This window comes from Mercenaria mercenaria, chromosome 4 (genome assembly GCF_021730395.1).
Source record: "Mercenaria mercenaria strain notata chromosome 4, MADL_Memer_1, whole genome shotgun sequence".
NCBI classification, from domain to species: domain Eukaryota; kingdom Metazoa; phylum Mollusca; class Bivalvia; order Venerida; family Veneridae; genus Mercenaria; species Mercenaria mercenaria.
Window position 1 is genome coordinate 39,798,376 of NC_069364.1, and position 72,089 is coordinate 39,870,464.

Genomic DNA, 72,089 nt, shown 5'->3' on the forward strand with positions numbered 1-72,089 from the left:
CCTGTGAGTTTCTGGTTCTTTCCAGTGTGTTTCTACAAATATACGATCTCCGACGTTTATCTTAGATTTATCTAAGCGTTAAAAATGACCGCATGACTGATCAAAATTTAACGACTGATCTGATTTCATCACAATTTTGAAAAATAAAATGTTGAAAATATTGGCGGGGTCCATTCTCAACGTTGAAAACTTACCCATGGGGTCAAATTTCAACGGGGTCAATATTTAATGTTACACCGGCCGTCTCTAGGCGATGACTGACTGACAGTAGTATTTTCCTGCTTATATGTGTGTGTGTGTGTGTGCGTATGTGTGTGGTTGTGCGGTGCCCAACAGTGCATGTGCCTGATTATCTGTGTATGTTAGATGTTGTTTGAGTGTTTGTCTTTTGTACGTGCGTGTCTGCGTTGCTGTTGTTTACGGTGTAGGAATACTGCATTTAAGGAGCTTGGTTTTCACTGTTAAATATTTATTATTGCTCCATATCCCCCAACAACCGACTATTTTATCTACCCCATTAACACTCACCTCTTTTTTCTGTATTTTGCATAAAATGAAAATGAACCTGTGGTTGGGTTTTTGGGGCAACCTGTCTACATTTTCTTTCCGTTACAGCTTCTTTTTGTTGTGAGCATACTGTGCAATGCAAGGCTCTATGGCTTTGTGTTTGGTGTTCTTGTTTATTGATATCAAATCACACGACTGTTGTATCTTTTGGTTTGAATCCTCTCCCGGTCATCTTGTGAGCCATCTAGCTTGCAGAAGGTCAGTGGTTATACGAAGTAGTCACCTGTGCCTAAAATAAAGCTCGAATAAAGCTAGAAAGTTGCCATTTGTCCTGGATGGTATCGGTGTGACGTACGCCTTTATACAGACATATACAGCATAATATTTCTGCATCTGGGTTCTGTTGTTCTGTTTTGTTGGGTTTTATGTCACACGAAAACGACTTGGGAATATGGCAGTTTTGAAGATGCCTCTCTGGGCATTACTACAGGTGTGGCCAGGTGCCTGACAAGACAAATAATATTCGGTAACTCAGTTGGATTTCTGCCTCGCATAAGGAAATTTACTTGAAGGTTTAAACTCTGCAGGGGAAAGCGATTTAAAATTCAACAAACATTAGCATTATCACATACGAATGCACACAGCACATTTTAAAGAAATTCAATAGATAAGAAAATGAGAAACGAAGCATAATGAACATTATATTTTTTGGTGGACATATTAATTTCAAAATACTGATCCAGTAGATTTTGAGATAGTTAATTTAGGGATGCTATTTTTTTTGCATTATCTAGTGATAACCCGTTTATTTTCCATTCCATATAAAACAGTACACCATTTTATACAAAACAACATGTAAACAAGTCGGCATGTATAAGTTAAGAAGTTAAGTGCAGAGATATCTTTTCAAAGCTGAAAAAAAAAAAATTATTAGTAAGAGATATGTTCTTAATTTTAGCATGTTCTGCTTATGGAAGGTTGTTTTTTTAAATATATTGATATTTAAAAAATTTTACATAGTGAATGAAGGTTATGTTTAAACAGTTTCTTAAATCAATTTGCGAACAAATCGACATCTACTGTCACAGCTCTATATGATCCCATTTCATGTTATGTGAAGAAAGTTTTCTTTTTACTGTTGCAATATGTTTTCATAACTCTTTTCTTTATTGAAGGAATATTAAAGAGTTATCAAATTTAGAATCAGTATACATTAATCTATTTCTGAAAATAAAGTATTTTGATGAAATTATCATATAATTTACCAAACAACGTTTTTGAGCTTGAGGGATGTTAAAAGGTCAAAACTAATACTAAAGAAGTTTAAATCGATTTTCAAATTATGTTATATATTTTCAAAGTTTGATAAGTTTTGAAAAAAAAAAATTGAATATATGTACAATCCCAGAATAAATGTTTGAATGTTTCTACATACATGTTACAAAAGTCACAGATACTGGACTGAGAAATATTACATTTAAGGAGAAATTTGTTGGTAGGAATAATCCGCATAACATTTATAACCAAAACCTGTTCTAACCCTCTTAAAACCTTGTTTTAATACATTGCAGTTTGCTTTAAAATGTGTTGACGAGTTCTACCCACTGCATCTTACAATTTTGCGAAAATTGCTAATGTAAAACACTCTTAACAAGGGTTTGACCCACGTCAGACGGAAAAGACGGATTGTGTGATTACTATAAATGTTCCTCTAAAATTCTGACCCATATAAGAGTGATGGTGTATTTTATATAGTATGCCTCAAAACCAATTCAAGTTTGTTAAAGAGAGAAACGGTAATTTTTATGGAAGATTTTTGTTAATATTAGAGAGTTTGAGATTTCAACCTTCGCCTTCCTCTTCAACGTCTCTTGCGAAGTTAACGTATGAAGTTTAAATTCGATAAAAATAAAAAATTCCTTGAGATTTCATACCTTACTTCTTTTAAACCGCGCATGCAATTTATCCGTAATTATGATCTATTTTTTTTTTCGTGCATTTTGATACCAATTGTCCGAAAGGGCAGGAATTTTACAAGAGGTTTTTAAAATGAAAATGAAAATTAAATAAAAAAAAAAACATTTCAATTAATATAATCATCGCATGGATATTAGAGCGATTACCAAAAAAAAAAAAAAATAAAAAAATAAAGAAACAAACAAAAAATAAAATAAAACAAAACGATAAAACAATGTGAACAATGAACAATGTAAAAACTCGTTAGTACGGTGGCACAGAGGTGACATCCGCAACACTTTATTTATATTGTGGCCACAACTTAGTAAATTGTGGCCACAACTTAGTAAATCGTGGCCATAATTTAGTAACTTGTGGCCACAACTTAGCCCTATTAAATTATATTTTTTTCCCGCGGCCCCGTCGAGAGAAAACATGAGAATTAACAAGTTCAAATGTCGAGAAAGCAGGGATATTTAGTAACTGGCGTGTCTGGGGGGGGGGGGGGGGGGCTTGAAAACACAACAATTAGCGCTTCTTAAACGTTTAATAGCGAGTTTTCGCTTGGTGAGTCCGCCGAGCGAAAACACATAAAATTTACCACTTATAATGGCAGGGGTTAGGGGCGATAACTCGTTATTTAGCGGGAGTGATAAGCGAATACATGATAATCAGCATGATCGCAGAGTGAGATTTAGTAACTGGAATGTCGGGGCGCGGTTCGAGAACATTACGTTTTAAGCAGCGCTAATTATAGTGTTTTCCGCTACCCGCCCCCGACAAACCAGTTACTAATTCTCGCCCCGCGACCCCGGTAATTATTGTGTTTTTGCTCCGCGTCCCTATAAAATAGAGAGTTTTCAACCTGCTTCTTCGCATTTTAACTTGTTAAATTTCCTGTTTTCGCTTGACGCAAAATGGCAGAATTCAGCAACCATACGAAATGGACGCACAAAATGTCTACGTGAGAGAGGTGAGACAGGAATGAAAGATAGATAGATAGATAGATAGATAGACGTCCGGAAGTACAGACAAATAAATAAGTAGGTAGGTACGTAGATACCATCCAATCTATTTATCCGTCCGTCCGTCTATCCATCTATTTATAGTTTCGATTGGCTGATATAAGTCGTGGTCACGAGTTATTATATTTTGGCCACAACTTATCAAATTTTACTAAGTTGAGGCCACGATTTACTAAGTTGTGGTCACGATTTAATAAGTTGAGGCCACAATTTACAAAGTTGTGGCCACGATTTACTAAGTAACGCGCAGTTTGCGACAACAAGTTGACGTCATTTTCGCGGAAAATATTAATGCGCGTCAGTGTGATTTGTTTATTGCATTTTCGGAAAAGTTTTATCCGTATTTTTCCTGTCTTTCGTGACAGTACGATAATTTAGATATAAATTAATCGTTTGATAGTGGAAATGTAATAAAAAGGTTATCGACTTTGTATGTGGATATATGCACGTGTTCTTTCGCGGAAAATATTGCGCTCCTAAAGTCGCGCAATATTACCGCTGCAGAACTCGTGCATATATCCACATACAAAGTTTATAACCTATAATGATCATATCAACGTGGTAATGACATGTATGACTCTTTTTAATGCGAAACTCTCAGACAGCACAATATGATTTTAATATACTATTTTATAAGTAAAGCATCTGCGGATCCAGGAATTTTGGTTAGAGAGACACCAACATTAAAGAGGGGGGTCACCCATTTCAGGGGGTGGGGGTGTAGGGGTAGGGTAGGGTCACGTCGAGTTTCAATTCTGACTTTCTTTGTAAAATGTAAGGATCAAGGGGGAATTAACACACAATGTCCCTCTGGCAGGCTCTGGTTCCGTGCACTTAAAGAATGGAGTTATCCCATACGGCTATCAGGAAAGGTCTCTCATCATAATATCATAGATCTGAAATTGTCTGATACTTCAGAAGAATTTTCCGTCTTACTAGTACCATGTGAAAATAAAATGTTCAACTAAATGATAAGCGCGCGTAATTATTTATTTTGCAAGTAAAATGACTGTCATGCCATGTGCCTCCATCCAGATTTTAGTCTTTGATGCCGAATATATGGACAGAGTAGATGTAAAAAGAATGAAGTTTCGACTTTCGTGATATCACACCTTCGGACGTTCAAACCTTCACTTCATACGACAAAAAGGCCCATCTGGTATAATCGATACCGCCTGGGGACACCAATATGCCGTAGAAGTTAAAGTTTGAACAAAATCTCAAAGTTTTTCAAAATCATACTTCCAGGTTCTATTCAATGTGTTTACTTAAAATCATTAGCCATACAAAACTTCATTATTCTTATACCTATTGATAGTGTTTCGCATCAAATTTAGTCTAATTATATATATATATATGGATAATCAAATAACTTAATAAGCAAAAATCCTGAAACTAAGCTTTTTATGTCGCATAGTAATAAAGAGAAGCCTTAGGCTTACGTGAAATTACATGGAAAACTTTAGTAGCAACGTGTAATATAGATAAAATACACGCACAGGCGAAGTGTGAAATCTCAAACTCTCTACTATTTTTTTGTCATACTTAGGGCCTCCGAGAATAAAAATGGCATCAGCGTCTGAACGACACAATTCATCAATAACATTGTCGATGGAATATCGCGACAAAGACCAGATGTTAGTCAGATATAGAATATACATTTCACAAAAGATAGATGAAAAAGCGGATGTTAACCAGTACAAAAGCTTAGAAGATAGATGCTGCAATATACAGACGAATGACAACAGAACTGTTTTATGTACAAGCAATAGCACTTACACTGTCACTAATCTTAATGCTGGAACTTTGTACAATTTGATCATTTACTCCTGCATAGATGGGCTACAAAGTGAAACCCCATATCTGCTCACGGAATATACAAGTAAGTGCATTTGTATGCGTGACTTATTTTAATGTTCAAGGTAAATTGATACATATTTAGTCCTCTGCTGTTTAAAAACTAGTTTCGGGGACTATAGGGTTGCGGTATTCCGTCTGTCAGTCCCTCATTCAGTCCATCCGTTTGTCCGTCCGCAATTTTGTGTCCGGTCCATAATTCTGTCATTCATCATAAGATTTTGATATTACGTGACACAAATGCTCCCCATGTTGAGACGACGTTCCATGCGCAAAACCCGGAGCCCTAGCTCAAAGGTATAGGTCACAATTGGAGGTCAAAGGTCGACAGGGCCTTTCTCTTGTCCGGTCCGTAACTCTGCCATTAATGAAGGGATTTTAATCTTACTTGGCACATATATGCCCCATAATAATGTGTCATGCAGGCTTGTTAATAATTACTTGCAAAAGTAATGCATTAAATTATCATTAACATTACTCATTTTTGTCAAAATAATGCATTAAATTAGCATTACATAGGGTGCATTAGCAGTAGCATTACTTTTTGTGAGGCATTGCATGTTATAATCACATACACTCTTTGTTTGTTTTACATTTAATCAGTTTAGTTTACCTAGGTCATTTATAGTTAAATACAAGTTTGACTTTCTTGTATTACATCTGAATTTTTCTTTTACCATTACATTAAAAAATTGCTTAATATGTTAAGTACAGCATTCATTCATTATATCTAGCTGGATGAAATTTAATTAAGCTATTACGGTAGCTGTAAGGATACCCTTCATGTCCGACCCCATAACTCTGCCATCCGTCAAGAAATTTTGACATGCCTTGACACAAATGACACATCGTATCGCATTCAAAACCAAGATATCTAGCCCAGAGGTCAAGGTCACACTTATAGATAAAATGTTTAGAGTGACTGTTTCATATCCGGTCGATAACTACCATTTGTCAAGGGATTTAAAATCACTTTTATAAATGTTTTTAATATTTTACGAGATGACGTGTTGCGTGCAAGAATCGGGTCCCTATTTCAAAGATCAAGGTCAAACTTAGAGTCGCCATAACCAAATGATATATCGTATGGAAAACCCATACCTCTAGGTCATGGTCTAGTTCCCATTTGAAGATGGAAGATTTTCAGTATTTCTTTGTCTGGTCTGTAATTTTTTACACTTGAATGTAATTAAATAACGTACTGTTCCAAGGCAATGTGTCTTGTGACATACTCAGACCCCATTTTAAAGGTCAAAGTCACGATAACCCACAAGTAAACTATTTTTCTGGATATAAGATTGAACTGATTGTTTATCTATACAATTGAGCAAACTATCAATACGTTTGTACTTCCTTTCACATACAGGGCCAGGGGAAGTTGCAAATATTTCGGCAAACGTTTTATCGAGCAATACAACCGCACTTGGAGTTCAATGGGATAAACCGATGACGGGCGAATCTCACAAGTTTATTATAAATGCAGTTTGCAGAAGTCCTAATCGTGATACAGAAATGAACCCTACTTTGAAAGAAACAGTTGTCACAACATCAACAACATTGTCACCTTTGGATCCTGGAACGTTTTGCAATGTCACAATTGTTGTCGTAATAAACAATGTGGAAGGTCGCGGACCTTTGCATAGTGAAGATGTATTTAAAGAATTGCCTATAAGCACTAAAGAATCAGGTACCGCATAAAATTTATGTTTAGCCATATAAAAGTGTAATATGACTTGTTGACGTTCTTTTTTTGAAAGACACAGATGCAATACTTGATAGACATACAAATGAAGGTAACAAAACAACAGATTTAAGGAAAAAAACCTCTTTCAATTTTTATTATTACTTGAGCCAAGAGTAAACCTTTTAATGCTTAAAACCATGTTATTGCCTTTCAGCACCCCAAAAGGTTGAACTTGTACGTCAAGTTACGTTTACAGATGCTATACGTTTTACTTGGAGTGAACCGAAAAATCCAAACGGCATTATACGGAAATACAAGACACTCATCATTGATGAATATCTCCAATGTTTAAAAGCTAAAATTGTGTATACTTGTGACGAAGAAAGGTGCACTGACAAACATAATTACTCTTGCAAGGTATAAAATTATGTCATTTTTGTTTAGGTACCTAAGGCATGCTGTCTTACCTAACATAGGAAACATCTTTGTAAAGGTAGCAGTAGCAGTGTTGATTTATTTTCCGGTCTTTGGGGATCATGGAAAACGTCCGACTGTTTAATAATATAATTCCGCATAGGCTTGTGCACGGGTTGGAGTTAGCGTGAGTGGTGTTACACAATTCATGACCTTTCAGACTTAGTCAAGCCGAGTCTGTTATATTTTGTTTGGTTGTGTTCTATGCTTCCAATGGATCTTCTTACAGATTTCACCGGATATATTTTCAGTCGATTACTGTATTATTGTCTTAAAATTCATACATTCACACAAAACAAAGTAACCAATTTATTGATTTCCACGATACTTGATATTAGAATAGATCGGCATATGGCAGAGTTTATCCCACTAATTTAGTCAAAGGTAAGAACCAACAAAAAATGACACAGTCCCATTATATATAACTTCTGTATATCTAGAAATTAAATAGCTCTCAAAGTAGTCACCGCCATTCACTAAATCAACCTATTCGGTGGCGGATATAAAATCAGTGGATTTGCTTGTTTCATTTATGTTTCTTATGTAGATAAATGGTGTTGATTTTTGCAAAGGTGCCGTATGTCGTATTCTGCGTGTATATTTTGCTCACTTCTATCTTTTATACAATTTATTTAAGATTAAGAATGCGTGATTCGAAATATTTATCTCGCTTTACCCATACTCACAAATGACTGCACAATTCATTTGAAATACATGGAACAATGTTTTGTGCAAAATATCTACACGCAGAAAGATAATATGTCAAGGTGGTAGAAAAGGTCATAGTAGTTAAATGTTTGTGAATGTGAAATGATTTTGATAAATTTTCGCTGTTTTCAAGGCTTGAGGATGAATTTCGTATAAGATATCTTAGGAATATAATAGAGCAACTAACAACGTAAGGTTTCTTTGACAGAGTGATGAATTACCAGAACCAAATGTATGTGAAAATACTGTGGATACTCCACCAAGCAGAAATACATCGGTTTTGGAACAGCAAACATCTGGTCTACATCCGTATCGTAACTATTCCGTCAAAATCCAAGGCTTCACCAAGTGCTGGGGAGAGGTTTTGGGCATCCGACTGCAAACGAATATCAGTGGTAAAGTAGTTAAGTTTCTATGGGCTAATATCCCTAATAACTATACAATCATTACCTGATTATTTTAAAATTGGTAAGATGGTGTAAACATTTGCTTTTCACTACCTTACAATAGTTATCCATAAATCTCATCCAGTCATTTATAATTATGTAACACCCTCATAATACTTCAGAATAAATTGCAGACTGCTGTCATTTTCGAGTCAAGAGTACGCAGTACCAAGGAACAATAAATATAAAATATGAATTATTTATACAAAATAAGCGCCATGTAAAATATTTTTGTAATGATATACTTAATTTAGTTTAAGTGATAGAAAATAAGCCATGTTATGCCAATCAATTTTTCATGTTAGCCCTTTTCCGCTATATGCTCCTTTCTTCTGAGATTTGTTTTCTAGCATTTAAACATGGAAGATGCTTCTTGTCGCATTAGCGGGGCACTAAGGTCTTTAACTGACTTTCCATAAGCCAGTTAGATGACTTCCTCACAGAATGTATCAACACTGTATCTAGACAGTTTGTTTGCCACGTGTGTGATTTGTATTAGGAAGTTGTAAGTTGCAGAGAACAAAAGAATACAAATTCACAGTGCAGAATTCCTGTGAATGTTTCATGCCTGTCGTATAACTTAAAATAGTTTAAAATGGTGACTAAAATCAAAATGTTCTTAGATTGATTCAGGTAGGTGTAGGATATCAAAATTTCTCTATTTACTATTTCCATACTTTGCTGCGCTTTAAAACAGTTGACTGCTCCGTGAAAATCAATTATTTTTAGGTCTTGAGTTGCCTTCGGATGACAACCTAAACATTTTTGACTACAATGTTAAAACAAAGAGTTTTAAAATTGTATGGTCTAATGGTGCTAAAAACCAATTAAGAATACTAGTGAAGATAAAACCCAGCAACACTATAAACAATGATATATATCATTCACCACCTGATGGAAGCAATTCAGTTCTTATTGACTACCTTACTTCTGGAACTTTATATTACACTGATATTGGAGTTGAAAGGAACAACATTTCAAGTGAGAAATATCACCACAGGAATATATATACTAGTAAGTACATCTCTTTCTATTACATATTTGTATTGCAATCGAGGTAAATAATATATATTGTTTACTTTTAATTCACAGACTAAAGTAAAGTTTTATTATGTATAGCTAATATGATTTGTGTCATTAGTTTACGTAAACGTTACCACTCTTCATCAATATTTACATTACATTTTCCTTTTATTTCAGGACCAGAACCATTAGTTGATGCTGAGAGAAGTATAACAAGTATTTCAGAAGACAGTATACGTGTTCTTTTGACACCAGATAGTAGCAAACATTGTGATAAGTATTTGCTGCACATATCACCTCGACCAGAAATCGGGAAGGATAGTTTCGAAATATTTAGAAATGCTAGTGATCTTTCTCATACGTTCGAAAACCTTACTGCTAGTACGCAATACAACATCACAATAACAATAAAAGCAGGAAATTGGAGTAATACAATGACACCACCTTTAATAACATATACAAGTAAGAGTTTTCCTTTTTTCCTACTAGTACTTTAAAGAAATAAAATAAATTTGTAACTTGAGCATAACGTTCTCGTTTAAAACACAAACAAATTAACTCGCCACATCTGATAAAAATGCCAAAGAATCAAGAAATGTAAAAATGTGCAACCAAAACAGGATTCTAACCATTTACGGCTCTGATACTCTACCGAGCGGCTTTCACAAGTTTTATTTCTTTATTGTTTTTGTTGCGTTTATGTCGTATTGCGACTCTCTAACTTTAAATCATAAACGATTTCTATACGTGAAAAAACTCTACATCCTTAAGAAGCTCTTAACCCACTGCGCCAAGGAGAGTAACGAGTTTATCAAAGCCTGTGACATAAACGAACCGGCCACGGAGGCACTTACAACTTCTTCCTAATACGGAGGTTTAATCTTGACTAGTGCTATTTAAGGAAATATCTCGAATACAACTGTGTATGTATATGCTTTTTTAAGTGTAACCCTTATCTTGGTTTGATCAGGTAGCCCCTCCAACCAACCCCTCCTTTTCCCTACCGTAAATTTCTTGATAGTGTTGCAGTAAATATGGTACAGTGACAAGGTTATGAAAAAATTATTTCTGAAATAAATCATATACATTTACGGTGATTGGGGTGTGAACATCGGCTGGTTTTACATCACTGTTTTTCCACAGACAATGTCATTTTCTTGCCATATAGGCAATTTATGAAATTTATAAAAAGCTGCATGGATTATCGATGCTTTTACAGCATTTGCAGTGTATTTTAGTATCGATTTCTCAACAAATGGAAAAAGCACATATGAAATAAAATTTCAGATATATTGAGTTTTGGGCTGAGTAAAATTTTAGGTATATCTCAATGAAAGATAAAATCATTCTCTGTTTCATATGAAGAGCGACCAATTAGAACTAAATTACTCATCTTTGGCGAACATCTCTTTTGCTTAAACCCACTCTACACATATTAAGGTAAAAATGAGAACGGCAATAGTTATATGTAGTTTATTGTGAAATGCCATTTAATGGTAGTCCTGCCACTCTAACATGGAGGTTTTTTGGCGTACGTACGCGCAATAAAACTGACTATTTAAACAAAATACTAACAGTACATCCAAAAAGTGGAACGTATGACAAGTACGGCGCCCCAATGTTATATATCAATACTGTTGTATTATTGTATATAGGTCATTAACATTCAGTGCTTTGCAATTCTTCTTACTAAGTGATAAGTTTTTACCCGTTATACGCTTACACAGTTACGTAATTTCAATGTATATAATAACAAAACCTGTATTAAGCAGTCCACAAATGGAACAAAACAATGTCGCTGTCAAAAGCAGGTGGATACTGTGGTGGGAATGAGAACAAAATATCCTTCTAAAAGTTTGTTGACCGTGCCTTACGGGAAAGGCAAGGTAGTCATAAATTTAATAAGGTTTATGATATTTTTTTACACTTTTTAAGTGTACGCCTCAATGCAACGTTTCATTAAAATTTTAGCCTGCTGACGGCAGGTAATTCTACCTTTGCGATCAGTGGTCTACTGTTTACTATTTAATTAGTATATTTTAATAAAAACTCCTTTGAATAATAAATAGTACTGCTCAAATTGAATGACTGACCAGTCCATTTTGAAATCTAGCAGGGTAAATGTTAAACAAACGGAAAGTTAATTTGTAAATGTAGGACACCGCTAAAGGAAAACGACCACCCTATGAAAAATTTTGTAATGACATGGCTCAAAATCCGTAAAATGTATCAATTTGTGTCTGAAAATTGTCAATTGTACAGCTGGCAGAATTGGCAGAAAGCTGATGCCTAAAGTTTGAATATTTCAAACAACTTAAGTAAATAAGAAAACTAGAATCATGGACAAAACTCTTTAAAATTGTTTAGATCAATGCATTTGAATTTAACTAACGGATACGGATTTGATGTCTTTGCTTTTATATTTCATGTCTTTGTTTCTTTTATATTTTGTGTATTTGCCTTTGGCATTTCTGCCTTTGTCTTTGCTATCTCTGCATCTGCCTTGATATCTCTGCCTTTGCCTTTAATATTTGGTATGATGTTATAATTATATGATCTCGATGCAATTATAAAATTTGAACAAAATGAAATATGTCGTTTTATGGATTTGGTCATTTTACTGTACCAAATTATTTTGAAATATACAGAAATTCAAATGAAAAAGCTGTAGTCAAAACCGATTTATGAACACAGTACATAATCAGTAAACGATTAAAATGAGAACTCAAAGTTCCTGTGCTACGTTCTTGCGAAATTATTCCACAAGTATAGAGCCTCTTTATCATGTTTATTATTTTTAAACATATTGAAAATATTGAATTTTAATGCAAGTTCGACATATGGTGAACAATATAAAAACTTTTTTATAAATACTTTGGAAAATGATTTAACACTAATTACACGACAACAGAGACCCCATGAGTGTTTCTTGCATAATTATATTGTCAATTGCCAAATTAAGAATATACACAATTATATGACTATCCAAAAGGATGTACAGTTATTCCTCGGTTTGATTAAAATACTTGGCAATTGAGTGACAATATAAAAAAGGCCAAGATCTTAGTGTACACAGTTACATCATAATCAAATTATCATTACGAATTCCCTCATAAATGGGCCAATACACGTCACATGTTTTAAATATTATAAATTATTCTGAATCTTTTCATTCTCTTTACAGTATTGACTTTGCGTACAGACACACGCTTATGTACCTATAGCTAATACATACACTTTATCCATCGTTTTACATTGCTTCATCTTTTTAAAAGATGGTCCATTCAAATTAATCTTTCTGTATAATCAGTTTTCCAATACTGCTATTTTTATTTCCACAAATTTATTTTCATTTCAACAAATCAAACGACTCGTTGCTAAAAGGGACTGGACTCAATTTTGGCTAAACTATTATTATTACTATATTATGAACACTTTTTAGCCTCTGTTGTCGGGTGTTCAATCCTCGTGACTAGGACTATTTATCTCGGAGTCCTTAGATTGGTCAGCATTTAATTGCGCATGCCGACCTTTGTTTAATAGCACATCTGGTAGTTTCTTTCTAATAGACATAACCGTTTCTGTTGTTCCTAAAACATAAATTGTTTGACAGGCTGTTGTGCAAAACATACATACGTACCAACATTCAAGGGAAACGTTATACTCGAAAATGCGTAAACATACTTAAAATTATTTTTTTCTTTGTTGTGTTGAGTAGCAATACAACATTTGAACGAACGCTTACATACAAATATAAAAATAAAAATAATGTTTCGCAATGCAAAATTAAAGCAAAATAAGTATCATTATATATAAAGAAAATTCAAATAGGCTGATTTTTTACATTTCTGTTTCAATAACTTGCTGAGAACACTATCTACTACACATCTTAAGGCGTTTTTTTTTTTCATTATATGCTCCACAACCTTTTTATCTCCTTTTCAAAATGATAATGAAAGACATTTCGTTTGTATATATTTGAAAATTCAAAACAAATTAATCAATTTAATACTACTATTTACTTTATGACTCAAAAATTCCGCTTATCACACTGGTCAATAATTTAACACATGGGGGTCTATAGAAAGTGATATTCACCGCACAATTATATTCTGTTAAAAAAAAAACAACAACACATTTTTGACTATGGAAAATGATTTAACACTAATTACACGACGACAAAGACCCCGTGAGTGTTTCTTGCATATATTGTCAATTGCAAAATTTACTTTATTATTTACTTTACTTTTGACTCGTGAATTCCGTTTATTTCACTGGTCAATAATTTAACACATGGGGGCCATACGCTTGTTGAAACGAGTCGTTTGATTGGTTGAAATGAAAGTTGTTGAGTACATTGGTGTAATTGTACCTTAAATTAACCTTAATTTATGTTTTGCTTTATATATCTGTTACTTTTACACTAATGTTAGAGCCTTTCTCAGCGGGGATTTTATTTACATTTTGTTGGTTAACTTGTTGAAAATAGGGTAAGTGCGAGGTTGGCCTGCCCTAAACGCGTTTAAACCCCCAGTTTCCTTTTTTTAGGTAACTGACCATTCCAAGGCGGTGCCCCTATTTTCAACAGGTTATTTTGTCTGTCTTGTATCACGGTGCACAATCACGTGGTCTATGACGTCATGCTATAGGTATCGCGCCAAGCATTTTTTGTCAACAAAACGTCGATTCAAGAAGAAAATTCGTCGTAAGTATTTTGTTACGAATTTTTGTAAAATGTCTTTAGTATGTTGCAAGTCCTTGTATAGATGCGTACCTCCGATCACACAGCAACTGCCCGTGTCTGCTTTAGTTTAGCTGGAAAACGGGACAAACTGACCAAAATCTCAAAATCGCTCTTGCTATTGCTCCAAGCTGATTCCAGAACCGCATTAAAACCAGCTTTCTCTTGCTGAATTCTTCAGATGGCCGTTTTGGTTTGGTATTTTCTGTCTCAAAACATCCGCTGATTGATTATTTTTCACGTTAAAGGTGTTATTTTCAGGTAAAACCAAGGATAAAAAGATGTGCTATTGCGGCAAGTTCTGGAAGAAGGTAAACGATATTGCAACAAGCTGAAACGATAATCTTATTTTAAGTCCGTTTTCCCATCAGTCTTCATACGTAAATCAATGCATATCACTCTTTCATCTAAACACGATCTGTCAGTCGAATTTATCTTGTGTATAATGCGAGTTTTAGGCAAAACACGGAGCAAAAAAATATGCCATTGTGGCTAGTTTTAAAAGGTAAATGATGTTACAACAATCTAAAATTTTTAACTTGGAATTTAAGGCATTGCTCCCATTGATTTCCATAATTACCGCTTGGTACTCTTTCATTGAAATACAGCTACTTGAAATAAAAATTTTAGGCAAAAACAGGGAGCTAAGATTATGCTACTGAGAAAGATCAATGATATCGCTACAGGCTTAAACCTTTCTTAAGCCAATATTGTCATATAAATCAAATATCGCATAGAAAGTACTGTACAGATTATGACAAATTTCAATGGCTAATCAATACATCTGAGAAAATGATTATTTTAAGATACATGTATGGGGTCCCAAGAAAAAACGCAACTGCTTAAATGATAATGCAAATGCTAAATTAAGTATTTGATACTTTTATATTAAGATAATATAAGACATAAGATTATAAGTGCTATTTTTGTTTTACAGGTCCTTTTATTATCGAACTAGCTGGGAGACTGTTTACAGGCTGGTGGACAAATATGAGCGACGAGCAGATGACAGGTCCATAAAACGTGTGCCCACTAATAAACGTGGTATATTGGACAGGTAATACAGTGCAACCTCTGTAGAGCAACACCCTTTGGATACAAATATTGACTCTTATATAGAGGTTGTTGTTCTGGAGAGGTAAATTTGATAGTAAATTTCAGCTGAGGAAAATTTTGAAATGTTGTTATAGAGGGGTTTTTGTTTAACAGAGGGCCGTTCAGGAGAGGTTATACTGTAACCTATAGTCATTTGAAAATAATAATAACAATAATAATAATGATAATAGTAATAATAATAATACCATTACTAAAATTATTATCTATAATGATAATAATAGGGGAAATTCTAGTCTGTAAACTCACTGAAATAACCTTTGCATCGGCAAAACAAACAAACTTCATAGGAAACGGCGTCATGTTACAAAATAATTGATTAAACTCTGAAGAGACCAGTCGAAAGCAAGACAAACAAAACCAACACTCGATTTGAGTCTGTTCATAAGGAACTATGAGCAAAACAGAACTATCGACGCCCTTGGCAACGCCGTAAGCAGTACATGTATGTATTCATTTGCTTTGGTATTAAATACATGGCAACATGTCATAGCAGACACACGACACGTCACATCTGCATTTATAATAAGTCTTATTTGAATCTTATAAGACTTACCAGTTTTTGTCTTTACTTTTTTGCTTGTTACAGGGACCACGACTTTGATCGCACAAAGAGAACTAGGGTCTTGTGCATAAAAATTGTAGCTACTGTGAGCATAGACAGGAATGTTGTTAAAAGGATCCCTTGGTGTTTCGTGGGACAGCAGTGCAAGGAGGAATGAAATTAAACTATGATCCTTCCTAGCGTAAGAATTGGACTCTACAACTGATGATACACAGATTGTTGGCGTGTTAATTGACATTTCTTCTTTTCGACTAAAACTTCAGACTGCTGACATCGGAAGTTTCTTTCAAAATTATATTTCAGACATTATCATTCAGTCAACAGACAAAATTTGAAGAATTTCTTTTTGTTGAAAATTTTAGTTATTACACAGTTAACTCTCCTAAGCCTTTAAGGCCATGTATCATGATGTAGACTGAACTTTTCGTTTAAACATTTATAACATTTTACAACTAACACATTCCAGAACTGTCAGCTTCAATTTTATTATTTTAAAGACATGTAACTTCATGTATAATAATACGTAAACAATGATTGTAAAATAATGTATTATGTCCCGAAAATTCAGAAAAGTCAGAAAAATTAGATAGTAACAGCGATATTTGACTTTATCAAAATCTTTAACTAAAACATTCTTAGTTGAAACGGACATAACTCTGTCAAATTCAAACAAAGTAGCAGGAAATGTTCCATTGGTGTAGACTTTGATAGCAAATAACTATTTTATGTTACAAGTCAAAATGGCTTTGATAGTAACAGATATTTGAATTTGAAAGCCGCTTAAGAACAAAAAAATAGAGAGGCACGAGGGTTGCATCATGCCAAAAATGCTATTTGACACAATGACCAAAATGCACCATTAAATATTCGAGATCAACATGTCTTCATCAATTTTTCAAAGTATTCACTGGTTTAAATTACACACACATTCCTGCGACGTTGCCTTATATCCCGATTCAGGAATGGCCTTTGCTTATTCAATGCACCACATTGTATGCAGGCAGACTCCGGTTGTCTTCATGATTCGCATGTGCTCGGTGAGTTCGTAACGGGTCACTATCAGATAGCCGCATATGTCAGAACTGAAAGTCCGAGGATTGTTCCCTCTCCTGTCGTGAGCGTTATAGTGTGAACTTATGCTCTCTTCATTTGAAAATTTATAGAAATAATGCTGTGATACTTTCTAAAATTTTAAATAAAATATATTATGCACTTTTGTCGTAATTATCTGCATAATTGGGAACCATGTCATAGATACATACCAGAGTTATAGTCATTTTCTTCAAAATTGTTGTATTCACAAGAGGAGAGGCCAAGAGGTTGTATGGTGGCCGTCCTCTGAATGTTGCTGATGCTGATGCGATTGAGCATAGGATAAACAGATCAAATATTTCGTAAATACACTGCTCAAAACACGTAAAGGATCAGTCGATAATTTTACATTGATTTTCAAGTAAACTGTCTCATTTTTAACCAGCTGTAAATTCAGTATTTATTCTCCTGTAATAAACTGATTCATACACTACAGTTCTTCGGTCATTAAGTTATTTCTACATGAGTTTAGTGTGTCACACGTCTTCGAGAGTCCAAGGTATAAAATTTATAAATTTATAATTTTAAAGAAAATGCACATTATTTTCAAAAGCTTCTGAATGTTATCAAAACTAAAAGTTCAAGCTTCGCATATATGGCTCATTTTCTGTCCATTTTGCCAGGATGGATTTTTTTTACCACTTGCCATTATTTTCCAATTATAAAGTCCATTGCAAGTAATTCTTACAATATGTGCGCTTCTGGCGAACTGGACAGAAAACGAGATATATCTGCCTGGTACACAAAATTTGAATTTGTGATTCCATTGAAATATTGTAGATCAATGGAGACAGTATTATTTTTCAAGTTAATGGTGTATTTCCTTTGTTAGCGTCAGTTTGCTACACAGATATAAAATTATAGAAAATAGTTACCTATGCCTATCGAGAGCTGAAACCCCTAGGGAAACGTTTCTGTGTGACTTTTCTCAAGCGTATGCAAATTTCGCCTCTGGTGGAAAGCCTTGCCACGCTGGCTGCACACGTTTGTCCTAGCTTCATCAGCCATTCTGCGTTTGAATCTGCAAATAAAAAACACCGTTAGCCATTTTATTTATTATGAGAAAAGAAAAGCTAATTTGGAAGTTGAATACTAAATCTGTAAATTGGGTCGATTTTGCGTATGTAATTTTTTCGAGATTTTTATGCCCCCCTTCGAAGAAGGAGGGGTATATTGTTTTGCAGATGGTCGGTCGGTCGGTCGGTCGGAATGTAGACCAATCCGTTTCCGGATGATAACTCAAGAACGCTTGGGCCTAGGATCATGAAAGTTGATAGGGAGGTTTGTAATGACCAGCAGATGAACCCTATTGATTTTGAGGTCAATATTTTAACTGTCAAGATCACAGTGACCCTGAACAGAAAAACGGTTTCCGGATGAAAACTCAAGAACGCTTAGGCCTAGGGTCACGAAAGTTGATAGGGAGGTTGGTCATGACCAGCAGATGACCCCTGTTGATTTTGAGGTCAGTATGTCAAAGGTCAAGGTCACAGTGACCAGGAACAGTAAAATGGTTTCCAGGCAATAACTCAAGAACACTTGGGTCTAGTGTCAGGAAAATTGACAGTTATGTTGGCCATGACCAGCAGATGACCCCTATTGATTTTGAGGTCATAAGGTCAAAGGTCAAGGTCACATTGTCCAGGAACAGTTAAACGGTTTCTGATCTTCTTGTCCAAAACCATAGGGCCTAGGACTTTGATATTTGGTATGTAGCAAAATCTAGTGGTCCTCTACTAAGATTGTTCAGATTATTTCCCAGGGGTCAAATATGGCCCCATCCCGGGGGGTCACATGGTTTTTATAGACTTATATAGGAAAAAGCTTTAAAAAACATCTTGTCCAAAACCACAGGGCCTAGGGCTTTGATATTTTGTATATGACATCATTTAGTGGTCCTCTACTAAGATTGTTCAAATTATTCCCCAAGGGTCAAATATGGCTCCGCCCTGGGGGTCACATGGTTTACATAGCCTTATATAGGGAAAATCTTTGAAAATCTTCTTGTCCAAACCACAAAGACTATGGCTTTGATATTTTGTAATGTAGCATTATTTAGTGGTTCTCTACCGAGTTTGTTCAAATTATCCCGCTAGGGTCAAATATGGCCCTGCCCCAGGGGACATATGGTTCATATAGACTTATATTATATAGGGAAAAACTTAGAATCTTCATGTCCATAACTTACATCATTCAAATTTGGACCACAATGTATAGTTTTGAATAGCAAGATGAACCTTGACATGAGTTGACCTTGATCTTGACCTAGTGACCTACTTTCACATTTCTGTAGCTACAACCTTCAAATTTGGACCATATGCATAGGTTTGTGTACCGAAAAAAGCTTTGACCTTGTTATTGACCTAGTGACCTACTTTCACATTTTTGAAGGTACAGGCTTCAAATTTGGACCACATGCATAGTTTTTTGTTCAAAAATAAAATTTGACCTTGATCTTGATCTAGTGACCTACTTTCACATTTCTCAAGCTACAGCCTTCAAATTTGAACCACAAGCATAGTTTTGTGTAGAATGGTAGACATTTTGTTTACAATGAGCATATAATTTCTGTTCCTTGTGCAATTACTGAATGCATCAAGGGGGGCATTTCGTGTTCGACGAGCTCTTGTTAAAATTTGAATATTTAGGGGTGCGTTAAGCAAGAAATAATTATTACGATTGTGTCTTGAATGTGTGCTTAAGTGAAAATCGCGTATATAAAAAAAATAATAGCCTCGCGAATACACCGCTCTATATTAACACATAAACAGATTTATTATGCTTCAAAGCCTTTGTTTTATCCTGAAAATCTAGCTCAAACCTTTCAAGCCGCCGTCATTGCACATAAAAGTTTCAGCTTGTTGCGATAGCATTTATCTTTTAGATCTTGCCGCAATATCAAATCTTTTTATCCTTGGTTTTTACCTGAAAAAAAAAACACCTTTAACGTGAAAATAATCAGTCAGCGGATGTTTGAAGACAAAAAGTACCAAACCCAAACGGCCATTTGAAGACTTCAGCAAGAGAAAGCTGGTTTTGATGCGGTTCTGGAATCAGCTTGGAGCGATAGCAAGAGCGATTTTGAGATTTTTGTCAGTTTGTCCCGTTTTCCAGCCAAACTAAAGCAGACACGGGCAGATGCTGTGTGATCGGAGGTACGCATTTATAAAAGGACATGCAACATACTAAAGACATTTTACAAAAATTTGTAACAAAATACTTACGACGATTTTTCTTCTTGAATCGACGCTTTGTTGACAAAAAATGCTTAACGCGATACATATAGCATGACGTCATAGACCACGTGATTGTGCACCGTGTGTATTGTGTGTTGCGTCTGTTTTCTTGTTTGTTGTAAGCGTTTTTCCTCCGCCCCACTCCCCCTTTTGCTCTCTCCTTTCCCTTGCATTTACGCTACTTTTTGCATCCCCTCCGCCTTTACTTTGAGTAAGTTTTCGTGGCTCCTCTTTGTTTTGGCAGTCGAATCCCAAGACGGTCCTTGATTGTTATTTTTCCTACTTGTGTGGGTGCGTTTTAAAGCTTGTGAGTCTTTAACGGTGCCTTACTGTTTTCTTATGTTTTGCTTTTCGTTTTTCTATGTTATTCATTTGATCGTCCTTGTGTGTTTTTTCTGGTACATGAGTGTCTGCGCTATTGTGATTTACGCTGTAGTGCGACTGTTTTTAAAGAACATGGCATTCCCTTGTATATTCGTCCTTGTTCAACTTTCCCCTTCGGACTCCTTCCCCACCCCCGACCCCATTTGGCCCCTTACCATTTCCTTCCCTTTTTATCAATATTTAGCTTATATTAATATGTACTTTTTGGATGTTTTAAGCAACCCGTCTGAAATATTTTTCCATTATATTTTGGTTTCGTTGTGGGCCTACTATCTAAATGTGTGGCTCTGGGGATGTGTTTTTGGTGCTCTGTGCTTCCCAGAAATCTATCCTTACCTATTATCTTTTGTTATGCCTCATGTAATCGATTTCCAGAGTAATATTCTACACAATGCATTCCATGAATGACTTCAGTCTTATCAGCTTCAAGTTGCTGATACATATCTTCAGCCGGATTACCGTTTACAAACAAATTTAGCTTTTCATGTACAATTACAAATGCCGCGATCATCCTCTTCTTTATGCTCTTCGTTATTTTGGGGTGTTCGATTGACCTTGTCCTTGTTCCGTTACCAACTCAGCAAATGACTGAATAGGATGCAGTTCCTGTTCATATAGTTTAGGATCTTTCGCCAGACGACGTCTAAAATGATACAAACATTTCATCATTTTAGAGTATAATTCAAGATAATTCTAGTAGTGTTTCAATGGAAAGATCGATGACTAACATACACTGTTTTACCCAGTCAGCTAATGGAAACTGGAAGAATTTCTCTTTGAGAATTGTATTTCCTTTTAATCATCGCTATTTGACTATATGTGATGTCACGTTAACATGAGGCATATTGTCGGGAATCCGAGCATTAACAGTCTTATCATCTTACTATGTCTGTGGTAAAATAAGTACAATTGAATAGAAAAAAAATCGGAATACGATACCTTAAGGCATCTTACAGATATTATTCTAACCTTGCATACGTAAGTAAAGCAGGATACATCACGGAACATTTGAAAGTATTTTAATTTCTTTGTGTTCTATTCCTTATTCTTCTTTTAAAAACAGGGTAGGGAGCCAGTTTCTTATTCCTCGATCTTTTTAAACCGTGTTATAATCTAATGTGTTTATTTTGTGCTGTGGAACGTTTGCGACCACGAGTAAGAATTACTTTCTCACTGCTTAACCAAGTCGTCTCCGAATAGTCCAGTTCCGTATCCGAACTTGGTTCCTCTATTTTGAATCATACTCTTTAAAACCGTGAAAAATATACATTTTATCCTTAAGGTAATTTATAACACTTTTTGAAAATATTGTTTACAATTAAAATATTTTCATTTACTGAGTTCTATGCCTTATTCGATTTTTAACAAAGAAATAGGGAAGAAGTTCCTTCTTCCTTATTCGTGTTTTGATCTTTCTTCCTCGTTTTACTACATAACGTTTTCATTTTATGCTCCCGCGTTTAAGGATTTTTAGTCCTCTACTGGTTGAAAGCCAGTTTAGGGGATTATAGGAATGCGCATTTCCGTCATTCCGTCCGTCCTTCCGTCCGTCCGCAATTTTGTGTCCCGTCCATAACTCTATCATCCATAAAGGATTTTAATATTATTTTCCACAAATGTTCCCTATGATGAGACAACGTGTCATGCGCAAAACGTGATCCCTAGCTTAAAGGTTAAGGTTACAACTGGAGGTCAAACTTCAACAAGGTTTTTATACTGTCCAGTCCATAACTCTTCCATGCACGAAGGGATTTTAATATTACTTGGTATAATGTACCTCATAATAAGATGATGTGTCATGCTCAACTTTCAGATTCCTAGCTGAAAGGTCAAGGTCGCACGTAGCATTCAAATGTTAACATGGCATGAACAGGGTCTGTTTCGTGTCCGGTCCATAACTCTGTTTTTCATAAAGGGATTTTAATATCACTTAGTACAAACTTTTTCCATGATAAGACGACGTGTCATGCGCAAAAGCCGGACCACTGGCTCAAAGGTCAAGGTCACAATTGGGGATCAAATGTCAGCAGGGCTTTTATCCTGTCCAGTCCATAACTCTGCCATCCATGAAGGGATTTTAATATTACTTGGCACAAATGTTCCTCATGATGAGACGACGTGTCTTGTGCAAAACTCGGACTCCTAGTTCATGTATAGGTCACAACTGGCGGTCAAACATTAAAGGGAATTACTATAGTTTTTTATGCGCATCTTTCTGCGCAGCCGACACTTTCTATGGAAAACTGAACTTAAGTCAACATTTGTTGAAACATGTCACAGACAATCTTAAATATGATGAATCTTGAATGAATTAACATTTTTGATAAGTTTTATCAGTAATCAAATGTTGATAGTGGTTTATGTTGTATTGACAAGTATCATGCCTGATAGGTATCTTGCTATTTTTGTGGTTGTGTTTTCACATCGCATTTTAGTACAAAGACAGTGTTGTTCATATAATGTAAGATAATTGACTTAGTACTGATAAGACATTATCACCTTTCAGATTATTTAGTATTCAATTATAGAAAGAATTAAGAATTTTTAAAACTTTTTTTTAACTTTTCGCAGACATACATGTAATCAATTTGGCCAGGTTCGCGCCATTTACGTCCGAACAGGTGTTGTATTCTAGCGGCTTTAACATAAAATTTAGCCTGGTGACCCATACATTTTTAGCCATTTTTATGCTCACAATACAATTATCTATACACAAGAAAAACACGAAAAAATTCTATGAAAGAGTTTTTTCAAAATTTAGAAAATATTCTTCATTATGGGTATTTTCCATTGAAAAAAGTTCACAGAAGTAAATATGAAACAACATTTCCTTTTCGTTTGTACCCATTATTGTAAGGATAGAGTATTACAAATATGACTATGATATCAAATAAGTATATAATAAAATCTGTAAAAAGAAAAAACCGTATTGTGCTGTCTTGATGTACATTTTGGTTGGTATTTATAAAAAAGCAGAAAATTATGAAAATGCTGAAAAATCGCTGGCAGTTTCAGCAACAGTGGGTGTGTTCAAAACAATTTTTCACAAAAACAAGCCTGGTGACCTATTGTTTTTGTTTGTTCATTGTTTTCAGCACAAATTTTCATATAAGTGAATTTAAAAAAATTCTATGAAAGAAAAAAAACTATAGGAATTCTCTTTAATAGGGAGTTTTTACTGTCCGGTCTGGAACATTGTCATCCATCAAGGGGTTATAATATTACTTGGCATAAATGTTCCCCATGGTAAGATGACGTGTCATGCACAACACCCAGATCCCTAGCTTAAAGGTCAAGGTCATTCTTGGAGATCAAGGTCAGTAGGATTTCTTTTCCTGTCCGGTCTATAACTTTATCATGCAAGACAGGATTTAAATATCAGTTGGAACAAATATTCCCCTGGATGAGACAACATGTCATGCGCAAAACCCGGGCCCAAGGTCTAAGGTCAATGTCACACTTAGAGGCCAAAGGTCAGATACAAAAATGACTTTGTCCGTAGCATTTCTTCTTCATGCATGGAGGGATTTTGGCACAAATGTTCACCACCATGAGACGGATTGTCATGCGCAAGAACCAGGTTCCTAGGTCTAAGGTCAAGGTCATACTTGGAGGCTAAAGATTGAATCTAAGAATAACTTTGTCTGGAGCAATTCTTCTTCATGCTTGGAGGGATTTTGATGTAACTTAGCACAAATGTACACCATCATGAGGCACCATTGATTTTAGAATTAAGTCCCTTTGTTGTACTATAAATAGATTATAATGTTTCTTTTTAAACGCCCGTCTCTAAAAGAGCGGGGCATATTATGTGAACATCCGTGGCGGGCGGGCGGCGGTTAGGCGGACAGCGTTCAAAAGCATGTCCGTTCTCTAGGTCAAACAGTTTTCATCCGATCTTAACCAAACTTGGCGATTATGTTTGTGGGCAAAATATCTCGGCCATGTTCGATAAACAGCAAAATCGCTTCAGGCACACTATGGCCCTTGAAAACCTGCAATTTTAGCCTTGTCTTCCCTCTAAGTCAAACAGTTTTCATCTGATCTTGACCAAACATTTTTTTATGTTTATGGGCATAATATCTCGGCCAAGTTCGATAACAAGCAAAATGCCCTAGACACTTTTGAGTTATGGCCATTGAATTAAGTTAAAATCTGCAAATTTAGCCTTGTCCGCCCTTTAAGTTAAACAGTTTTCATCCGATCTTCACCAAGTTAGTGACAATGTTTATGGGCATAATATCTCGATAACCAACAAAATCAGCCCAGGCACTCTTGTATTATGGCCCTTGAATTACTTGAAAAATTGCGAATTTAGCCTTGTCCACTCTCTAAGTCAAACAGTTTTTATCCGATCTTCACAAAACTTGCCGACAATGTTTTTGTGCAAAATATCTCGGCCAAGTTTGATAATCAGCCAAATTTCCACAGGCACTCTTGGTTTATGGTCCTTGAATTAGGCCAAATTCGATGACGGGCTTATTTTGTGTCAGGTGCTACTCTTGTTTATTACTGAATGTAGGGAAAAATCGAGAGCACTTTACTGTGGTGCAACATGCATGTTACATCGAATTCTTAGGTGTATTTTGACCTATCTCCACCTGGTAGAGAGTTTTGTGTTGACTTATAATAGCTTTTTACAGGGTTAATTTCCCATTATTGTTACTATAATACTATTAATAACGTGTATGATAAGTTTATTATAATTGACCCAAAACTTCATATGAAAACAACTGTAGGATTTTAAACATGCAAATTTTTATCCAAGTGTATTGTTATAACATATTGTAGATATAGTGCAGTTTATAGTTTATACATCAATGACAGATATCAGTTCATTATGTTATACTGCAGTAGAAAAAATAGGTGCTTACCAGTAGGGGACATTTTATTGCATGGCAATACTTCATTCACTTGTTTTCTCACTGCCTGTGCCAAGTCGTCTCCAAATAGCCCATTTCCATATTCGAACTTTGTACCTCCATTTTGAGTTATACTGTCTCATATCCGTGGAAAATACCACTCATATCCTTTAAAATATTTTATGACGATAATGTATATATTTATTAGTCAAGTTCCTTATTCAAAATTTGTACCTCTCTCTCTCTCTCTCTCTCTCTCCCTCTCTCTCTCTCTCTCTCAAACCGTGGAAAATACATGTTATATCCTTACAACATTTTATAACGAAAATATAAAACCTTTTGATTTAATTTTGATTTAATTGCGAATGAAGTATTTTCGTTTTCTTTGTTCCTTATTCGACTTTTAAAAATAATAATGAGCAGGAACTAAATGACTACATCGTAGTTTGACTCAAGCCAGCTTTCAATCCCTGAAAGGTGACTGCAAATGATTCAAGTTTTCAATTATGTCATGACTGAATTAAGTATGATTTAAATTTATATACCAGAAGGGCCAGAAAGTGCCGGACATTTATTAACAAAATCAAGTAACAATCTTGTGCTTTATCTACAACAATAACAAATAATGTAAATTATGTTATAATTCAATCAAGTAATTTTTTAATTCGCGTAAAATGAGATTCAATATATTAAGAAAAAAATCTGGTATTTTATCTATTTTCCAGAATCACACAGCCGAATTTGCCCAGACAGATACCAAGGTATATTAAATCTCTTTCAGCGCGCAAGGATTAGAAAAAAAAGTGGAATTCATATCCGTTAATAGTTTTGACATTATATTCTTTTCCCTTCTTCTATTGTTTATTCTTTATCTTGATATAATGAGGATTTGTGTTTGCGCACATTTCAAACCAAAAAAGTAATAAATAAGTGCAGATATACATTCTTATATGTGTACCTGTAAACTTGTAGGCACAGGCATATAAGGGCGTGCACGCAAAAATATGCGTGTGCATGTGATTACTCGCAAGCTTGTAAAATTGTCCGCGGAGGTACATATCTTTGTTCTGTACACTTATAAATTTGTACTTGTAGGCGTATATGTAAGTGGACATCATCTTCGTACATGCGGGTGCATATATGGATAATACACATGCACATATATCTTATAAGGCGTGTACTTATATTACATACTTATAAACTTATGCACTTATATAAATTATAAACGTCCACGTGTAATTTTACAAGCGCACGCGTACTAGCAAGTGCGCGTATATATACCCATGCACGACCTTTTATAACTAGGCATGCATATTTGCGTTTGCTCGTATAAAGTGAGTGAGTGAGTGAGTAAGTGAGTACGTGCGAGCGTGAGTGAGTGCACGCGCGTGCGTGCGTGAAGGGTGTGTATGCAATGCAATAAACTTAGAAGTAAAATTTCTAATTGCAAATAATATAATCAAATAAAATATCAAGTTTTCACTTGAACGCGTATAATCTATATTAAAACCTATAACGGGTATGCATTTTTCAGGTTTCACCTTGGGCATTTGTACCGATCATTCGATTTCAAATACAAGTTTGGTCTGCATTGACACTGTGAGTGTTCAAAAGTTTCAGCAGTTATTTTGTGAATGCATCATAACACCTTTCCAACCTGGAAGTAATGTTCGTATAGAAATTCTAAAAGGAAAGGGCGTGCAGTTTAAGATCAACGATATTGTGCTTTCGGAAACCTCTACTGTTGGCAGAATCTCACTACAAGATGAAACGAAGCTTTACTTTTCCACTACTAAAATTTATACGATGAGAGCTTGTGCACTAATTACAGGTATGTAGTCTTTTTATATTATATAACTTACTCAGAATGATTAGGACAATCAATTAAGATAAGATAAAAGTGATTTGAAAATTTATAAGATTACATAGTTAACAGTACTTTCATCATCAGTTAGTTAGCAAATACCAGCGTCCACACACATATATGGCAACTCCGTTTGTTTCGGTATTGGCAACTTCGAATTGGGGTTCTGTTGTTTACTGGTATTGGTGGACCTTAATCATGAACTGAATAATAAAAGTCATTTTATTCATGGGGGCTACTTTTCGTGATTTCGCCAACGATTAAAACGTGTGTTCTACAGTTGTACATTGCACCATGCACGAAAAGTATAATAAAGAAACTTAATTGTTAATGTTATACATAATTCATACAGCACAAACTTTATGCACCCTTTACCTTATACAGATTTAGAACAATCTGACCAAAGGGGCAAAGCGAGAAGTTTCATGAGAGACTGTCTAGCCTACGTAGCTTAACTCTCTTTGAATAGACAGCTTGTTCTTCAACCTGTCCGATGTATGGCATTGATACACAAAAATACCCGATAAAATGTTTGTTTTTTAGTTGTTTGGTTTTTTTTTGTTTTTTGTTTTTTTCTTTTTTGGTTTAACGTTCTTTTTTCAACAGTATTTCAAACATGTAACGGAGGACAGTTAACTTAACCAGTGTTCATGGATCTGTACCAGTACAAATTGTTCTCCGAATGTAACTGCCAACTTTCCCACGTGAATCAGAGACAGAGGACGAATGATTTCAGACACAATGTCTTTTATCAAATCGTAACGGAGAACATACACCTCGCTCAGGCCTCAAACTCACGACCCCGAGATCTGTAGATCTGCTCCCTCCCTGCTGAGCCGATAAAATGTAGCATTTTGCTTATTCCAATAGTTGACGTAATAATAATAAATAATTTCTGAATTATTTGTTTTCTGATCTACACTTTAGTAATACTCCACAGGTATCTTCCTCAGTACAATCTTTTTTATGCTTTTCTATACCTTCTTTTATTCTGTCCAGAGTATTTCTGAATATATGAGATGTTCAACAAATAGAATTATCAAACTTTGCTGTCCATCATTTCTCTAAGACAGATGTATTTTCTCTGCCAGGGAATTGATGCTCTGCCATGTTATGTCAATGAAAATAATTTCAACAGAAAAGAAACTGACATTCATTGTTTCACATGATTTGTATTTTCTATCCTGTAAAAAAAGTAACTGTATTTCAGATCTAAACAGTAACCCATTTAATATAACATGTATTCATCCAACCACACTTGTAACTGAAACAACAGCGTCACTGACTTCGAGAGCAATAATAACAGAAGCCTACGCAAATAGAAGCATGACTACTCTTGCACAATATAGGTCAAATGAACTCGATTCAACGACCAATATTGCAGGTATACCTAAAATGAAAACTGTAACGAGAAGATATATTTCAGACATACTTGCATGTACATGTATATATTAATTATTGTGCTAATAAGTTTGTGCTGGAATAGATTGGTGCTGGGATGTAAAACTCTGACTAAGAGAAAAATGTGTAATAAGATCAAATAGAGATTTTTAGTGTCGATTGTATATCTCGACTGGACAGTGATTGTATTTTGTTATCCTATTTCGGCTAACAACAACGATAAACAAGAGCTCCACAAAACTGGACAAAATATGGCCGAAGTTCTAGATCAGAGAGGAATGAAGTAAAATTTATATATATTTTGTGTATGTGTGTGTGTGTGTATGTGTGTGTGTGTGTCGGAGGGAATGTTATGAGTCTGTGAGCGGGAGTAAAGGTATTAGATGCCTAAAAGTAATGTTTACAAAATGACATTTGCTTGGTATATTGTTAAAGGTGACCGTGTTTCGCACAGTTTTGCAATTTTTAAACAACTTTTACCGTGCCGTTTTTTATAAACTTTGTATAACTTATGGTATCTCCTCAAGCTCAAGTAGAGACAAATTTCAAAGTGATGGCCACTATCCAAAACGTGTGTAGAGAACTCATTTTACCATTAATATTAATAAAAGAAACATCAAACTTTTGGTAAACAATTATAAAACACAAAATAAAAATGTCAATACAATTTTCTTCTAGGGTGCCTCAAGTAATCGGACAGAATTCAAACTTGAAAAATTAAGGTCGAATCCTGTGTTTCTGTTTTGAAATTTGCTTACTTTTATTATCACAGCAGCGTTGTTTGTGCCGTGTGGCGGCCGTAAAAAGTCTCCCCGTACATCCAATCAGGGCTGTTATATTTCGATCTTCTCAGATCGTGTTATTGGTACTGTTTAGTTTCTCAACATGACCATTTCGGCCTGGGTCGTTCGAATACTCCCGCTTTCATAGCCTTAGGTATTGTTTAGTCACCCCTTGGATATGGTCCCTGCTTTTTAATTTTGTCTTTTGACATTTCCTGTGATACGCAGGCTCCATAACCTCAGATCCCCTTCCTAAATTCCAGTTTGTTTAATTCTTTCCATTGTTTTCTCGTTTGGGGCAAACCCTTTACTTTATCTGGGGACCAAACGCCCCTCTTCATGGAATTACACGCCTCGACACGTGTATCACTGAAGGTTTCATGTTAACCGCCGTTTGAATACATCTGCGGATGTCTCTAAATTGTTTTTTGTACTTTAGCATGTGTAAATGTTGAGTTCTGCTCAGCCCGGGGCTAGAGGCTGTGGACGGTAGCGTGCATTTCAACTACCGTCCATGAACAGGCTCAATCAAACCGAGCCTGCAACATTTTCGTTTTTGTCGTGTTGAGCGACCTGTGAAGTTTCCACATTTTTTCCACTATATTTCATTCAAAAGTAACCTTTGGGCAGAGGTAAAACCTACCCAAATTTCTTCCACAATATGTAATCTAAAGAGTAAAAGCAAAATAGAGAACTTTTACCTCAATATGTTTAAAGATGTGTAACTCTACCCCTTCTGTTTAAGTGGTAAATTCACTTTGTACAGCAAGAAATTGCTAATCTTTTTTTCCATTTTGTACAATAAATCAATTATAAACCTTGAAAGAAGTAAACGCTTACTAAAAAGGGAAAACAAGGAAGGAAAAAATTGGTCCCAGTATGGGTTGAACCTACGGCGCAACCCTGTATTCCAAGTTAAAAATCATTGTCTTCAATAGTTATGAAATTGAGGTCCGAAAATTATAATTACAAAAGACAGATTTGAACGAAGTTTTGTCAACTGACTTTTTGATGTACCAAGAAATTTAATGTGCTGTGTACACATTGTCTCATCACGACTTACCTAAATTGAACATTTATTAACTTATGCTCCGGGCACCGTTTGTGACCTTGACCTTTGTTCTACAGACCTGAACTGTGCGCCCTGTACATTGCCTTTTTGCAACCAACCTATATGCAAACGTTAAAGTTAATACCTTGAATGGTTATTGAGTTATGCTTCAGACATGAACTATGTCGGACAGACGTAATGCCATTACATCTTATGTCTCGTTTTTGTATTTTTTGGTGGGTGTGTTTCCAAAACTGGCGTATGAAAGGGTATAAAAGGACTTTTACTTGATTGTAACTCGGATAGTCATAAGATTACTAAATTAAACTTAAACTAAATAATTTCTGAAACAGTATCGTTCTGGGAAAATGCACTAAAATATGCACCAGTATTATAGTCCATCAATCAGACTTACTGGAGGAGACAGACATATTTATATGGAAAAACACATGAACTATTATTACGCACAATTGTCCCATGCTTTTATGGATTTTCATTCAGTTTCAGCATACATTTTTTTTTCCGGAAATGTCCTTATTATCAGTAAGTTTGTATTTAAATACCTTGTGTTTTGAAGATATGACTTACAGGGGCACTAAATCTTACATATTAAGACAACTTTGACCTTTAGCCTGTTACCGGCAAGTGAGTATACCTTTGCGACCAGTGCAGACCAAGTTCAGCCTGCACAGACGTGCAGGCTGATCATGGTCTGCACCGTTCGCTGTTCAGTCGGTACATTTTTAGTAAACATCCCTCAGTATAATACGTTGTACTGTCCAAATTGAATGATAGACCAGTCTATTTTAGAAATTTAGCATGGTAGATGTTTATAAAAAGTATAAATTATTTAAAATAATTGCTTACTAGTTAATGTAGTGTTATTTAAAGTTAGGTTATGTAAGATTTCGAACTTCAATTTTTCAGTTATTGTGGTTCCAGTAGTGGTTGGTGCTTTACTGATTCTAGTGGTTGCTGTGCTACTTCTCGTTTATGTGAGAAGGAAAGTATCTTTTTTACTGATGTACTCAGTGTAGTTATTTCTTTTTTTTAAAGAACTTGATAAATTTGCTGTTCATTTAAGAATAAGCAGTTCTTTTGATAATTAAATAAATAATGCTAATTTTGTGCGTTTATACGGTATAAACCACATTGGGACTTTTTGCATAGCATTAGCGATTCCTTGATATTTTGCAAGAAGTCACAAAGTGGATTATACCCGCATCCACGCACAAAAATAGAATTTATTTCTTATATTAACATTCTTATGGTAGCTTGCTACCAATGGTAAGTGGTTTGCTTTCCGCGAGTATTAGAAAATCAAAGCAAATGTGATATCGAGCTTTTCAATGCTAAATAGAACAGACAAACTCAGGTTCAATTGCAATTCGCCTTCTGATAAAATAGCAGTTTCCGATTTTAATTTGAAATATCCTTATATCCAGTGAAAGGTCGTACAGTCGTGTCGATTCAGATTTGCTCGTTACCGTCAGAAAACTAAAATAGTCAAAGCTATAATTTAATGTTCCTTTTGAAATTTTGGCATCGAATGTTAAAAGAATTTTTCCAACGACGCAATTTTCTTCATGTTTTTGAAAATTACGTCACATTGAGGGTGCAGTCTCTTGGAGTTGACCGCCCTATATATTATTACTCCCATAATGTTTATACGAAAGTAAACGCTTTTAACCTTTCTATACAACGAACGTGAATATCAGTTTTCATGGATTCAGTGTTTCTATATATTTTAGGAATGTGTTTATAATCTTACTACCTTTGAGATTAAGACATGCAGCAAGCCCTAAGAAATATCGCCAGCCCTATTGATATGTAGATTACTTAATGTAATAGAAGTGATATTAACATAATTTTAAATTCTTATCTATATGTTACAATACAATTATACCCTAAATGTGGTAAAATAAAAACATGCTAAATATACATCAGATTATCTTTGTTTACCTTCTTGATCGTGTTTCAGACGCCGGTTTGCAAAAGATACTAAAACGCATGAACAGGAACCATATATTTCGTTATCGGAGCAAGGTCAAGGTCAACAGAACAATTCCCATAACGACGCATATGAAAGGTTAAATATTTATGTAAATGATAAACCTGAAGAGATGTATCAGCAGCTTCATGCAGATAAAAAAGATGAATATCAAGAAATGTATGATGTAGTTACTGACTCCCAAAATCAGAAGAGGTAAGTACATTTAAGACAATATTGATTGAAACTGACTGCACAAATATCTGCCATGTAAATGTATAATAATTCTGATGAGGTACTCTTAAACAACACATTCATATATTTAAAACAGGTATGTACGTATGTATGTATATATGTATGTTTATCTTGCCTCCTACAAGTTTCTTGCGTTTCTATTGGTCAATAGACGTCACGTGGAGACAGGATATATTCCATATCCTGCTAGTATATTTCAGATATGAATTTTGATTAAAACAAAATGGCTGCCACACTGCTGGCTGAATTGAATCAAGCCAGATTATTTATTAGCTCCAGTGATAGTATCGTTTCCGAGAGTAAATTTAGTGTTTTCTTGCCGATTTCATTCTATTTAAGTTGAGGCTCACGAAGTTTGACAAAAGTTAGCCGTAAAAGCGGAATAACTCTGTATGGAATACACGGACGTTGAAATCTTGTTTTGGAAGTTAAATAGTTAAATCATCGTGAAATAAAGGAATTGACATATTTGTCACTCAGCAGTTTGTTGTAGGATCATTTAATCTACGTGCAGGATAAATGATTTAACAGGAAATGGTATGAGAGCCGAAGTGTCAAGACATTTATGACATCGTGATATCCGGTAACTTTCGAAGGGATGGAACCAGAAGTTTTTTAGTGTTTCTAATCTAAACCAGTTCATAACCTGTGTAAATGAGCTTTTGTGTTTTGTGATTTAACCAAAACACAGGTCATTGTGCATTTTATGGCTGGTGTAAATCAACTAGTGATGACCAAACTAATGATTTGTAGGATTCCAGTCTGCATTGTAAGCAGCTTTGTTAATTTACAAAATGTGTTGATTATAGCATGTAAGTAAAGGGTAGTCGGCAAGATAAAATCGTTACACTGCTTGTTGGTGACAGGATACGGGATATACGCTGTCGAGGAAATCCATATCAGGCGAGAGCGAATAATGATTTTTAAGCTGGAATGTAGCGTATATCCCGTATCCTGTCACCAACAAGCAGTGTAACTAATAATGTATGTATTTAAGTAAGTATGTGTGTATGTATGTATGTATGTATGTATGTATATAATTTAGTATGTATGTATGTATGTATGTATGTATGTATAGTCACTTATGCGAGACAGTTAAGTCAGTAAATGTAGGTCTTCCTTCTGCGTATTTTCTCCTGAGATTTAAACAGTTTCATTTCTGAAATATTAACGTCTTTCTCAAAGTGTTTGTGAAAACTCATTTTCCCGTAAAGACACTGTAACTGGGTCGTACATTTACAACTCATCAATTTAAGATCATCATTTTGTATTTAAAGGAACGTTACCAGACAAGTTCACTTGCAAGATGCCGAACAGGGTCGTACACCCTCTAAAGAACGGCTGAAGGGACAAGTTAAAGGGCAAGGGAACAATAGCAACGGTGAAGATCGTGATATCGAAAGGTTAAACATGTATGTAAATGTTAACCTAGCAGAAGAGCTTTCTCGTATGAGCAACAAATGCTGACTAAGGTGGGGATTATCGGGGAAAACATGTTCCAGTTAAAGAGGACAGGCCAGTCAACAAAAGTGACCACAAAGTCAACACAAATAAGCAAGCTTTTGCTTTGTATTTAATTGCAAAAAGATTTAAGGACGACATTGTTTACAACTGGTTTTAACAGAAACGCATGCTTTTGTTTTCAGCATCTTGCTGTAATAACAAGATGTATCTTTATATTCTAATTACTTTGTGTACTTATTTTTGTTTAATGCTTACTAATGAAATACTGTATTCTATCAGTTAAATATTTTCATATCTCATCACTCACACTGTGAAAATATGAAATCTATATTTTCACACTGTGAGAGCTATAGCTCCACCCCTCTCATTACATTGTGTATGAATTTTAAATTATTAGCATAAAACAGGATGAAAATTGTAGTCGCACTTTGTTCTTTATAGTATGTTTCTCGATTCAAATTATTTTACTTAGAGAGACTTTCATACCGTTATGCAGCTAAAAATAAAACAAAATGGAACTGTATGTTGCATGCGTCTTTATAACGTCACAGCATGTCTGACGTAATGTCTGTTTACGCGCGTCTGTTTCCCGCGCTGAGATTAAATTGTTGCAAAATGCACATCTCAGCGTAATTGAGCATAAAATAAAAAGAAAATTTGTTTGTTTCTCGTGAATATAGAAAATATCTCACCTCGAACTGAGAAAATGTTCACATTTTCACTCGCGTTACGCGCTCGTGAAAATATTTGAAATTTTCTCACTTCTCAATGAGATATATTCCATATTCACTCAAAACAAACAAATATCCTCTATATAATTCTCCAAACTAACTTCAAATGCTTGTTTTAGTATATTCCAGAAATAAAATCTTCCTTGACGTGCATTTAATAGCCTTGTAAGATATAGTTCCTGTTAATCCGGTGTTAAGGGAACATAGTGAGGATTCCAAATTACATTGCTTCTCAATAGCAGACTATGAAAAGATAATCTTATACCTATGGTTAATAATTCAAAATACTGCCGTGAGATTACCATTAGATAGATAGGTAGATAGATAGATAGATCTAGTGGAAAAAACTAACAAATAAAAATATCACAGAACTACTTAATCACAATAATACCGGTTAATTGAAACCATGTTTTTAGAAGGCAAGTGCAAATTACACTGTAAGCATTCTATGGAATTAGATGCTTAAAATTATGATGTTAGTAAAATATTAAGACATGCCTAAGCCGAAACAAACAACGATACTTAAAAAAATAGTTTGATAAAAATGCAGTAGACATCAGATAAAAACTGTTCAAGAAGTTACTTTTGATTGCAACCTTAAAATGATGCAATTTCTGTATTTTTAGCTCACCTGAGCACGAAGTGCTCAAAGGTGAGCTTTTGTGATCGCGCTGTGTCCGACGTCGTCCGTAAGTCGTCCGTCGTCAACAATTTGACTGTTAACACAAGAGAAGTCACAATTTTCACCCAATCTTAATGAAACTTGGTCAGAATGTTACTCTCAATAAAATATTGAATGAATTTGATATTGGGTCATCTGGGGTCAAAAAGTAGGTCACCAGGTCAGATCAAAGGAAAAACTTATTAACACGCTAGAGGTCACAATTTATAGCTCAATCTTAATGAAACTTAGTCAGAATGTTACCCTTAATAAAATCTTAAACAAGTTTGATATTGGGTTACCTAGGGTCATAAACTAGGTCACAAGGCCAACTCAAAGGAAAAGCTTGTTACCACTCTAGAGGTCACAATTTGGGCTCAATTTTAATGCAACTTGGTCAGAATGTTACCCTCAATGACATCTTTGACGACTTAGATATTGGGTCAACCGGGGTCAAAAACTAGGTCACCAGGTCAAATCAAATGAAAAGCTTGTTAACACTGTAGAGGCCAGATTTATGACTTATCTTCATGAAACTTGGTCAGAATGTTAATCTTGATGATTTTTAGGTCAAGTTTAAATCTATGTAAGGTGGAGTTAAAAACTAGGTCACTAGGTCAAATCAAAGGAAAATCTTGTTAGCACTCTAGAGGCCACATTTATGATTGTCTCTTCATGAAACTTAGTCAGAATGTTAATGTTAATGATTTCAAGTCCAGTTTGAATCTTGGTTGTGTAGGATTAAAAACTAAGTTATCAGGTCAAATCAAAGGAAAAGCTAGTTTACACTGTAGAGGCCACATTTATGATCATATTTTAATGAAAATTGGTCTGTACGTTAAACTTGATTATCTATAGGTCAAGTTTAAATCTGGGTCATGTGGCGTCAAAAACTAAGTCACTGGGACTAGGTCAAATCAAAGGAAAAGCTTGTTAACACTTTAGAGGCCACATTAATGACTGTGTCTTCATGAAAGTTAGTCAGAATGTTAATCTGTGTGATCTTTAGGTCCAGTTTGAATCTGGGTCATGTAGGGTCAAAAACTAGGTCACCGTGTCAAATCAAAGGAAAAGCTATTCAACACTTTAGCGGCTACATTTATGACCATATCTAAATGAAACTTGGTCAGAATGTTAATCTTGATGATCTTTAGGTCAATAGGTCAAGATTTAGTACAAATCTAACTATTTTATTTTAAGTAATTTGCAATTTATTTTTCAAACCCTGAGATAAGCTATTGTACCATACTGAACAAGCATAATCAAATAATATTTGTTAAAGGACATAACAATCAGCTTTTTATTATATTGTGTAAAATCCCTTTCTTACGGTTAAGGAACTTTAATCGAGAATTGGCTTTCTTGAGAACAGAATTTGCCATTGAACAAAACGCTAAATGTTGATCTACGGTAACACCAAGATATTTGACTTATTTAGTTGATTCAGTTGCAGTGCCATTACAAGATATATCAAGATTGGACTTTGACTTTTGTTTCAAGCAAAAGACAATGGATTCAATTTTGCCTTAATGTAATGCCAATTTGTTGTACATTAACCATAGACTTACTGAGTGTAATCTTCGGTCAAAACCTGTTCAACATTACAAAAAAACGTGATATTAAATTAGCAGAACCATCAGACATGTAACAGTGGAAAAGTCACAGCCCGCCCTAGAGCCAGATTGAAACATATACATTGAAATAAGTTTAAACATGGTCATTGACAACCTTTTTGTAAAGAGTTTTAGACACAAAACTGAACATAGATATCGGTCTGTAGTTGCCAAATGACAACATAACATTATTTTCAAAAAGGAGAAAAACTCTAGCAGACTTAAGATTATCTGGCAGATTTATAACATAATTGACGGGACCAACAATACCATATGACCCATCTTTGATCGTGCGACAAGTGAGAGAACTTATATAATCAAAGCCAGAAGCTTTGTGTGTACCCATATGTTATTAATCAATTAAAATCACCCTTTACTTGGATTTAGTGTTATTATCATTTCTGATCCTGTTACATGATGAAGTGTATACAAGAGCAATTTGCTGTAAATAACATGGATCATTTTTCAAAAAATATGAATTCATATCTTTACTTATTAATAATCATTTTACGACTTCACTACGGTAACCTTTTAATATATTAATGAAACTTGGTCAGAATGTTACCTTCAATGAAAATGATAATATATATATTACTATGTTCATGTTTATTCATATTTGTTGTTTTATTGTCTTTATCTGTTTTGAAAAATTGGAAAATTTATGTGTGTGCACGTCCTCTTTTAATTTACTATTTACTTACCTGTTCTGTTTTTACACCTTGTTTCGTCGATATCACAGCTTGTCACAAAATGTCCATGCAATATGTAAGGCGTAAAAATCAACCTTTTGTTGTCCGGCGATGTATAAATCATAACCAGGTAAATTTGTGTGTTTGTTTTGTTTGTTAATTAATCTTTAATCCAATTTAAATGCTAGCAACTTTACATTTATGTCCCAATGATAAGCCTAAAACAGAGCGCAACCGTGCAGGCTGTTTTCCAATATAACAAATATTCTTCCATTTGACGCAGTAAAAATCTGACATTCATGACTGAGTAACAATATGCGCATTTAAATGTCATATTTACGTTTTATATTATTATTTCCCCTTTCGAACCCTCTGAAAGAAGAATGGGATGTAATGACAATATAGACGTCCTATACAGATACAAAATGTAGTCCTAGATAGACGATATCATTACGTCGAACTTCGGATACGTCGCTGCAACTTTTTAGTCCCTTGAATATAGAGGTAACGGTATTCGACTGTATATACCTTTCAGTGTTCGCTTTTGCTTTACTTATGTTGATCGCCCACCCGCTTAGCTCAGTAGGTAAGAGCGTTGGTCTACGGACCGCTGGGTCGCGAGTTCGATCCTCGGGCGGGGCGTATGTTCTCCGTGACTATTTGATAAACGACATTGTGTCTGAAATCATTAGTCCTCCACCTCTGATAATTCATGTGGGGAAGTTGGCAGTTACTTGCGGAGAACAAGTTTGTACTGGTACAGAATCCAGGAACACTGGTTAGGTTAACTGCCCGCCGTTACATGACTGAAATACTGTTGAAAAACGGCGTTAAACCCCCCCCCATCCCCCCCCCCCCCCAAAAAAAATTGTTGATCAATGTTTTTTTTCTTTTTTTTTTTTGTTTGTTGTTGTTGTTGTTGTTGTTGTTTTTCCTTAAGTGTTCTTTACCTTTTGTTTAAAACATTCATTAGAATAACTGTGTTGCTAATATCTCTAAGAAGAGTCTTGTTTTGTAAAATTATTATTATTAAAATGCGTACGAGTTTTAGACATGTCCCTAATCCCACTGTAAGTAATTAAGTTATGGAACGTTGTATTTATACATATTATGACACGACTCATACTGTATGTTTTTACATTCAACCGTTTTTCTCTTTCATGGCAGAAGATACTATGAACGACTGTTCTTAGACACCATTGTCTTATCATCTCTGGATTTTATTGCCGGTTTCAATAGACATTGACAAACAAGATTGCATGTGTTAGTCAGTCCCTTTATTTGTTATCTCTTAATATTGTAACCAGGTTGGATGAACAATTATGACGCCATTTTAACGTATAATTATGTAACCGGATTCTATACATATCCGTTAGTCTGATGGTAAGATATGCAATCACAGCAGGAAAACGTGATGATAGGGAATGTAATGGTGTAGCATTAAGGTAGTTCTGCACGTTCGGATCGATTTTTTTCTACAATGTAATTAAATCCATTTTTTTTTCAAAACTCCAAACTATACTAAATTCAACAAACGAAAAAGATAGGGTCACGTGCTAGATTTTCTGCTAAATTTATTTGAAAAATTTGGACCATACGCAATTTTTCTTAATGGAAGTCTACGGGAAAACCACGACTTTAATAATATTTTCGCGAATAATACTTTTTTCTACAATTTAGATTTTAATGACCCTCCTCACAGTGAAAAATACCATCATGGTCTACGTTATTTTGAATTATAAACCATATCAGATATAAGTATTTTAATATCATACTTTAACGTTAGAAAGATAAAAGCAGTGACATTGTAATAATTTCACTCATGCAGTAAATTCATAGAATGATTTTCATTTCCGTACTTCAAATCTAGGCTTTATTCTATGTTTTCTTCATAAATGACGTTACGCAATTACTTCCGGTTTATCAAACGTGCTGAACTACAATGAAACTGCTTAAACGTTTTATTTGATGCCTTTATAAATTATGTCAATAATGATGTTTTTATTTCTCATGTCAATACGATCAGGTAAAAGAAATCAGTATTATATCTTTTGTATTGTATGTTGTCGGGCTACCTTCATTTATTATGCATAACCTGTCACAGTTCTTTAAATCACACACACAAAAACTACTCTCAGTTCTGTTTTGATATCGATAATCATGGAAGTTTTCTTTCGATAGCAAAACGAAGAAAAGGTGGAAGTATAAAATTAAACGGTTATTACAACTATAGCTAGTTCTAGCTTTTTGTCTTCGGCTGTCGTGGATTTAGTCAGACCGGATCACACTCTGCGCGCCTCGTGAAATCCGCTCTGGGAGAACCCGCTCTACTCGAATATAGCATTCCAGATCAAACTACTATTAGCGTTGCAGTTTTATACTATCTAGAGTTCTGACGCTTCTACTCGACATTTTCCAGTCATAGTTATTATCTAGAGCTCGCCAATGGATGATAGATTTGACTTTCAGTGTTGTTATATTTTCTGGTCCTTTGAGTTCATGGAGTCAGTTCAACATATGTGTAATAGAGTTACGCTTAAGCTGATCCTCGGGGACACATTTCATTACATGCACCTCTCATGAACAGACTCAACCAAACCGAATGGTCGAATTTGTCCTTGAATAATGAATCCTGGACTGAATATGGTGCAGGCAAAGGTAAGATTTGCTTGGAGTAATATATCAGGGGTCATGATGAGGTTGATATATTATTTGACCTTGTGGCTGAATGGGAAGTCATTTACAGAATATTGCATAACAGTGGCAACTAAAACTTTAACTGTTGCAGCATATTAAATATCATAACTGACGAGGTTGATATACTCAGTACGGTCCTAGAAATAAGACACCGGATTTGAAAAGGTACAGACAGACTGGGATAAGGTATACTTGTTACAATATACAATGAATACGGCATATTTTGTCCAAGAAATAAGGAACTATAGGCTGAGCATGGTGTAGAGAGAGGTGAGGATTGGATTTTATTGCTACAACATAATAAAAAAGGTAAAAAGAGCTCACGACTAGGTTGATATATTTAATCTGGTCCTATAAATTAGCAAAGATAAGACAACTTTTTCAGGATTGAGATATTAGTACTTCTCCTAAAAATAAGCGCCCATTAATTTAGTATAACAATGCATGTGAAAGATAACCGAATAACATGACAGAGGATTAAGTAAGAAATGTACGTTACAACATATCAAAGTGATATTCTCAAAAATGACATTTATTTTATATATGATCGATTCTTCTATGTATACATTTGCATTGACTCGCAAAAGAGATCTTGTTATGATTATATAAATTGTATGTTTGAAGGATCAGTATGCTTACATCCACAAGTACCTGAAAGCGTTCATTAAAATTGATGAAGAGGAAGAAGACGAGGATGAAGATGTAAATTCTGATCATTTGTTTTTAAAGTCTTAGGAAAAATAAGCTATTCGTAGTATTCCACCGAACTGTGCTACTAAACGTTTATATCATAAGAAATGAAGAATTATGAAACGTTATCTATACTCAGTTCCAAAAGAAAGTGTGCACTTTTTAAGTTTAAATATTTCAAAAAATTCCCCGACGTTTTTGTTTTTTTTCATACACTAACTCGCAGGTATAACTCAAAATCTAAAATGCACACCAGTTTGTTTACGAACTGATTTAAATTTTGGTACCAAACATTATAAGTTTTCATGAAAATAACCGAAAAAAAATAACAGAAAACTAAGTGCACACTTTCTTTTGGAACTGAGTGTATATGAAGACACGATTTGCTTAGCGGCAAGTTCTTTTTATGCATAAAGTCAAGGAACGTGTCTGCGGCAGATTCATGTACACAAGTCTAATTTAGAATACACTTGGGAAATAAAATTGTGTTTACACTAGTGGTATTATTATCTGTTAAGGTAGAATGGGATTATAAAATGAAATTAGGAATAAATGGTGAAAACCCTGTAAAGCAGTTTGACTGTTGCGTTTAAAGAACACTTTGGACAGAAAATTGCATTATAACACTTGAACTATCTGACATTGTTTTTGCTACGTCTGTGTAATTGATGGTAATATTACTTTTTAATACACAGTTTCGTAGTCAGAGGTAAATACCACATTATTTAGATATTTTCAAGTTGTATTTTTCTACAAATATATTGTAACTTCCAATTCAACCTATATAAATTGGATAATTTAACATACATAATTTGGATAATTTTATATTTATAAATTTCCGCTAAGAAAAAGATGAACGGGGATATAAAACAAAGAGAAGTCGCAAAGCAAACAAAATATGTGTACTAATAAAAGAACGTTATTTTGAACGTTATTTTGTAAATATGTATTCTTTAAAAAAGTAATGATCAGAAAAGAAGTTTACGCTAAAGATAATCACGATATGTGTCCTATTACTGAAAAGTCAGCTGCCAAGACATCTGATAACGATGTCATTTCAAATCGTTTTGAAAAGGTGTGACATGATTTTAGCTAGGTTCCTCTGATCTATACAAATTTACACTTTAATTATTACAATTCATAAAACATCTTAAATTTACATTTGATGAAGACATATTGTAAGAACATGTACATTAAAGATATTTCAGGATTGTGCGCAAAACTAATGTAACTTGTTCTTTATTCATGTACAGTTTCAACAGTTTTGCACTCAACCCATGATTTTTAAAAACATGTAAGAATGGAATATGTTTTCAGAATGATTGTCTTGATTGTTTAACATCAGTTTTAAAAAGGACACGTTATTTAACTAGATACGCTGTATTCATGTGTGCTACATTAGCCTATTCTTCTATAGATTCATACTTATCAGTTACATAAATATGTCATTGTATGATAACCACTTTCTCATCAAACAAAGTCGTATTATATTACATCATTCTATCTTAACATGTATCGAAACCTTTGTTACTTATACCTTGAGCTTTAGACCCTATTCACGTTCAAATACCGACTACATTTTCATGATATACATAACTCATACTAACAAGAAGAAAAATTCACAGATTGCAAAATGCACTGAAAATAATTCCATTTTCCTTCAGGCTTTACATATCAAACAAATATGTGTCCGTTATCCGTCGTGCATGCGTCCGTCCGTCCATCGTCAATAAATGTGTTTGAAAGACATCTCCTCTAAAACAACAGAATGGATTTTGATGAAAATTAGTATGGATGTTCCTTTGAAAGAACTTTACCAAAGATTTTTAAACGGTTCCGCTTGGTTGCATCTAGGGGACGATAGAGCTAAATATAGAAAAAATCTTCAAACGACATCTACGCCTAAACCAATCGTCCAATTTTGAAACATTTTCACAAAAATGGTCCTTACGTCACTCTCTTTAAAGATTGTTCAAAGTATACCTATTTGTAAACAGAAAAAAAAAAACTATCAACGCCAGTGACCACATTTTCTTATATATGTTTATAGTAGAAATTAAAAAAAAATTCGTGTGTGAAACTGCTGGTCCGATTTTTAAATAATTTTACACAAATGGTCATTGTGTAACCCTCTTCAAAGATTGTTCAAATTATTATGATTGTTGAAAAAATATGGTCGCCAGATCCAGAGGGCCTGGTCTCTTTTTCCTCTATATATATTGTGGAAACATTAAAACTTGAGCCTTGATATTTGGCGAAGGATTTTAGAGTTGTACTGTCTGCCAAAATTGTTCAAATTATTGCTCTATGTTCAAAAATGTCTGTGGCATGTATAGAATATAGGCTAACATAGAAGAAACCTAACTCTGTTCTTGAACTATTACTTTACACACTTAAAGACTTCTACACAGGTGAGCGCATTAGGGTCAAAGACTTTCTTGTTTTAGTAATGCTATTTGTTATGTTGTTGTTTTGTTGTTTTTTTTTTTTGTTGTTGTTTTTTTTTTTTTTTTCATTTTCTGACGTATACACACAAATGTACATGCATGCTAACGCACATACAAACTTTTATTGACTTGGATTTATCATGTGTTCTGTAAGCAACATAGACCCGCCCGCTTAGCTCAGTAGGTAGAGCGTCGGTCGTGGGATCGTGAAGTCGTGAGTTCAATCCGCGGGCTGGGCGTATGTTCTCCGTGACTATTTGATTAACGGCATTGTTCCAGAAATCATTAGTCCCCCACCTCTGATTCAATTGAGGAAGTTGGCAGTTACTTGCGTAGAACAGGTTTGTACTGGTACAAAATCTAGGAACAGTGGTAAAGTTAACTGCCCGCCGTTACATGACGGAAATACTGTTGAAAAACAAACAGCGTTAAACCCAAAACAAGCAAACAAACAAAAGAAGCAGCAACATACATGTACAATGCACTTTAATTAAAATTTCAATTAAGTTCGAATAAGTTTCTCGTGTGCTGTAAATATTTGTGCTAATTGCAAACTGACATGGTAATGTCTTCCATGACTTGTGAACTTTTTTTCTTTTCCGCTACAGCTTTTCGAGAAAAAAAGACAAAGATAGTTTAAAATCATTGTTACAGTTACATATAATTTGGTTATTTTATAATCATTTTTTATATTTACATTTAATAAATTTCTTTTTTTTTTTGGTCTTTTTTGTTGTTGTCTTAGAAGCATCCCAAATCTATATGTTTATAGAATTGTTAATGTCACACAGAGATTTCAACAAATGTATTTAGATAATCAAATAATTTTATCAATTTTACGAAAATCTTATTCTTTTCTTTTTGTTTTCTTCTTTCCTTTTTATTTTTCTTTTTTTTTATTAATTCTTTTCCTGGAAAATTATTATTTAAGCACAAATCGTATTGCAATTCTGTTATAATCAAATTTCATTCTGGCAGAAAACAAATAGCACCGCTTACCGGTAAAATCTTGAAAGGAACGTAGTTTAGTATATTTTTGTGAAAAGTCAGTAGCTGCGCTTTTATTTACATTTATGAAAACAGTTCGCCTGTTTCTTGTAAAATGTTTATCTGATATGTGAAAATAACGTAACAAATACCATGAAAAGTGTAATTCTAATACAAAAGTACTTTCAAGTACACGGAAGTACAAAAATATTTTTTTGCATCATGGGTAGTCCCAATTCAAAAAGTCACAAGCAACGAATCGATTATTTAAAATCGGAGTAATCGAGGTACTTCAGTCCATCAAACATGATTGCATGCAAAATGGTTATTTAATGGCGAAAACAGACTATTTTTGAATAGCAAATTCATTCTTGTGCTTGTTTTTGTGTATTACGCGATATGTCATGTCATTAATTCACCCACTGCCATATATTACCGATGGCTGTTACTAGAAAGGAGGAGCGCCTGTGATAAATTACAGACACCGGTATATACCTAATTCAAGCGATTTCAATGAGAAGTATGTTAATATATATATATTTTGTAACCATTGCAATCTAACCCTAACCTTTAGTCAGTATGTTTACATATTATACTCTAAATGTAATATTTTGCGTATTTTGAAATGCATCACTTGTCCGGTTCGGTATATCATGGAGAGCGTTATACATCAACTAAGGTCTTAAGATATTTCAGGAGCAGAATTTTTGTGCCATATCAAGATTTTGGCAAATACAATGAAGACATTAAATAACGATAAAGCTAAGCCTTTCTATTGTATGTCCTAGCGTAGGACGGATGGGGGCAGTTGGATTAGGTCGGGACCCACTTAGTCTTCAAATGTTTTGGCGTGGCAACCTGTGCTCTTCCCGGGACCCCGCACCCCCTCCACCCGCACACCCCACAATTTTATCAAACAAAAAAAAAAGAAAGAAAACAAGTTTAAAATTTGTACCTCGTTATTTCAAGTTAATATTTGCACAGGAAAAAGTAAGTACAGGTAAAAGGGTACAAATAAAGGTAAAAGTGTACATTAATTTATATAAAAATGTGGCGAGAATTTATTTTCAGTATCGACATCTTCCAAATTATGTAATGCATTTAAAACTACACATATGTTTGCAAAGAAAATATAGACACTGTTGTAAATCAAACTACTTTGTAGCGAAAGAGGGAATTTCAAAATAGCATGTCACAAATGGCCACCATAACAAGAAGTTGTGTCATGCGATCGCAAGACCAAGATCCTTAGCTCAAAAGGAAAGCATAGAGGTGAAAGCTTTTCATCATTTTGTTGTTGTTGTTGTTGTTGTTATTGGGCGGTTTATAACGCCCGCATAAATTGATAGATATTCCTGACACATTTGATATTTGCATGAAGGCGATGTGTCATAGTATAATAATTACGCAAACCTCAGACTGTCCGGTTAAATTCAAGTCAATGTCATGGATCATTTTTCTTATACTGTCTATTGCTTCTAAAAGCGGAAGTGGATATTGACACGAGTTAAGATAATCAAGCAAAAATCTCAAAAGACATAGTCCTACTTAAAGCCAGGAAGGAAAGAGGTCATAGAAATATAAGAAATTAAGCGGCTTAAGTCTTCGTAAAATTGACTTAAATTTCAATTTTGAAAATGATAACGTCGATTGCTTTCTTTCATTTTATGTCTGATTTCACATCCACAGTGTACGGTGATATGTAATAGACAAACATTTACTTTTTAAGATTAAATTATCTCGTGCGCACGACATTCTATCTAGAGCGCACGACATCTTATCCCGAGCGCATGACATCTTTCGTGCGCACGACATCTTACCTTGAGCGCACAACATCTTACATTATCTCAAGTGCTCGACATCTTATCATTCACGTGAAAGTTTTCATTAAAAATTTCCGACTGTTTACTGGGTTGAATTCGTTTAATGAAAAGCAATGTGTATAGGAACATTTAAAGTAAATGGTTAAATCAAATTAAACCAGAATTTTAAAAAAATTCACAATATTTATATTAGTATCTTCTCCATGAAAAGCGTTATTAAGTCACTGAAATATATAGCTATATATAGTTACATCGAGAGAGGCAATAAAGTAGAATTTACAGCATCAAGAAATCGCATTTAGCCGCTTATTTCTCTCCTTCTAGATTTCGTTATGCCCATATTCTCTGTCCTGCACTGTATCAAGTGTTTGATTCACAGTAACGCTGACGTTTCTTTGACCAGGTAAAATTGCTAATTACAATATCAGATCTACTATTTAACACAGTATAATATTTTTGGAATGATATGAGAAAGGAGGTTGTAAAGTATAAAATAGCTGTTTGCTGAACCACAACATCATACCTAATGGTACAAAAATGTAATGTTCGTAAGAATAGTTTAGTTTCATTGTCGCCAGTCTATTTCAACCTTACTATATGCTCTATGATGCTAATTACGGATATAGCTGATTAGTTTATATCCTATAAAATATTTTTGACAGACAGATATTTACTCATTTCCCATAACTGAATATACAGGAAAATCATTTTTAAAAGATAACTGTTCCCACACTCTGCAGTGTTCCTACCGATTTTTGTATAAGTGTTATATACACAAAAGCTCGGGAGAGCTATTGTGATTGCTCCCCGTCCGGCGTCCGTCCGTCTGTCCACACTTGCCTTTAAACGACATCTTCTAATAGCCGCAGTTTCTTTTTGCCACGCCGGTATTTGGCAAATTCAGCCCATATTTATACGCGCTTTACAAAAATGAAAATTGCCTTAAATTGTTACATTAACCCACCTATTTTAAAGTTAGTATGTTTTGACATGATATCATTACTAGTTTTTTGTAAATCAGTACGAGAAAATCACATTTGCCATGGCAAAAGCGGTTTTGCCATGGCAAAATTATTTTGCCATGGCAAGAAAATTCATGATTTTGCCATGGCAATTTTTTTTCACTTTTCTTAAAAAGTTATTTTAACTATTTCCAAACGAATGTTTTGGTAGAAATATGTTGTTTCATATCGATAACTCAGTTTTTTTTTTATTTTGCCATGGCAAAAACTGGCCATGGCAATTTTTAAAAAAAAATGTAGCAGTGAGCACAATGCCCAACTTTATAGTGCTGCCTCACTAGAATATCACGCCGTAAAAACGTGATATGATACCCTACCTAGTAACATTATACTGACACCGGGCTGACAAGTCCTAGGACTACCGTCTTGAGTGCCAAGTGAGGAAGCTTCTAGTACCATTTTTACGTCTTTGGTATAACGCCCCCGGGCATCGAACCTATAACCGGTTCCGCTGGTGTGTGACTTTCTACAAGTTTTGCAAAATGCCCATTTTGGTAACATAGCACATGTTGCACAAACCTATGTGCAAGGGAAAATCTGATACACATTTTTCCTATTCGTCATTAAAAATGCTTAAGTACCTCAATGCAGATCAAGAATATAAAAACAAACTTTAAAGCGCTAAACATTTTTTGTTCGGATATTTTTTTCTCTCTATTTTTGCGAGGCTTAGATTATCCAAGCCTGCTAAAATTCTCGAGTCATATATAACATCAAAGATCAGGATTCTATGATAATAACTAATATCGTATTTCATAAACGAAAGAAACTTACTAATTTGATGAATAGATATGTTCTATAATTTAACTCATTCAGGCCTAATCCCTTGAAAATCCGTGATATGAGACAAGCGCTCCAAGTCGGATCCCTTATTAATGCGTGATGATAACGATATAGCGTGAGTCGGGTCCCGTATTAATGCGTGATCAACCCGTTAAAAAACGTTTGATTGGTTTAAAATTATAAACACAAAGGGCTTTCCCAAATATTTAGCCAATCAGATAAAAGCTTTAACTTCGCAATGATGTTAAAAATATTTTGATTGGACGAGTATAATCTTTTTTTTTTTCTTATGTAAATGCGGGAGTTTCAAAACGAAAGAAAAACAAAAATTGTAAACGTGGCGAGCTTTCATGACAATGATTTTTCGGATATAGACGACACAGAAATGGAATATATGATGGGATTTAATGAAACCGTGAATGATTCAGATATTTCTATGTCTAGTGACGATGATTCTGACGACGATGTGCCTTTAGTTGACTTAATTCAGCGACAGAATGTGAACCGACGTGACGAGGAAGTGGGTGGGGTACAAGAATGGAGTGCAAATTTTAGACCGATAAATGTTAACGTTTTCAGTGGAAATCCGGGACCTTCCGTGATTATGGATGTAAATAAAACTGAAATGGATTTTTTTAATTTATTATTCACACCCCAGATGATTCAACAAATCGTGGATGAGACCAACAAATACGCAACAAAAAAGCAGCTGGAGAAACCTGATGATAAATGGAGGAACGTTACATTTAGTGAAATAAGAGCCTATCTTGGATTTCAGATTGTGATGGGGATTATTGCAGCACCAAATTTGGATATGTACTGGAGTAGTGATCCTATGTTTAGTCCATGTGGAATAAAAGAGAGAATGACACGCGATCGGTATGATAAAATCAGTAAGTACTTCCACGTAGCTGACACATCATGCAATCCAGCACGCGAACAACCAGGCCATGACAAACTTTCACATGTTCGACCGGTTCTTGAAGCCGTGCGTGTAAATTTGATGGCCAATTATAAACCACACCGTGAAACGACAGTTGATGAGGCTATGATTGGATGTACCGGTCGCTTAGGATTCAAACAATATGTGCCAATGAAGCCGACTAAACGTGGGATCAAAGTGTGGGTAAGGGCGGACCCTCACAATGGATATGTGAATGACATTCAAGTGTATTTAGGTAAGGAGAACCGTGACGGAGACAAGGGTTTAGGGGAACGAGTTGTGATGGATTTAGTAACACCAATTTTGAATCGCGGACATCATGTGTATTGTGACAACTATTTCACTACGGTAGGACTATTCGAGGAATTACAACAGCAAGGAACTTACGCGTGTGGAACATTTAGATCCAACAGACGAGGAATTCCGGACGAAATAAAACCGCAGAAGCTAAAGGAACAAGGGACATCTATCACGATGCAGAAAGGAAACATGGTTGCGACAGCTTGGAGGGACAAGAAGACCGTATTCATTTTATTTCTACAAACTTCGATCCAACAACGCCGAGGACAACAGTTCAACGAAGGCAGAAAGACGGAAGTCATAAAGATGTTTCTTGCCCGGAGTCCGTACGAAATTACACAAAGTACATGAACGGTGTTGACAATGCGGATCAGCTACGGGCAATGTACAGTCTAGCGCGCAAGTCAGCCAAGTGGTTGAAATATCTTTTCTGGTTTTTAGTTGATCTTGCCATAGTTGGAGCCTATATTCTGATGAAGGAATCACCAAATCACCAACAGAAGACAAGAACAGGAAAACCTAAGCCATTGACACAACTGGATTTTCGAAAGAAACTCGCGAAGCAGCTAATTGGGGACTTTATGCAGAAAAGGAAACGCGACGTGCTCAAGGAAAATATTCAGCTACAAGGCAGGATATGCTGGCCGGCTAATTTGGGAAAAAGGCGAACCTGTAAGATGTGTTCAAAAAATGGAAAGCGACGCGAAACACAGTACGGTTGTGAAGGATGCGGAGTGAATCTTTGTGTTGAGTGCTATAAGCCGTACCACGTTGAAAAATTTCCGGAGCGATTTGGGAAATAGTGCTCAAAATCAGTGTGTAAATAAACTAAATCTCTGAACATCAAGAGGGCTTGTAATTCATTAACAAAATATCAAATAAAATAAATATAAATATAAAAATCTATAAATTTACTGCTTAACTTCTCTATTTACAACAGCATCTGTGTATGTATAAGCTGTGTATGTATATTGGACTAACTTACATCACAAGAAAGGTACAAGTATGCCCAATATGCATATGAAGTTTGGTGAGTCTGTATTTCATAATGACCCAGTTACAACCTTTTTTGCATGGCATCTGCATGTTGTCAAAATCCTTGTACAGGATTTATCAGTTTATCACTTTTAAGGCTTTCCAGAATAAAAAAGGAAATTCCATTTGTCCTTTTTTTGGGGTGATATTGAAAAATGATTATACAGATATATAACACATACAGTAGAGCCATAGATAGGGTAACATCCCCCCACGTCCCTTTTAACAAAATCAAAATGAATTTTCAATTTTTCAAATACAGTAGAGCCATAGATAGGGTAACATCCCCCCACGTCCCTTTTCACAAAATCACTTTTCATTATTCAAATACAATAGAGCCATAGATAGGGTAACATCCCCCCACATCTCTTTTAACAAAATTGATTTTCAATTTTTCAAATACAGTAGAGCCATAGATAGGGTAACATCCCCCCACGTCCCTTTTCACAAAATTACTTTTCATTATTCAAATACAATAGAGCCATAGATAGGGTAACATCCCCCACGTCCCTTTTAACAAATCAATTTTCAATTTTTCAAATACAGTAGAGCCATAGATAGGGTAACATCCCCCCACGTCCCTTTTCACAAAATCACTTTTCATTATTCAAATACAATAGAGTCATAGATAGGGTAACATCCCCCCACAAAATCACGTTTCATGTTTCTTTAAATATTAAACTAAAGTAAGCATTATAGTCCCATCAATTAAGCATGATAAATTTATTTCTTGTGGGTATAGGCAAAAACTGTTTTCTTTGATGCTCTATAGCAACACACATTTTTATTCTCTTGAGTATTTATTATCTTTTTGTATGATTGTATTTAATTATAATCATTATATGATATATAAGTGATCCAAATAAGCCATATATATCTATGTTAATAATTTGAAATTAAATCTACAAAGAGAAAACATTGAACCGGGTTTCAACGTTCTAATAGTTCTATATTTACAATTAGTTGGTAAAACCCGCTGATGATCACATATTAATTTATTTCAAAGCTGGGATATTGACCGGTCAGACCATGTAATTTGACTTAAAGAACAGTAAAGTCTTGAGATAACGTACTTCTGTAACTGAAGTTTATTTACTCATGTCAGTCAATGATCATGAGAACTTGAGTACTTGATATTTGCTGAGAGCAATTTATTTTAAAAGTATTAGAGTATCCATACTACTGTATAATTATAATTAATCTCGAAAACATAAGTTGCAGTAGCTTCTATACGGTAGCTCTTTGTCGTCAATACTATATTTATGGCAATTTGGTTAAATTCCATACTTTAAAAACATACAGGGCCAAATTAATTTTAACATCTCGGTACCTAAGTTTCATGTTTAAACATTGATGAATATCTTTAGCAGATGTGAACTTAAGCTGACCTGTCAGAAATGTGTTACTTGGTAAAATTGGTGGATTAGATCAGTGTTTAGTAATTACAGATGGTCAGTATCCTAGTCAATATGTTCTAGTGATTCAGATTTAGTGGGGCTTGTAAATCTTTCTTGTTTGTTACAGAGCAAGAAAAAAAAAAGATTTCCCTTTTTCTATTATTAGAACTAAAAAATTTTCAGTTTGTGATGTCCATAGTAATAATAATTTCATGCATGCTATCCTCCGTTTTAAAAATATTGATTATGAAATGATGTCTCTGTGCCTAAAACATTAGATTGTTTGTGATATGTATGATATAGCTCTATCATATAAACGAAATAGTAGCGACATTCACAAAAAGAATTTCGGATTTCTCTATGTACGCTATTTGACTTGACTGTGTGCTGTCACATCTATCATTTATTTGGACATGTAAAATATCTAATGATATCAACAAAACATTGATAACTATCTTGAAATCGTTTTGATTTTATAAACTCTTAGCTACATGGTTTGATGTATATCAATATTTTTCCGTATTTGTCCTATTAACATTGTCCAATTATAATTACGTTATTAAATCGTTTCCTAAGATATCAAGTTGGTAGCTAGTTTAAGCGATTTAGATATCAATTAACAATTTGCGATTCCAAAATATAAGTTGATATATTCTATTATATAGTTTTCACAATGTTTTTTTCTTATGCTATCTAAACTTCATTCTTTTACATGAAGAACTCAGTAATCAAATAATTAAATTTATATCATAGAAGCTATCAGCACACAGAAAACTGGTTTGAAGTTTCAGAATGTAAATACAGTCATATCTGTGAACAAAGACCACTTGTCGGAACAAGCGAAAGTGGTCTTTGTTCACAGGTGGTCTTTATTCGAGGGGAAGGGTCACTTCTCAGTTAGCCATTATCATGCTGATAAAAAAGTATTTTACAGCTTCTTGCTCTCTGTATGTTCTATGTATTAATTCGGCCGGTGCAAACTCGCAAACATCAATCATGCAGAAATTATTGTTTGCTATTATAATGCGAAAGTCGTGAAATTTAGGCGGATTTCAAATATTTTCATGCCGGAACGGACCAGATTGGTCGTTATTAGGGGGCAAATATGGCTCTTGGGAATGAATTAGGCCGGTCGCTGGTCGCGGTCGCCAGGTGGTCGCTATTCACGGCCTTTTTATGAGCATTTTTGTACAGGGGGACCAGAGACCGGTCGTTGTCGACAGGTGGTCGCTATTCACGGGTGGTCGCTAGCACAAGTTTGTAGCTCTAATTTTCCATTTGAAGGACATCTTTAATTGCATTTTACGATATACAAATAATTCATGATATCATAAAATGAACATGAAATATCAAGTTAAGTCATGGTATCATTAACGAGTGAACTGTATGAAGACATCTAAATAACATAGAAATGATATTTTAGCATATATACAGATTTATTGAAAAATAAATATATTAATGCAAGTACGGGACGGTACGGGTTTTAATATTATTCAATTGCGGAGCACAAAAAGCTTACGCGCAAATTATCAAGAACTTCAAAATTGTCAATAGAAGAGGTTCTAGCACGTACAGTTCTGATGTTTTACTTCGGATGGGGTTATTGCTAATAACTTAATAAATGAAATCCATTTATTATGTTTTTGCAATATGTGTCATAAAGGTTAGATCCACCTTTGATGATGATCAACTGTTAATATTTGTCTTTTCTTGATAAAATTAGTCACCTATCACATATTATGTATGATGCTGTAACAGAACCATTTATTCTTAATTGTGTTTACAAATTCGTCATTTAGGTATTAAATGACAGATTTCAATCAAAGATACGTGTTGGGTTTTGATTTGATTTACTACATAATCAAACAGAGCTCATAAAGTGAGTGTAAGATATATACCTTGGTTATATGGAGCTATGCTACGGAGCTTGCATAAATGTTGTTTAATCTGTACGGGAAATCAGATAACACAATAATATTCACATATTATTATTATAATATAACCGATAAGAATTTTAAAATAAAAAAAAGTATTAAGATTTTTAACATAATTAGGTTAATCATTTTCTACTTTCCTACTGACAGCTGAACGAAGAACAGGATTTTGATATGTGTTGTATTTATATGATTATGTTTTTGAAGAATCTGAGAAGATATACAACTGTTTGCAGTCTGCCAGAACACTTCACTTTAATTGACCTAAGTTGGGTTGTATCATAAATATGTGTATGTAGCAACCATCTTTTGTGTTTCATCAGCGTGGTTTCAACTTTCACAATCGAACTTTCAACTTTCATCATTGTAGTTCCGATATTCAACATCGTGGTTTCGACTTTTATCATCATACTTTCGACTTGAAAATCGAAACTTATGGGGCAAGGGATAGTTAATTTGAAAATTCCACAAATCTGGGCTGATACCAGTGCGAAAAAAAATCATGAAAAATCAATTTTGACAAATTCAAGGCAAGTGTTGAGCGAATATATTGCATAGACTTAGCACTTCATTGTATGACATTTTCAGCCTGCCGATTCTGTTGCTTCTGTTATAAAAACGAGTAAAACGCAGGTTTCAGGACACTAAATTTTGAGGAAAAAATGGCCCAAAATGCACACCTTGCGCGACCTGTACCGTATTACCTGCAAATGACTGACCTAAAACACATGCATATTTTTAAAGCATGTGGCCAAACGAAAATAATGGTGGGAAGAAAATTGTCTCATAACCGTTTACTTTTTCCGCTATTTTGAGCTGAATCTGGAAGGATGAATGACCGTTTCCATTTCGTCTTAATTCCGTTACCTCATGTAAGACTTTAGACCCGGCCGTCTACACGGAGCTAGGAAAATCGATTCAAGTACATGTACTTTACACAATAACTACTCGTACGCAGGAATCCTCAGTTCTATAAACATCATAAATAACCAGTTGAATGTAAATGCCTTTAAAGTACACCTGTCTATTTTGATTAAAAAATCCTACCCGGGTCAAATGCGAAACTGGCCCCTGCCACTTAAGATGTTGAAAATCGAAACTAGGATAACGAAAGTCGTAAGCACGGTGATGGAAAGATGAAACCACGATAGTGAAAACGAGAAAGATATCGACATTCACTATCGTAGTTTTGAATTTCGTCTTTTCGACTTTCCTCATCGTAGTGTCGTGGTGTCGACTTTCGAGGTATGTGGCAATGAAATAAAAAAAAAAAATGATGGTCCAAACGGAACACCGTAAAACAATTTGACTGAATAACAAAATGTAAAAAGCTAGCACATAATGTTTTAAAAACAACTTAACGCGGTAAATGCCTAAAACTACGTTTATGTGATAATTAGCTTTCGGCTGGTCTTTAAGGTTTAGGAGTAAATAGTTCATAAAAATTTTTTTTTGATAAACAATCAACATCTTTACCGACAATCTACATTACATATTATGCAGTCATGCTGTCTCGTACGATAGATCCTTGAAACATTCTGCAAATATTGTTCCCCTTTAAAACTAAATGGCATGGGTTAACTAATATTAGTATCTGGATTTTTTTTTGTGTTAGTGCCCACAATTGCCATTTCTTAGCAAGACAGCTATTTCGATACTTTCAGCAATTATCATGATATTTCGAGCTTTCCTGAAAACTTCTCTCAATAGCCTAAAGTTTCTTAAAAAAAATAAAAAGAATATTTTGAAAACAGTAATTTATTACAATAATGTTTTCAGGAAAATGCACAACATTTCTGGAAAGTTTAGAATATTATCATGATAGCTACCAAGTATATCGTGGCAGTTCCAAGCACTAACACGGCATTTTTGCGCTAAAGTAATCCATCTTCATTCGATACAACTCTTTACATTTTTCAAACATTATGCGCAGTGTTTGCGCACCACATTTTAACAAGAATTATAAAATCGGAGTTAGTAAACCTTCCGCCACAGATTTAAAATAAAACATGGTTTGATGAAGAATGTTCATTAAAAAGAGACAAATTTTATTGTGATTGAAATAGGTTGAGAGAAAATAGGTCAGATAGTAACATAGTCAAACTTATTGAATCAAGGTCGGATTTATAATGAAAAGGCTATAAGACAGAAACAATTTAATGAACATAAGCGTAATACAAATAAATTAGTTTAATAGCGCTAGATTAACAAACGCAAAGCAGTACTGGAAATTATTGAAAGAGTCAACTGGTTACGGGTCAAAATCGAAGATAAACAAAGACACTTTCATATTTCGAAGCAATTAATAATCCAGAAGATCACTTTTATCAAGCAGATCATGGTATTTTGTACTTTAATGAGCGCTTCCTTAATGAGGAATTGCAGGACTGGTCATGTTTGAAAAAAAAATAGATTTAGAAATGTCCTTAGACGAAATCCGACAGGCTGTAAAGCAGCTTCGTTCAAATACAAGTTAGACTTGATTTATACATTAATGAATTCTTTAAGCATGACATTGATGTATTTGAAGTCAGTAATTTGATTAATAAGATTTTGGCAAAATTTAGCTGACCAAAAGCTTCCTCCTTCTAGCGCATATGCAGTGATTCGTTTTTAAAGAAAATCTGATTTTAGCATCACTTTGCAGATGTTTGATATGACAGCGATGGAAGTCTATTAGATTACTTTATGTACAATATTGCAAGCTCCGAAAATTCTGTACGGAAATGTCACTCCCCCGTATGCTGTCGTCAGGTGATTACGACAAGCGAGCAGGCTTATTACATGCCTACACAAAAATATGTTGTTTTCCCCCAGATAAATAAATGCTATGTATGTGTCCTGTAAGGTTCCCCACTTTGGTTACCATTCCCTTACTAAGATTAGTACACATATTTATTTAATGCTTGTAATCTTACTTCCATATAGCTTAAATTATTATGTTATTTATTAATTTATTATCAACTGCTCTGGTAAATAATTCCAAGTATTTATTATGATGAATAATTTTCTATTACATACATCATATACTGTTAAAAATCATGTAAAAACAAGAATGAACATACTGTGCTTGGATTTTCATGAAAACATGTAGATTTTGATAATTATACTTTCAATTTTGAGGTCTGAATATTATTTCATTGTTTGATTTAGTTTGTAGATTTGAAAATCCATTTCTTTAAAATCATACTCTTACATGTCAAGAAAGCTTTAGGTGTTTGCCTAGACTAGCCACTAGACTGATATGTTTCTACATTTTTCCTATTTTGATGAACTTAATTAATTTCATGGAGACGAACGCCAGTCTATTTTAAATATTTTCACAGAGGAATGATGTTGAAATTATCAGGGTATTGGACATAGGATATAGACTGGCTCAGTTCAATACATTTAATCATAAAAATGTAAAAAAAAGGTATATCATCGTCTAGGGGCTAGTCTAGTGTTTGCCTCATAGCACTTGTGTCCAGTCTCTTTAAGAAGTTGTCAATGGTATTTATCTGAAGATCTTTATTTAATGGATATAGAGATTTGTTTTATCACCAAAGACTTCCAGGTTTTAGATCTGATTGTATTGTTAGTTGTTTGATGATTATCAAACGTGATGAATCCTTTGTTAAACCAAATACGTAGAAGGTATATACACCCGATTTTCAAAAATAAATATGTAGATACTTTGTGTTAAATAGGTAACATTGACTTTGTGAACAAATTAAGAAATCCCTGCGTAAACTTTGTGTTTTATACTAAGTAACTTTGTAAAATTAAAGAAACATTATTGTTTGAAATCTAAGTTTTAAGATATCACAAAAAAAAACACTTTAGAAAGCAGACAGGAGACTTGTGTGTGTTTTAATAAAAGGAACATAACTCCCACATTTTTAACAGAGAAAACTTCGTTCATAAATAATATATCACTAATGTTTTCTTCAATCACATTTTTATAATCCTGCCCCCTTAAAAACGAATTTGTAATGGTATATACTGATTTCATGTTGTCTGTCTTCCTGCCTGTCTGTCTGTCTGTCTGTCTGTCTGTCCGTCGACACATTATTGTGCGCACTAATTCTCCTCATCACGTAATTTAATGAAACCTCAAACAAGTGACACGTATCTAGCCTTAGTTGTGTCTGGTGCATATAAGCAGAAATATAGGACTCCGTGTTTTGTTACTCTATTACTTACATGCAGTCCACATTATTATCCAGTCTTGTGTGCGTCAAATTACAAGTACTGTATCAGTGCGTGCTTGTGTATATTCACCTTCAATGGTAGCTTTAGTTTTAGAAGTGTACATGTAATGCTTATATCTGTATCAGAGATAATAGTACAGATAAGCTATTGCATATAGATATATGGTCAAGATGCTGCACTGATTACCAATGGTTAATCAAATTTTTTATATAGTACCTGCATTATGTAGACAATATCACTAGCATAAGAAGAAAATCATTTCAGCGTGTTATTTAGAGTTTAAAAAATATGAATGTTAATAATTTGATATATAATGATTAAGTGACCTTATGAAATTGATCACATACAAGCTCTTGAAACTCTATTGTGGAGTTATTCCTCAATATACAGAAATAAGATCTAAAATTCTGATATTGCACACACATCTTTTTCTGTAGGTATTTTCTACATTATAAGATACAATTGTATATTATCATTAAATTTTGCTAAAGATATGTTTATATTTATTACCAAGCTGGTGTTTAGAGCTTTGAATTTAGTAATAAGTTTGTTTGTTTTGGGTTTAACGCCGTTTTACAACAGTATTTCAGTCATGTAACGGCGGGCAGTTAACCTAACCAGTGTTCCTGGATTCTGTACCAGTACAAACCTGTTCTCCGCAAGTAACTACCAACTTCCCCACATGAATCAGAGGTGGAGGACTAATGATTTCAGACACAATATCGTTTATCAAATAGTCACGGAGAACATGCGCCCCGCCCGAGGATCGAACTCGCGACCCCGCGATCCGTAGACCAATGCTCTTACCTACTTAGCTAAGATTTAGTAATAAGAACATAATTATTGAGATGCATTAATTCCTCCAGGTAGATAAAATTTACTAATGGTCGTACAATTCTCTTTATCAGCAATATCAGTACCACATGTTTGTATTTATAAACAGAACTACTGGCCCCTTAAAACTCAAAAGAATCTTCTCACAGATAACATCAGCATCAAAATGTATGATGAGTGGTTGAGGTTATCTACAGGTTACATAATAACAGTTCAGTCAATCATTCTGTAGTAGCCGCCTACTGTGCTCTTACCGATGTTATTATCTAGGAAATGGCATAAGATTCGCCAAGTAAATGTCTAAATCTAGTACGTGTACAGTTTGCAAACTATGTGACGGAATTAACCAGTGATTTAACTCAATAAATGATGTTTCATGTGATACTACGTTTTTGGATTTACATGGAGAAGCCAATAAAAAAAGGTATTCAGTTATTATCTTCTAAAATATGGATTTATAAAGAATATTACATATGCTTGTTTGAATGTAAATAGTTTGCATATAAAACTCATAATAGTTCTTACAGATTGTGTTACAACTAATAGTTTGCATATTTATTTATAGAAATAAAGAACAGTAGCAATTAAAAGAAATGAAAATATTACCGCGCATATAGTGCAGTTACATGTTATGAGCGTGGCCTATTCCTCACATAACACAATAAAATATTTATTATTGTCAGCAAATTATCAGTATGTTTGATTTCTTTTATTGAAAATGAATAATGTTATTTAGATCCAAGAACCATATTTTCTTAGTATTTTTCCATCACATAAGCGTTGTTTGTAGCAAATTAATTACATTTTATGTAATACAATTATTAAATACGTTTCATATTGTTGTATAACTTTTAACTTTCAGGTTGATATTAAACCTTCATATATTGCTACCTGACAGGATGGGAAAAGATCTGGTAGACTGGCAAAAGAAGAATGTGAATATCTAATACACTGACAATGTGGAGTCATGAAATATTTTCTCTAAAAGAAATAACGTTATGCTTAATTGTTTTACCATTTGCCAATTAAAGGACAGAAACATGTAGATACTTAATAATAATATTACAACTGTATATTGTTGAGTAATATCAAAGCTCATATGAAATTAATATATATTAAAATATGTTTTGTTTCATCATGTGTCACACCGTTTATTTTGCATGCTCTCCCCAATACCGTGGCTTATAAAAATTTCGCCCATGACAACTTCCAGATTTTCCTATACTGAATGAGCTTATCCGAATTCGGATAGTAACAACATTACAAAGATTTTTCTCTATCCAAATTCAGATAGTAAACATTGTCTCATTGTAATACATTTAATTTTAGTCAACGCTGATTCTTTTTATTGCTAATTGTTAGGGCTTATCTAAATTCGGATAGCAACGCCAACATTTAGTTTTGCTTCATTCGATTTCAGATAGGATATTGTTAAAGCTTATCTGAATTTGGATAGTAACGACAAAACTCAAGTTCTTCTTCAGTACGATTTTAGATAGTTAAATGTTTTGGGCTTATCTGAATTCGGATAGCCACTCAAACATTGCCATTTGATGTTTATGTACAAAAATAATATTATCTTAACTACCAAAATTCGTAGTGTGCATTTGGACATAAGTAAATTATGTTTTATGAATTACTGTTTCCGGATCAAGATATTTCTTGAATTTTATGAATGTTTATCAAATATATGAAATTTCTGCTTGTTCTTTTGAATTTTCCGATAAGTTCTTGATAAATCAAGCATTTTGACAGTTTGGAAACTGTCAAATACAAATGGATCGTGTTAAATACAGTTAACTGCCTAAGACCTTTATAATTATCATAAGATAGTAACTCCACATTTATTGAGGTTTAATGGTTGGTAATACTTCGTACATAAACTAGCATATTTATATCGTATATTATTATAGTGTGAACATACTAATAAATAATGGAATTCATCACAAATATATTTACAGAATTTTCCCTCGTTTGAACGTTAACCCACTTCTATTGGTAAACGATGGTTATTTGTTAGAAATGGCATACTATGGACGTATGTTAACAAAATTGTTGGAATTTCCCGATAAAACAATAAAAATTTCAGCATATGTAGACAATAAAAATGTCATTAGTTAATTAAATTGATAAACTGATATTAAGATTCGAGTTGATTTGCGGAGTGCTATAATGAACATTACATTCAAAACAGTGCAAAACAATCCTTATGTCTCCCTGAACCAATTTCTCTCCCCATAACAAACAAACAAACAAACAAACAACAAGAGGGCCATAAGTGCCCTATATCTCACGTTTGGGTTTAACTGTTTGCCTGAACAAAAACCAAAAGAAGGCTTTGGTAAACATTCTTCAAGATAAGTACTGAAATCTGTTAAAAAATATACATGTGGTCCAAATCTCTCTGCTGTACCTTCAAACAAGAAAGTATGTTGGTAGGTCAGGTCAGCAGGCTCCATAACCCCAGATCCCCTTTCTAAATTCCACTTTTTTATGTTCTGCCCGTTGTTTTCTTGTTTGGGGCAAACCTATTGCTTCATCTGGGAACCAAACGTCGCTTTACCTGAAATTACACGCCACAACCCGTGTATCATTGAAGGTTCCGTGTTCACTGCCGTTTGAATACATCTGCGGATGTCTCTAAATTGCTTTTTGTACTATTAGCATGTGTAAATATTTAAGTTCTGCTCAACCCGGGGCTAGAGGGCGTGGACGGTAGCATGCATTTCCACTACCGCCCATGAACAGGCTCAATCAAACCGAGCCTGCAACATTTTCGTATTTGTCGTGTTGAGCGACTTGTGAAGTTTCCAATTTTTCTATTTTAAGATACAAGATGAGTACTGAGATCTGTATCAAAAGTTTATTAAATTCGAAATTTCTATACTGTAACTTTAGAAACCTAAATGTAGGTCAGTATGTCACAATTAAGACTGTTTAAGATGAGTATTGAAATCTGTATCGGTGGTCAAAATCTTTCTGCATTTTGCTACAAGAAAGTAGGTCAGTAGGTCAAGACTAAGATCATTAAAGATAAGGTCTGAAATCTTTAACGAAAGTTATTGACGTGGTCCATATTTCTATGCTGTTAACGTCGGCGTGCAAATCTGTATATGTCATCTAAATTATCTTAAATAACTAAAACGTAGGTCAGTAGGTCAAGGTCACAGTCAAGTGACCCCTAATTTCTAATTTCTTGGGGTCATCAGGTAATTTAACTAAACAGTCTAAGAAATATGATCAGATAATTTTTGAAATCTATTTTCTCCACATAACTCATATAAAACTGATCCCCGGAACGGAAATTCTTTTTATCCAAGGGGCCTAATTTGAACAATCTTGTTGGAGAAACACTAAGCAAGTACCAAATATCAAAAGTGTGTGCCATGAACTCTCAGACAAGGATATTTCTTTTCCTATATAAGTCTATGTAAAACTCTGGACCCCATAGGGTGGGACTTCTTTTCATCCCAGGGTTTTAGTTTGAACAATGTTGGTAGAGGACTATAAGGCAATGCTACATAGCAAATAGTAAAGGTCTAGGTCTTGTGGTTTAAGAAAAGAAGAATTTGAACAACCTTGGTAGGAGACTACTAGATGATGTCACATTACAAATATTAAAGCCCTAGGCCTGGTCGTTTTGAAAAGAAAAATTTCAAAGATTTTCCCTATATAAATCTAAAATCTGTGAATAAATCTGTAAGAAGATCCTTTGGAAGCAGAGAATGCAACTAAGAATAATAATAGCAGACCCGGTTTACTGAGTCTTTTCATGTGAGGTAATGAAATGTGCAACATGTAAATCATGTGGACCCGCCCCCAAAGGGCGGGGCCATATTTGACCATTTGGAGATAATTTAAACAAACTTGGTAAAGGACAATTGGACGGTTTGTTTAGGCTAGGAGTTGTTGACGGACGACGTGCGACGGACGACGACAATCACTGACCACAAAAGTTTATATTTGAGGACTTCGTGCTCAGGTGAGCTAAAAACAACATTACTCTTGTGCGTTAGAATTCGGACGGATTAACTAGGTGGTAAAGCCGAAGGTTAAGGTTACAGCAAAGTCAAATATGTCCATGATATTTTGTGTCCAGCGCATAACGTAATAACTACTCGATCAAGATATTGTCTTCAAACTTTTCGCAAAGGAAGGTGGTGATAAGACTTTGTTCTGAACACATAAGTTTGGTAGCTAGGTGAAAGTTTAAGGTCCTAAGCTGAGTTCATATTACTCTCCATACCAACATCTTGATCGTCTTCCCCGCAATTTTTTTTTATTTTCTTTTGTTATAGTATTCTTTCACCACCGCCAGACAAGATGCCTAAAATTCCTTTAACTATCAAATAACATCCATCCTCTCCGACACATACTCAAAACCAAAAAAAGTGTTTAAATTTTACTTCCCCCCTCTCTACCTCTCTAATCTAGTCTAGAACTCTGGGCGTATATCGCTCGGTTTTATGGGGCTCTTGTTAATTGTTGTTGTTGGACGACAGAGGAAGATATAAAAATACTCAAACTGTCCAGTCAAGTGATACATTCGGCTATAAATTATTATTTTAAAAAATCTTTATAATTTAATATAAATTTATAGTCCTTTACATTGGTCTAGATGTCGTCACATAATAAATGATAAAAAAGTTATACTGACTCGAAGGCGGAACAAAAAACATCTATTGATCGCCAGCTGTGACGTCATCACGGTTTTACGTATAAACGTCGCACCGACACAGTGTAGTACATATGGCGAGTTTCCAACTTTGAGGGTAGAGGAAGACCCCAGTTGAACCTCCGTGTATCATTTCCGTAAGCCAGCTGAAAGGCTTCCTCACATGAAGAATTCAACGTCCAAAGGTGGAACCCGAACCCACATCGATGAGGGGCAAGTGATTATAAGTCAGCGATATTAACCACTCGGCCACGAAACCCCGATATTTGTATTTGATATTTACACTTCTAACATGACTAGATTTGATTTCCAGTTAAACAAAGAAGAAAACCAAGCTCTGTATGTTCTGCGATTAACAACGGTTGACGCGCGAAAGCATTATGATGTCCATTATGACGTCAAATTGCCGCATGACGTCCGATACATTACTCCTTGCGTGAATGAAGCTCAGCATAATAGTTATTAAAATATATCAATGACCATGTCAGAATAAAAACAATCAAGGCCTTCTTGTGATTTATCATCTAATTTACCACGGTTTATCATTCAGGTGCTTCGGTATTTAACCACTCGGGCTAACGCTCGTGGTTCAATTCCTACGAAGCTGAACTCTGAACCGTGGTAAATCTGACGATAAACCACTCGAAATCCTTGATTATTTGTTAATTATGAGTAGGCTGGATTTAATAATTATGAAACAAATTGTTGCCTTTTAAGTTCGGTCGATATGTGGATTTATCCACCTGATTAAAACGATATCAACTTCGGGCTGCGTCCTCGGTCAATATCGCTTTTATCAGGACGATACATCCACATCGATCTCATTAAAGGGCAGCATTTGTATCATAATTCTTATTCTGCATACATGTTTCTTCTCTTTGGCAGATCTTTACATTCCAACATCAATATTTTCATACACACTTTTTTAAATAATTATTACATAAACGAATGCATGTCTGCAATATATCTGCTCGTTACAGCTTTATTTTAGGTATACCTGTAACATCCGTCGCTGAATAAAGTCCATTTGACCCACTTTGTCCAAGGGTAGTTATGTTGCCTTTTGAGTAGGCTTCTGTTGTTATTGCTCTTGAAGTTATTGACGCTGTTGTGTCAGTAACACGTGTGGTAGGATGCATACATGTTATATTAAATCGTTTAGTGTACAGATCTGAAATATAGTTACTTTTAGAGTAGAAAATCTAAATTATGCAAAACAGTGTATATTAGATTCCTTTCTCCTGAAATTATTTTATTGACATAACATGGTAGAGTATCAATTCACCTTTGCAGAATAACAATACATCCGTCTTTGTGAAATGATGGACAGCAAAGTGTGAGAATTCTATTTGTTTGACATTTTATATTTTCAGATAAACTCAGGACAAGAAAAGCAGACACAAAAAGGTGAAAACGATTGCATGAAGGGCGATAATTGCGGAATATTACTAATGTGTGGATCAGATAACATAATTTAGAAATAAATTATCATAATTACGTCACCTATTGGAATAAGCAAAAAGCTACATTTTATCGGGTTTTACTTTGAGTATCGATGCTCTATGTCAGACAGGTTGAAGCACGAGCTGTCTGCTCAAAGAGAGTTATTCTACCTAAAGCTAAACAGTCTGCATTTGAAACTTATAGCGTTGTCCCTTTGGTCAGATTGTTCTAAATCTGTTTAGTTAAAGGGAGCATTTCACGCCCGCAGTAGCTACACTTGTATGTAAATTACATTTGAACATTTTTATCATGAAGTCTGTGCTAGATGAATTATGTATAACATTAACAATTCAGTTCTTTATTATGAAGTTCTTGTAGGGTGCAATATACGACTGTAGAACATACATTTTACTAGACAGCGAAACCACGATAAGTAGCCCCCATGAATAAAATCACTATTATTATTCAGTTCATGATTAAGGTCCACCAAGGACAGAAATGGCAGTGTCAGTAAACAACGGAACCCCAAGTCTTTAGAAGAACTTTTCTTTCTTTTCTCATACCATAATAACAACTTCCCCTAATCTCCCATTAAAAAACCGAAACATGAAAACAAACTTTATATAGTTTTATGCATGGGTATTGTCTGGCTTGTGTAAACACTGGAACACTTAGCATTGATCAAAACAATGCTAGAGTAAAAAGGCATACAATGATGGTTGACAAACGTTCTCATTTTGAACTGTCAAGAAGTCATTTCCAATTTTCAGTTTCATTTATTCAAGTTAGAATTCTGCTTACAACATCACTTTGAAGTTGCCAATACGAGAACAAATGATATTGCCATATTTGTGTATGGGCGCTGGTATTATGTACTATTTGGAGAATGCTACAGTATTGCTAAAAATTAAATTACTGCTCACTAACTTATGATGACAATACTGTTTACTATGTGATCTTATGAATTTTCAAATCACTTTTATCTTTCATTAATTGATTGTCGATTGTCCCGATCATTCTGAGTTAGTAATATATAATATAGAACGATTACATCCCTATAACTAGTGTACCGGGTCTCATCGTATAATTTTTACTAGTGAAAAAGTAAAGCTTCGTTTTATCCTGTAGAGATGTTATGCTAACATTAGAGGTTCCCGGAAGCACAATATTGTTTATCTTAAACTGCACGCCCTGTCCTTTTAAAACTTCTATACGAACTCTGCTTCCAGGTTGGAATGGCGCTATGATACATTCACAAAATAACTGCTGGAACTTCGGAACACTCACAGTATCAATGCAGACCAAATGCATACTCGTTATAGGTTTTAATATAGATATATATTTACTTATACGTACATAGATATAGATGCACGCATACATGCACCCGCAAATACGAAGATGATGTTTACTTACATATACGCCTACAAATATGAATTAACAAGTGTAACGAGCAAAAATATGTACGTCCGCGGATAATTTAACAGGACCACGGGTATTCACATGCATATTTTGCGTGAACGTCCATATATGCCTGCGCCTACAAGTTTACAGGCACACATATATTATTTTTCACTCTTTTGGTTTGAAATATGCGCAAACACACCCCGCACGGTACACCATTATTTCAAGGCAAAGAATCAACACTAGAACATTTTTACTAGAAAAAGAAAAAAAAACAAGTATGATATCAAAACTATTAACGGATATCAATTCCACTTTTTCTACTCGTTGTGTGTAAAAAGAGATTTAATATACCTTTGTATCTGTCTGGGCAAACTGGGCTGTGTGATTCTGGAAAAAAAAGATAAAATACTAGATTTTTTTTGTAATATATTAAATCTCATGGTAAATAAATTAAAAAAAAAATGATTCAATTATATTATAATTTACAATATTTGTTATTAATGTGGCTAAAGCACAATTCTGTTACTTGATTTTTAAAATAAATTCCCGGCACTTCTGGTTCATTAATTTAAATACTTTATTCGGTTATAACAAAACTTAAAATTTGAATCATTTGCAGTCACCTTTCAGGGATTGAAAGCTGGCTTGAGGTACAGGATTCTTTCATGTGAGAAAACCACGCAGTTAAACCAGAGTCTTTTAGTTCATGTTCCTTATTCGAACCTTAAACGGAAGTACAAAATTTGAATAAGGAACTAGAACTATATAAAAAGATAAAGTCGAATAAGAAATAAAGAAGTGGCTCCCAATTTCTTTTTTAAAATCGAATAAGGAACAAAGAAAAGAAATTACTTTATTTGTAATAAAATCTTTTCTAAAAGTATATATTAATTTTTGTTATAAAATGTTTCAAGGATATAAGATAAATTTCTTATGGTTTGAGAGAGGGAATGACTCAAAATAGAGGTACAAAGTTTGAACAAGAAGCTTGACTAATAAACATATACATTATCGTCATAAAATGTTTTAAAACATATAAGTGATATCTACGAATATGAAACAGTATGACTCAAAATGTAGATTTCGGGTTCAAATATAGAAGTGGGTTATTTGAAGACGACTTGGCACAAGCAGTAAGAAAATAATCCTTACACGCAGTAGCATACAATGGACTAGTTATATGATAACACGAGTAAGTAAGATCGAAAAAAAAAACGAAAAAGGAACTGGTTCCCTATTTCTTTTACAAAAGACGAAAAATAATAGAACTCAGAATATAAAAATATTTTATGCGCAATAAAACATTTTCAAAAAAGTGTTATTAAACGTTTTAATTTAGGATATGATACGTATTTTTCAAGGTTTTAAAAAGTATGATTCAAAATAGAAGTACACATTTCGGATGAGGAACAGGATTATTCGGAGACGACTTGCTTAAAGAGGTGAGAAAGTAATCCTTACTCGTGGTCGCAGCATTAAATTAACACGTTAGATTATAACACGATTAAATAAGATCGAGGAATAAGGAACTGGCTCCCTAGTCCGTTTTTCAAAAGTAGAATAAGGAATAGAACACAAAAAAATGAAAATACTTTCACAAGTTTCATGATACCTTTTGCTTGACTTCTGTATGCAAGGTTAGAATAATATCTGTAAAATGCCCAAATATCGTTATCCAATTTTTCTATTGAATTGTACTTATTTTACAACAAAGTAAGATTATTTGACTTTTATGGTCAGGTTCCAGACAATATGCCTCATGTTAACGTGACATCAAATATAGACAAATAGCGATGATATAAAAGAAATTCAATTCTCAAAAGGAACTTCTTCCAGTTTCCTTTTCTTTAACTGACTGAGTAAAGTAGTATAAGTCATGGATTTATTCCATGAAACTTGAATGTCTCTTGAATCACGCACACGCACACGCACGCACACACACACACACACACACACACAACAATAACAACCCCCTACCCCGCGCCCACATACACACACAGATTCTAATTTCATTTATTGCTTTATATTCACGCATTGTTTCGAGTGTGTCGTCTATCTTGAATGTTGGTATCTTGAGTTTTTCACAACAACCTGTCAAACAGTTTAAGTTTTAGGAACAATAAAACCGATTATATGTATAAGAAAGAAACTATCAGATGTGCTATTAAACGAAGGCCGGTATGCGCATTTTAATGCTGACTAATCTAATGGTTCTCAGGCGATGAATATTTCTGATCAAGGGGATTGGATAGCTAATAACAGACTCTTCTTCTTGGTTGAGTTCTTGGCTCAAGAACCAACAAAAACCGAGAAAAACATCTGCTGCGTATGCAAACAAATTTTTAAAAGACGATGCAATTTTGGCTAAAATATTTTTTCTTTATAATAAATGTTCCCTTATATTATGACAAGCCCATTGTCTTTTCTGTTCGCCAGCTGCTAAAAGGGCAAATATAAAAGATCAAGTGTGATGTATATTTCACTGGTACTGCCAGTTAGTAAGTTCCTACTCTTAAAAAAACGTCAAAGAAATTTGGGCAATTTAAAGCGATTGAAACGTTGGTAACATCAGATTATATTTTTTCTTTACATGAACATTGCCGGTTATGATGTTATTGTTACAACATTGTTCCAATTCACGCAATGTATTCGGTGCACTTAAACTGCCTAACTATAGCTACTGCTCTTATAGGGAAGTGGTAGAGTGTCTGCCTCAGGTGTGAGAGGTCCTGGGTTCGAGTTAGAGCTTAAATATTTGTATTCTGCTAAAGCATATTTTTGCTGTTAACGGACTGTTCCAGATGATCTATATTTTTAGCCCAAAGTATCATGAATGATTACTTAGCAATCCAGATCACAGATGAACGTTAAATCAAATGTACCCAATTAGAAAATATTCATTATATTATGTCCCATTGATGTTCATGCTCTCCATGTTCTAGAAGAGTTACATTTCCTTGATTACAAAATTTTCTTTTACATGAAAATATGAAATGCTCATAACTTTACTCTTCTGGTTAAAATATTGTCAATATATCTGTTTTTGAGAAATATATGGGCATTTGCCTTCATTTCAAAGCTTTTTAATTTCATTCTAATAAATTAAAAAAAATAGGTACTATCTCTACATATAATTCTGTATACTTAATATAAAGAATATGTTTGGCAATTGTCAGTATCTGCAAGAAACACAGTGTTTCTGTTGTCGTGTGGTTACAGTAGTGTCAAATCATTTTGAAAAATAATTTTTTTATTGTTCACCATATGCTCAACTTACATTGAAATTCGATATTTTTGTGAAGTAAATTTTTAGGAACTTCAACTTATGAAAGGTATAAGGGTTATCAGCAACTCACATAACATACTTGTTTGTGCAACTTCAAATTTCATGTCGATTTCAATAATTTTTATGTTGTTATGGAAATAACAATATATGTTTATGGCTTATGTTTACTGTAGTAATTGCATTTGTTTGCCATTATTAATTTAAAACGAGTGTATATTTAGAAAATAATATTTAGCAAATATATAGCAGGACCATGTTTCGATATATTAAACACGATAAAAAGGATCTACACTTGTTGAGTAATAAGGAATTTTGATTTTTCATTTTGACCGTTTACTGATTATGTACAGTGTTTAAACATTGTTTTTTTTTTTCAAAAAAAAAAAAAAAAAATAACTAAAGATTTTTCTTTTTTGTAACTTTAAAATTCGGTAGGTACAATAAAATGATCAAATCCATAAAACAACATATTTCATTTTGTTCAAATTTTATAATTGCGTCGAGATCATATATAGATCATATTTTTTTCTAGTCCGAACATGTTCTGATTAGACAGGTTCCACTGTAGTCATAAAATTACACCATATGTTAGTACTTTTAAAGATATCATATTGACCATGTTTCGTCTTATCTCATTTTTCTGTAGTATTTTATTCTGATTTAAGACTAATGCTCATTAGGCTAAGAAGGTTCCTAGTAAAAGAAAAGAAAAACTATAATTGTTTCTGTATGTTTGTGATCTTAGGGTCTATTGCACTTATAATAAAACACATGTATATCCTCTGAATAAATATATTCGAGCTGAAAGTAGTCGGTTATAAATTATGCCAAAAACATTTTTAATATAAATTGTTATCATTATAATAGTCAAAACAAATTCAGGAGTATCAAAGACGAAATTTAATGCGGGAATATCAAAGACAAAACTAATGCAGTAAGATCAAAGAAAAATGCAGGGATATCAAGGCAGATGCTGAGATAGCAAATACAAAATCAGGAATACCAGAGACAAGGACATCAAATATAAAAACAGAGACATCAAATATAGAAGCAAATACATCAAATCCGTATCTGTTAGTTAAATTCAAATGCATTTATCTAAACAATTTCCAAGAGTTTTTCTTTGGTGGTCGTCTTTCTTTAGCACTGTCCTATATTCACAAATTAACTTTCCATTTGTTAAACATATTTACCTTGCTAATTTTCTAAATGAACTGGTCCATAATTTATTTTGAGCGGTACAATTTATTATTTAAAGGCGTTTAAATTAAAATATACTGACTGAATAGCGAATAGTCAGACCACTGCAAAGGTAGGATTACCTGCCCCTAGGAGGCTAAATCTTGATAAAATGTTACATTGAGGCGTACACTTAAATACTGTACAGTAGTAGAAAATATGGAATTTCCTAGTAATTGAATTTGATTCTTAAACCAGCACCTTATATTGGTTGGGCGTTCGCCAGGACGCCAGATCGAACTTTATTAAGCAGTCAGGCAAAACCGAAAGACAAAATCTTTTACTATAAACCTCTGACAGAATAGGTCCAATTATAATATTGAGACCCCAAGGCTGCTTTCTCTGGCAGCGCGTCAAGCTTCTTTAATACCATAAACCTGCGCAGCTTCACAATGTTCCGTTCCTACTACATGTCAAATAAATTGTCAAAACAAGCCTTTCTTAGAATTTATTATACTTAAGATGTTATGTTTTCAACAGTTTCGAGGATTGTTCAAATATGAATGCATCTAAGCATATAAAAATGTATCCTTGATAGATTTCAATAAAAAATTTATTTGGTCCACTCGAAGTATTCACCTCCAACAGATATGCAAAGTTTCAGTCTTCTAATACAATCCTTGAAGGCATTTTCATAGTCTTTTCGAGGTACACTATGAAGACACTGGAATATTGCAGAACCGAGGTGTTTTGCGCTGCACAAATTTTCAACCAGAAAGGTATTTATTGAGCCTTGGGAACAAAAAGAAGTCACACGAGGCAAGGTCATGCGAAAAAGGAGG

General features: G+C 34.3%; 2 protein-coding genes and 1 long non-coding RNA gene across 3 annotated transcripts; all 3 read left to right on the forward strand.

Moving 5' to 3' along the window:
- The first annotated feature begins 5,054 nt into the window (after positions 1-5,054).
- Positions 5,055-35,072, forward strand: LOC128556599 (uncharacterized). Its single transcript, XM_053542141.1, has 9 exons — positions 5,055-5,370; positions 6,712-7,032; positions 9,387-9,671; positions 9,858-10,142; positions 26,399-26,434; positions 27,208-27,504; positions 28,748-28,921; positions 31,699-32,977; positions 34,294-35,072. The coding sequence occupies exons 1-8, from the start codon at positions 5,055-5,057 to the stop codon at positions 31,806-31,808; spliced, it is 1,824 nt and encodes a 607-aa protein (XP_053398116.1). The 3' UTR covers positions 31,809-32,977; positions 34,294-35,072.
- Positions 35,073-49,008: 13,936 nt separating this feature from the next.
- On the forward strand, positions 49,009-50,217 carry LOC128556600 (piggyBac transposable element-derived protein 4-like). The gene has a single exon (XM_053542142.1). It carries the CDS (start codon positions 49,009-49,011, stop codon positions 50,215-50,217), a length of 1,209 nt encoding a protein of 402 aa, XP_053398117.1.
- A 9,122-nt stretch (positions 50,218-59,339) lies between these two features.
- Positions 59,340-60,395, forward strand: LOC128556313 (uncharacterized). Its single transcript, XR_008370570.1, has 2 exons — positions 59,340-59,684; positions 60,123-60,395. It is a non-coding gene; the product is annotated as an uncharacterized LOC128556313 (long non-coding RNA).
- Positions 60,396-72,089: the final 11,694 nt, after the last annotated feature.

Excerpts from the sequence above, each read along its gene's own strand:
- LOC128556600 (XM_053542142.1), top strand. The coding sequence starts at position 49,009 with ATGGAATATATGATGGGATTTAATGAAACCGTGAATGATTCAGATATT.
- LOC128556599 (XM_053542141.1), top strand. The coding sequence starts at position 5,055 with ATGGCATCAGCGTCTGAACGACACAATTCATCAATAACATTGTCGATG. Across the intron at positions 10,143-26,398 it reads ACCTTTAATAACATATACAA|AATCACACAGCCGAATTTGC; the intron begins GTAAGAGTTTTC and ends TCTATTTTCCAG. Across the intron at positions 26,435-27,207 it reads TTGCCCAGACAGATACCAAG|GTTTCACCTTGGGCATTTGT; the intron begins GTATATTAAATC and ends TGCATTTTTCAG.